The sequence below is a fragment of the Giraffa tippelskirchi genome, chromosome 8 (genome assembly GCF_054371585.1).
Source record: "Giraffa tippelskirchi isolate mGirTip1 chromosome 8, T2T-mGirTip1v1.2.pri, whole genome shotgun sequence".
NCBI lineage: Eukaryota > Metazoa > Chordata > Mammalia > Artiodactyla > Giraffidae > Giraffa > Giraffa tippelskirchi.
Genome location: NC_137282.1, coordinates 32,709,286 through 32,781,374, shown reverse-complemented (window position 1 = coordinate 32,781,374; position 72,089 = coordinate 32,709,286). Strand labels below are relative to the sequence as shown.

At 36.4% G+C, this 72,089-nt stretch overlaps 1 long non-coding RNA gene across 1 annotated transcript; it reads left to right on the top strand.

The window, feature by feature from the left end:
• The first annotated feature begins 26,929 nt into the window (after positions 1–26,929).
• LOC145518167 (uncharacterized) lies at positions 26,930–69,764 on the top strand. Its single transcript, XR_014062669.1, has 6 exons — positions 26,930–27,016; positions 57,180–57,320; positions 57,918–58,053; positions 60,033–60,292; positions 68,482–68,621; positions 69,419–69,764. It is a non-coding gene; the product is annotated as an uncharacterized LOC145518167 (long non-coding RNA).
• The last annotated feature ends 2,325 nt before the right edge of the window (positions 69,765–72,089 follow it).

Below are 72,089 nucleotides of genomic sequence, written 5' to 3'. Positions count from 1 at the left end.
GATAGAATCCACATCTTTGCACTGGCAGGCATATTCTTTACCACTGAACCACATGGGAAGCCCTCGAGGAGGGTGGTAATCACCTATATCACCTATGGAACTTGCTTACTCACAAAGTTCTCTTCCCATGTGGAAAAGAGGAACAAGAATATCAAAATATTTCAACAACTTAATATTTTTTCTGTCCCCTCAAGAGACGTTAAGCCCTTTAAGATATGCAGGACCTTTAGAGAATAGAAAATGAGACCTCAAAATAACAAATTTATGAGGGAAACTAATATTTCCAAAATGCAGCTCTGTATTATAATTCTCAAGGTTCACTACACTATGCCTTGCCTAAGAGAAACACCCCTGCCTTCCCTGCCTTATTGTTTTATACTCTGTCTCTCTTTTTTTTCCTCAGGAGGATGTTCTCAGAGCTGTCAGGCTGGAAAATACATTCAGAAAAAAACTCACATTGAGATAGAGATGTTTGATTTTAAGATACTTCTGTTTGTATTTTTATTTTAAGAATATGAAGGAAAAATTAGCAAAATAGTTTTAGGAAGTGGACACTCATAATGGTAGATTTGGGGGGTTGAGTTACCTCCCTGATCTTTCTGTCACATGTGGAATGCAGTTAGAAGTCTTTATGTCATGTTTTAGTTGAATTTGGTTATTCATAAATATAATATCAAATGTTTTCATTAAAATGCTTTGTTATCCTTGATTTTTTAACCAACGTTATAACTAGGATATGTACTAGTTTTCTTAGCTATTTAGGTAAGCCTTAACAGAGCTTATGGAATAGGTTATCAGTTTTGAAGTATAAAACAATTTGATATCCCAGTTAAATTTTCTGTACAAGTGTGCTCTTTTACGTACACAATAAAATGAAATAAATGTTTTCTCACAAGTGCTAGAATCACACATTTACTGACACTTTATTCATATATTAACTGACATTAATCATTTATTCCAGAAAGTATTTTAAAGGTTATCTTGATTGACCTTTGCAGGCACCATGTGTTCTTGAAACTTTATATATATTTCATAATATCTGACTTTAAAAGAACTTAGAGTATGAAGAGACAAAGTCTTGAATCTGGATGATCTATGGCCATTTTATATGACATGTGCTTTGAATTGTGCACAATTAGGGTCAAGTCATTTGCATGCTTTTTCTTCTTTCTGTCTTCCTCTCTGTACATGTGGACTAAAAAGTGCAGGGGTCTAGTATCCTAGATCCTATTGATTGTGAAGATTGTATCGATTAGTCTTTTAAACATTTATACTTTTTAACTGCCTCAGCATGAGGAAGATATGCCAGCTGCAGGCATTAATATTTTGTTATACCAGTCACAGGAGGAATTTATAGAAATAATTTGACTAAATGTTTGTAACAGAGTGAATAAAGGTAATTCATTTTTAAATGTGTCTTTAGATGCTAACATCTACCCTCCTCCCCCCAAAAAGAATATTTTCCCAGTGTTTGCATTATTTCTCCAAAATACCTCTTTGAATTATTTTAATTCGATATAGCTGTTTCTCTGAAAATATATAATTTTCTGCATATAACATCTAAATAAGAGCAATGTTATAACTGTAGCCAATTTAGTGCTGCAAGATGAATTACTAACAGACCCTTCATATATAAGTGCCTATAATTTTGCTAAACTGAGTTCAGGGCTATAGTTTTAATATACACATTCTTTGCTCAAATGTAAATCATCTTTAAAAGTTAAAGAAAATATTCTTTCAGTTATTTTTGTGGGAGGCTATGATCTATTTTCATCATAAAATCAGTTCAAATTTTAGTGTATCTTGTTACTTCAGTGTAGATGTATTTATAAACTGATGATGGATTCATAATTTTTAAGTTAAAAAATGATTTACCCATTTTGTAATGACAATGATCAAGCACATAATAGACTAAATGTAAAAGTTCAGTATCTGAAGGTATATTTTTTTGTATTCCTAGGGAAAACCATCACTGTTGAGAATACAATACTTCCACATCTCCTGTATAACTGAACATACTGTTTTAGAATTACACATTGTAATTTAAGATTTTTAACTTAAAATGAGAAAAAGTTTTAAATTCTGAAAAGATAAAGTAAACAATAAAATATCTACACGCTTTAATGTAATTTAGTCATTTTAGGAAGCGTACTGAAAGATGGTATGAAATTTTCTACCCATAAACATGTAAAAGTGAGTCCTTGAAATTTAGTTGGCATGAGAATGACAGAAATTCTTAAAAATGTGAATTTATATGACATCTCCCTGACCCACCAACCTATATTTTAAAGAATATAACATAGAGATCACTTCAAGGTGCACTAATATGTGAATAATTTAATTTTCCCATATGTGTAAGCTCTTTGTGATTTTTAAAATCAAATATCTGTCTATGTATCAATATGACGTTTATTTTAGAAATTGACCTCTGTAACACTGAGGGAGGTTTTGTGGTTGTTATCGTTTTGCTTTTTGATGAGCCATCATAAATATTTAGAAATAATTAACAGCACGTCAACACATCTTTCCCGAGTGACTGATACCTGTTTGCTACTCTGCTAACTTGTGGAAACCAAAAGCTTCAAATAAAATCTCTGACCTCTCAAGATGTTTAATTTGGTTAGGAAATTAAAGCACCTAGATGAAAATGTTAATGACACTATAAAAATATGAAATGATCTATTCTAAGACTCTCAAGACCTTGTTGGTAAATGCAGAGAACATTAAGAATCAGGAAATGTGAATATGGTTACTCTCTTAGCAGTCCTTTGATGTGTGTCTTTTAACATTTGCACTTACTACATTGCCACCATTAAAATTAGTAGGAAAACATTTTCCTTTTGCAAATTGCTAGCTTATTGTGAGATATGTTTGTAATAATTGATATGAAATCTTATGTTATAAATAATTCAATAAATAAATGATTCCTAAAAGTTTTAGGAATTAAATGCTAAAAGATACTAAAAGGCTAAGGTAATAATTGAAGAATATGTGTGTAAATTATTGCCAGGGGAAGATTTTGACAAGTAGAAAGACGTAATGAACACAGATGGTGATATGGCAACACATGAAGGTGTAGCTCTAGAGAGCCACTTTTGGGAAATTCTCAAAAATATTCTTACTTTTAAAGGAGAGATAGAAAGCTCTCTTGAGTACTATAATTTTAGGCATTATTGTAGTAGTATATGTTTTTATTGTCAGGATTATGTATTACATACATACTTATAAAACTTAACTGTAAATTAATAGCAATGGGATATTATATATGCATAAGGAAATGGAATTATGGTTACTAAGGGAAACATTAGTTTGAATTTTCTTGATTCATTATATGGAAATCTCAACAGAAACACTTTATTTAAAGTTTAATTTTAAATTCATACAGATTAATTATATTGAAAAAATTTGTAGCAATCATAATATCATAATCAGATCTTTATTTCTGCTAATATTTTTACTTGTGAAGAATTCTTGTACATCTAAAATTCGGTGCATTAGTTAGGAAATGTTTACTGAATGTATATACATGTAAGACACCACATTTAAAACTTTATGCAATGATGGAAAAGCATAACGTAAAGTACTAACAGTTAAGAAACTTGCGCTCTAGTTGTAGGGTTAAGCTATGCATTGCACTATCTGTAGGTCAGTAGAATCACTCTGTAATTAACATCAGCAAAGTTGACTGGATAAAAGATAGAGTCATTCAAAAATGAAAAACATCCTGATTCACTGGACCAGCTGGAGAAAGTGGGGAGCTTGAGTCACAAGTTCAAAGTGAGCTTTACATGGTCAAGAGGGTGTTTCAATATAGGCAATTGTTGTGAGCAAAAAAACCCACAGTGTTTTGGAAAATAGTATGGGGGTATTCTCTCAATTAGGCATCAGAAATAGGTGTCAGAGAACATTCTCATCAGTCAGGCTTACCATGAAGAGATGGATGAACTCATTTTTTGTGTTAGTTGTTCTTCAAATGGTAAAGCATCCATTTTCTCTCCTCTTCTGTGTCCTTCTGATCCTTACCTCGATTCTCTAGTGCCCTGCCTGTGTTCCTGTAATTAGCTGCTGACTCTTCTCTCTCTCCACCCACCTGCCTACAGTGCTCCCTATTACCTTCTGCACAGACCTCTGTACCACCTACAGCTCTGTCTTCACTTTTCTTATCAGATAGAGTAGACAGTTAGAGTAGACAAGTATTGATGCCCTAGATCAAATTTCAGAAATCTCCCTCCTACCAGAGAAGAGTATAATGTTAGCAGTTTGATGTGCTGTCTTCCAGTTTCTAAGACACAAAAATACAATGTGTGTATAGTATATACATGGGGCTTCCCAGGTGGCGCTAGTGATAAAGAACCACACCAGCAATGCAGGAGATGCGGGAGACGGGTTCAATCCCTTGATGAGGAAGATCCCCTGGAGGAGGGCATGGCAACCCACTCTAGTATTCTTGCGTGGAGAATCCCCATGGGCAGAGGAGCCTGGCGGGCTACAGTCCATGGGGTCACAAAGACTGGGCACAAAGAGTGACTGAGCACACACACATGCACACATAGTATATATACAGTATTCTCAAAAATTATTACTTTATTACATCTCACTTAACAATTTTTGAGAATTTTACCCACATAATTAACCTTGTTTTGAAACGGTATTTTACTGGCTGTGTTGTATTCTGCATTATGCTTTAGGCTTCCTGAACTTCATTTTCCTCACCTGCAAAATGAAACTAATAATAGCTTGCAAAGATATTTCAAGTGAAATGAGATGACATGTAGTGAAATATGGTAGCACAGGTGAGGGGAAAAAAGATATTGCAAGTCGAATTCATGATTGGGAAGTTGGGAAGCAGGGAATGTGGGTAGTGAGAATATGAGGTTGGTTCCACATGTAAGTTACTCAATACTCTAGGGCATCCAAGTGGAGACCTTGAGAAGACATTTGAAAGTGAACCTGGGGCACAGAGGATAGCGTTGCAGGAGGCACATGTATGGTTTAGGAGTCCCTACGTACCTACCACAGTGTAGACCCTGAGAATGTGTGAGTCTCAAAACTTGATGTAAAAAATAGGATATATCCTGGAATACTTTCATAGGCAGTTGTAAGCAGCCTCGGATTGGAATCCCAGATTTTACACTGGCTGATGATTTGGATGTTTAAGCTGGTTTTAGAAAAGGCAGAGGAACCAGAGATCAAATTGCCAATATCCGCTGGATCATCGAAAAAGCAAGAGAGTTCCAGAAAAACATCTATTTCTGCTTTATTGACTATGCCAAAGCCTTTGACTGTGTGGATCACAATAAACTGTGGAAAATTATGAAAGAGATGGGAATACCAGACCATCTGACCTGTCTCTTGAGAAACCTGTATGCAGGTCAGGAAGCAACAGTTAGAACTGGACATGGAACAACAGACTGGTTCCAAATAGGAAAAGGAGTATGTCAAGGCTGTATATTGTCACCCTGCTTATTTAACTTATATGCAGAGTACATCATGAGAAATGCTGGGCTGGAAGAAACACAAGCTGGAATCAAGATTGCCGGGAGAAATATCAATAACCTCAGATATGCGGATGACACCACCCTTATGGCAGAAAGTGAAGAAGAACTAAAGAGCCTCTTGATGAAAGTGAAAGAGGAGAGTGAAAAAGTTGGCTTAAAGCTCAACATTCAGAAAACTAAGATCATGGCATCTGGTCCCATCACTTCATGGGAAATAGATGGGGAAACAGTGGAAACAGTGTCAGACTTTATTTTTTTGGGCTCCAGAATCACTGCTGATGGTGACTGCAGCCATGAAATTAAAAGACGCTTACTCCTTGGAAGGAAGGTTATGGCCAACCTAGATAGCATATTTAAAAGCAGAGACATTACTTTGCCAACAAAAGTACGTCTAGTCAAGGCTATGGTTTTTCCAGTGATCATGTATGGATGTGAGAGTTGGACGGTGAAGAAAGCTGAGCGCCGAAGAATTGATGCTTTTGAACTGTGGTGTTGGAGAAGACTCTTGAGAGTCCCTTGGACTGCAAGGAGATCCAATCAATCCATCCTAAAAGAGATCAATCCTGGGTGTTCATTGGAAGGTCTGATGTTGAAGCTGAAACTCCAATACTTTGGGCACCTCATGCGAAGGGTTGACTCATTGGAAAAGACCCTAATGCTGGGTAGGATTGGGGGCAGGAGGAGAAGGGGACGACAGAGGATGAGATGGTTGGATGGCATCACCGACTCGATGGACATGGGTTTGGGTAGACTCCGGGAGTTGGTGATGGACAGAGAGGCCTAGCGTGCTGCAATTCATGGGGTCGCAAAGATCGGACACGACTGAGCGACTGAACTGAACTGAACTGATGATTTGGATATAGTAGTCACTTTCTCCATCTAGGACTGAGGCAGACCTAAAGCCGTTCTCATGTTTCAGGGGAACACCCTGTGCCAGCTCGGAGGCCTGGATAACAGGGTGTCAGATACCATTGATTAAATTCAGTGAGTACTTACCATTGCCGCACATGCCTCTAACTCCACAGGTATTTCCTCATTTAACCTTCGCAAAAGCTCCAAGAGTCAGGGGCCATCCTTAGCTTCATTTTACTGCTGAACGAGGTCAAGCACAGGGAGGTTGATACACTGCAGGGAACAGTGTCTCTACAGGTGGCCCCTGAGACCCCGGCCAGCCTGGCTGAGTCTGAGCTCTAAACCACTAGTGACACCAACGTGGTAAAATTGTACTGAGCACGTCTGTGCTAGGAAAATGGAAAAGGAAATAAAAAACAAAGAAAAATTGGTGTCCTTGGCAGTAGAATGCCTTGAAAGAAGCAAAGAACATCCCCTAATGATATGGTCTGGATGGGGATGTGTCCTAGTTCCCAGCAAAAGAAAAAAATTACCAGAACGACAGGACCAGTATACAAAACCTGGATGTACATGAAGCTCCTAAGGAAGGACGGGGTTCTCCTAGAACAGTATAACAATCCTCACTGGTTGCATCTTTATATTTTGAGTCAAGAAATAATAATAGCAACAGTTTAATTATATTTACTATCTACAATAAATATGACACATAACATTTAAATGTTAAATAACATAGACAACTTTGGTGATTACACATAAGATGTTTTTTCTATACCATGTGTTACATGCTTTAAGGATAACAAACGTGTCTTAGACTTTTATTTTCGTAATATGAGACATTACTCATTCTAGAATGGGTGCTGACTTACTGTTACTGATTTAACAGTTATATAACATAGTCTATTTTTCCTTTGTTATTTTCAAGACTTTATGAATGGAGTGTTATTTAATTTGGCTTATTTATAAATATTTTACTCTAATATAGTTAATGTGAATGTTAAAAGCCTTTCCATGACTCATTCCTTTATTCACGCATTCATTCTCCCATTCATTCCACAAGTATGCACTTCTCCACTTCATCATCACATTTTCTTCTGTCCTCTGCCATTCCTACCAGCTCTTACTTCTTCCATTTAAAACAAGTATTTTATTAGTATCACTTTCTCCACCAGTTACTGCCCCCATTTCTTTATTCCTCTTTATAGCAAAACCCTTGAGTGAGTCCTCGTTAGACAAGATTATCAATTAATCTGCTCTCATTTTATATTTCTCCCACTCCAAACAGATGTTGCCACATCTCTGTTTAAACTGCTCCTCTTAGAATCATCAGCAACCACCAAACTGCTTAGTCCAAGGTCACTTCTCAGTCTCATGGTGCCCCTGTAGCCTTTGACCAGCTGTTTTCTTCATGACTCAGCACTCACTCCTGACTTGATCCATGTCTTCTCCTGACTTCTAGAGGTGGGAGAAGGCCTGGGCCACTTTAATTTATCCTGGGATACTGGAATGAATGAAGTATCTGAGCAATTCAAGAGAGATGATGGTAGTGGGTCCTGCTGAAATTGCAAGCAGCTGCTCTCATGGAGGAAAAAAGGCTTGATTCCAAAGGGAGACTTTTTGCCAGGAAATAGAGGTTCAGACTAAGTTGGTCAGTAGCTGAGACATTTTGCTAGTGAATGATCTGGGGGAATTAATCTCATACTTTAGCCTTGGTAGAGAAATGAGCCATGATATAAATAAAGGGTAACCTTAACCAGACGGTAGAACCCGCTAAATGAACTGCTCCTCTTTTTCAGATTTAAAGTTTTTGAGTAAATCTTATGGTTTCAAGGCCCGTAAATTTGGCAAAGTCAAATTCTCTGTTTATTTTATGCTTGTGTGTGAGAAAGAGTTGTAGTCTATTGGCATATTGATATAAATAGATTAATTAAGACATAGTAAGCAATTTAATGAATATTTGAATAGTTGTGACCTGATGAGTGTTTGATGAATTGACTTATTTGGTCCCCAAATTATTAACTCCAGTTATTCTTATAAATTCTAAAGTGAGCTTTTCTAGAATAAGATTAACCTTAAAAAATATTGGTTACTTCTGCTACAGCCAAAAGAAAGAGTTCTCTTATCCCTTTTAAAGACTTAGCTCTACCAAAAAGTGCTTGGATATGAAGATCCACCTGCTCAGAAAGCTGTGGGTGGGGGCTTTGCATCACTGAATTAGCCCCTCGTTGTGTGTATTTTTTTTCACAGTGATCATATGAAGCCCAAACCACAATTATATCATCATCACCATTCTCTTTTTCTCTCTCACACCTGCTTCTCTTGTAACCTTGCATTGATTCCCTCTTGAGGCTGAACTTCCATACTCAGAATCCCACCAAAAGAAAAGGAAGATTTTCTCACCAACTTCAGTTAGAAAAATCCCAGGAAGGACTCTTATTGACCTGCTTAGGGAATAGGAAGACTTCACCCTGAACAGAGTGACTAGGTACAGGTGTGTGGTTGACCCAGCCTGGCTGAGATGTTAACCCCAGTGGCCACAGGAGTTAAGTGTTATGTACGTGAGCTTTCACCAGAATCAGGGACCCAAGAGCTGAGTGGAGAAGGGATATTTCTAGTAAACTCTGCTAAACTGTCCAGTCCCTTCAGTGGTTTATTTTTTCTGTTCTATCAGTACCCATAAATCTCTTCATTCCCTGCTGAGCCTGGACCCTATATTTGGTAATCAGAACTATTCCATTCTAATATCTGATGTTCCAAAATGTTCTACATATTCCTATCCGGTAACTTGGCATCAGTACCAGGGTTCACTGTTAATTCTTACACCCACACAGTATTCCACTTGGAAAAAGTCACACAGTTGTGCATTTGGGATGCAGCATTCATTTCTGAGTTTCAGAAGACATCTGTAGAGCCTTCTCAGGCGTTCATTGTCCTTTGTCAGCCCACATTCTCTTTCTGCTGCCAGTGATCTGAAACCTTCACCAGTCTTCTCAAAATCTGATCTCCTGGCCCCTGACATGACAATTGACATATGACAAATGACAATATGATAATTCCTGCCATTTACTGAGAACATTTTAAGCATCTGGAATGGTTTTTTGTCTTTCACTTCACCTATTCTGTCTTCTAAAATATTTCCAACCCATGTCCATCTTTACCTTTCTAATCTATTTCCGTTTAGGTTCAGGAGGTGAAAGTTGCTTCAAAGTCAAATCATTCACCTATTCTATTAACCCAAACCTCTACTGCTTCACTCAAGGCTTTATCCAATTCATCCCTTCTCTGTCTTGTGTCACCACTCACCTCCTCTCTAAGAACTATTTCTCTAGATGAGTTTAACTCTGCAGTAGTTAAAAACGGACACAGTCACCATACTCTGGCACACACGTGTGCCTGCATGCACACTGACCTTCCCTTGGACCCTTCTCCATTCTTGGCTGCCTCTCTTCATCACTTTCATGAAATTTCTCCAAAGAGCAATTTCCAATCATTGCCTCTGACCTTCCAACTCTGGCCCCTGCCCAACCTGCTGCCTTCTGGCTTCACATCCTTGGTCTACAGTGACTGTTTTAGTTGGATTCTAACAACCTGTTTGCCAAATTCACCAAGCAATTCCAGTTATTGTGCTGGACTTTATTTTGACTTTTGTCTCTGCTAGTCACTCTCTCCTTCCCAAGACCCCCTATTCCCATGCCATCTGTGACTCTGTGCCACCCAAGTTAGACCAACACCCCTCCCAGTTCTGTTCTGACTCTCTAGGGCTTATCATTTTTCTTTTCTCTTAAATGTTATTGCTCCTCATTTTTGCGATTCCATAACTGTCATATTGATTTTCTTGACCATCATACTCTTCCTGGGATTAGATTGGTAATATCTTATTAGACTGTAATATCTTATTAGATGGCACTGTAATGCCATGTGGGCATTTCCATGTGGATGTCTTCTTCCATAGCATCTGAAGTTTCCAAAATTAAATTCATCATTGTTTTTTTTTTTTCTCCTGAGCTTATCACTGCTTCTATTTTCTTCTTTTTTAGTCATTGGTACTAATATCTGTATGCAATTCCTGATAGTATGAATGGCTAATACCTAACTAGCATTTATTGGGTTCATAGTATGTGCCTGACACTGCCAGGTACCTTATATGGATCATTTCAACTAATATTAACAGTTAGTGAAGCTGATGGCAGTTTATTTCCATTTAATAATTTTGGTATATGAATTGAAATGTGTTCAATAATCTGCCAAAAGTCATTCAGGAAGAATAGCATTGGGATGCTCATTGGGAATGCATGTTGAACCATATGGTCCTTCCTGGGAATGATTTTTGACTTTGCTTTAACCTTCTATTCTAAACAGTCACCTTGTCTTTTCATTTTACTTCTCCAATACTTCTTGAGCTTCCCAGGTAGCACAGTGGTAAATAATCCACCCGCCAATTCAGGAACTACAGGAGATGCAGGTTTGAGCCCTGGGACGAGCCCTGGTTTCTTGAACATGTTGTCCTCCCCAAAATCTCTCCATCTGATCAAAATACCCTTATGTTTGTGCTTATATTACTATGTTTAAATAATGCATTGATACCCTTACTTTCCTAAGAACCATATACTTCTTAAATACATTAATCTAGCAATCTATAGGGATTAATCTGCAGGGATTTATATATATACATATATATATATATATGAAAAGCAAATCAAGATGAAAAACAGACACACTGCCTTTCTGAGGTTATTCTTCCCTGTTCAAAGCGTTTGCATGGTTTCCACTGCTTCTGAGATAAATTCCAAACTCCTAAATGTAATTTGCAAGGTTCTGTTGACCAAGCCTCTGTGCACACACATCCCCAGCTCCCTCACTCCTGGTTCCCCTTTTCATTAGAGATGCAGACTGCTGTGGCTCTGGCTGCAGCCTGTGCTGTCATCACTCCCCTTTGCTCTCATTGCTGCCTCCTCCTGAGAGCCCTTTGCCTGCTCTTTCCCCTTAACTCGGGTCACTCCCACTCTCCCCAGCCAATCAATCACCTGTCCATACCTGCTCCTTCTAACTGGCACGTTTCTGCTTCCAGAAAGTCTTCCTTGAATTTCAGAACAAAATAACAACCATTTTCCTTTTTCCATGTTAATTTTTGTGATGTCTTTTAATGAATTTGTCACTTAGTTTTATAATCACCTATTTAGGGGGCTTCCCTGGTAGCTCAGCTGGTAAAGAATCCAGCTACAATGCAGAGAGACCCTGGTTTGATCCTTGGGTTGGGAAGATCCCTAGGAGAAGGGAACAGCTAACCTACTCCAGCATTCTGGCCTGGAGAATCGATGGACTGTATAGTCTGTGGACTGTATGTAGTCCATGGAGTCTCAAAGAGTCAGACATGACTGAGCCACTTTGACTTTCATTTCTATCTAGGATTCTTGAAGTCAGGGTCTATATTCTTTATATTCTATTGCCTAACCCTAGAATGCTCTATTTCCTTAGTGTGTTATTTTTTTCCCACAAGTAATAGTATTATTATACAGAGCAAATGAACTTTGAGTTCGATCCTGAATAATAGGTTTAGAAATTGATGCACTAAAGGAAAGGAAATATATTTGAGCATATGCCTGACTATCTTTGAGATTAATTTGATTGTATCTAGCCTTTATATTTATAATAGTCCATGAGTTTCTTTGTACCATGTATTCCCCACTGTATTTTTCATGAACTATGCATATATTTAGAAGGTGAATAATGAACTGGGTATGGAAACAAAACTGTTTCCTAAAATTGGTTAATTGTGTGATTAATTATAAAGTACATTAAAAACTGCACTCAGTGAGATGGCATCTGTGGTTGGCAATAGACAGACATGCTGGGGATAATTTATTATTAAAGACCTTTAAAATTTAAAAACCCCAATTAAAAAAACTTATAATTGATGGGTAGGAAAATTTCTCTTTAAAAAGCAGCAATAAGATTAGCAACATCACACAACCTCCAGGCAAATGCTGATCTCAAACAATAATAAATTATCTGCCTAGTCTTTGTGTGAGTTAAATATCACTGAAAAAACTGCACTGATAACACCACAGGCTATCATCATATTAGATTTCTGTAGATGATAAGAAATGGAGACAAGTGGGGGTAGGGGGAGGGGGGAAAATTTCAGAAAAGGAAAACAAAAATCTCCATCCTTATAGATGGCTGTCTTTATTTTCCTTTCTGATCTGAGACAGTTACTCTGACTGTCGATTAGTAGCTTAAGTTCTTACTTCTCAGAACCAATTGTCTTTCTTTTCTGAGGCTGCTCAGTTACACATCTCCATTAGATAGTGAATTTGAGCGAAAATGTTTGACAATAGAAAAAGATCATCATTATTTAAAACGCTCATATATGTGCTTATATAAAAATAAAATAAAAATTTCATATGAAAATTTTATTGTCAAGTTTAATTCTGAAATATCCTACATTTTAGTGTTTATTATAATTTTCTTATTTATTTGATCAAACACTTAAAAATTAGCTTTGCTCTCTTAACTCCCTTGATTTGTTGATTTCTTGGGAGATTTTTTAAAAATAATTTAAACACTTGTTAAAATAGCAGAAACACAAGTTTGATAAAGTTGAATTGATTGAGTTATTTTAAGATATTCATTTCATCACTGCAAGTCCCTTCAGTATTATTCATCAACCTTTTCACTGAGTTTTATTTTTTCTGATGTAGCTTATGAGTAAAGGGATATGTTAAGGTAAATACTTTAAACTACTTTGATTGATGTGATAGAAGATGCTGATGAATTGGAAAATCAAATGTTTCAGAGAACAGCTAGGTTGGAAGAGAATGTGTTGTTACTTCCAGAAAAATTCCATTTTCCTGGCAAAATAATAAACATAAAATCAGTAGAAAGTGCCCTTGGAGACTTGGCAGCCGTTGTGCAAATGAAATCAGACCTGGTTATGTTGAAGCAGGTTCGTTTGGACAAGGAAAATGTGACTCTCTCAATCTTCATTCTCTGGTGAAACAGAGGCTAATAGAGTTTGTGGTCTTGTTACAACACCTGTTTTAAAGGTACACAGAGTCTTTAAAAGGAGACTAATTAAAAAAAATTAAAGAGTGCCTGTCTCATCAAATGCTATAAACCTGTTCGTTATTGATCTATTCCTTTGTAACAGCAGGAAAGTTGTTTATGTTAGAAGTTGCTCAAGATTCATAGAGAAATAGTGTCTGCTTCTCTGTAGTTGTTAATATTTCAGTTTAAATACAAGTAGGGGACCATCAGAGTTTTGCTAAATTCTTTGGTGCTGAAGTAAGGCTTAGGAGCAAAAAAAAAAACAATTGTATATATATATATATATATAAATCTTTGCCATCTTTGGCAAAATCTTTTTGGCAGCATATTCTTTGCCATCACTATAGTAAAGAAAAAGTCTTTTGTGCAATTTTATTCCACCATAAAAGCAAATTTCGAATTATGGATACTAGTGAGAAACAGGAAAACAAACTTAAAATATGGTAAAGTTCATTTAAGCATTTATAATAAAGCTTAATTTGTATTTTATTATTTTTCATAATTCGGTACTACTAAACTGAAGTTGGCTTTGTAGTACACATCAAGAAATGAGTTCTGCAAACATTATGGGACATAAAATATAAAACAAATTTTAGTGTAAACATTTTGTAGGCAAAAATGTACTTATTCAGAAATCTATACCCTTTAAGTGAAAATCACTCAGTCGTGTCTGCCTCTTTGTGACCCCATGGACTGTAGCCTGCCAGGCTCCTACACCCTTTATTGCTGCACCCTTTACAACATATCATAGTTATTATTATTTTAAATAATGTGTGTGTGTGCTAGGTCACTTCATTCATGTCCGACTCTTAGTGACCCTATGAACTGTGGCGCCAGACTCCTATGTCGATGTGATTCTCCAGGCAAGAATATTGGAGTGGATAGCCATTCCCTTCTCTAGGGGATCTTCCCAACCCAGGAATCAAACCCAGGTCTCTTGCATTGCATGCAGGTTCTTTACTGTCTGGGCCACCAAGGAAGCCCCAAATAATACTTACATTGTTTTAAAATATTGTCTTATTTTTTACCTCAGAATAGTCTCTACCAGTCTAGAGAATTGATTAATTTTTATTTTATTTCTCACCAAAAATTTTGTGAAATCTCAAAGAGGTGATGTATTTTAGTCTTTATTTTTATATCTTTGCTATCTTCTTCAATTTTGGAGAGATTAATATGCAGAAAGAAACGATCAAATAGACAAAAAGATAAGAGGAAAAATGATTTGAGTTATTATTGTAAAATCAATTCCAGAGTAATTAAATTCTGTTGCTGCCGATGCAAAATTTTTTTGAAATTGTGTTGATATCTATCACTGAGGAAGTGCCAATTTTGGTAACAACTTGATTACTTTGAGAGAAATTGCATTTGCTGTCAGCATATCTCCTAATCCTACTACTTTTGTCCAAATGATTAAAACGTGAGCGGGAAGCCTCAAGACTGACTTCATATTCTCTTCCTTGAGGCCCTTGTGGTTTATAAGATCTCACCTTTTGCCATTTCTTTGTCCTTCCTCGGACGTTGAGATTCATGTATTTGGCCACATACTGCCAAAAACAAAAAGGTCCAAAAACAAATGCTTCATTGTTCTGCAGACAGACTGACTCCACTTGCCAACTTTGCTCTTGAGCTCCATCGCATGTGCGTGGTGGGGAGGGTCCTGGGCTGCAGAAGCAGCAGTGACTGGACTGTGAGGCTCTGCTCTCTTAGCCCTGGCCCGTCTCTTAGTCTCCCGTCCACAGCCCTGCCCTGCTCAGTGGCCCTGGCATTCACCCCGTGCATTCTTCCAGACCTCGCTTCCAAACCTAGGGATGTTCTTGGCCATCCCCAGCCTTCGTTTCTGAAATAACTTCTGAACTCAGAAGGAATCCCTTGCATCCCATACTGCTTGGCTCAGAAGTCATCAGAATTTTAAAATGAAGATAAATTATACTTCCTTATTTTCTGGGTCTGTAATTTAGCTGATTCTGTATATCTCATTTCTTGTGTCTTTTGTAAAACTGTTTTTGTTAAGTCAACTATTTCCGTATCACAAACAATGCCTGCTTTGAGTTATCTGTTGCTGTTACAGTCTTCTTATTCCTCTTTACTACCTGGCTCTGTATCACTTACCTTCTGAGTCCCCCTGAAGTTCAGTTATTCCTGGAAGACTTTACATCTCTAGTGATCATTTACCTTCAGCTTTTGTGTCATTCTTGCACGTAAGGGTCAGAGTCAGTCCTTAATTATTATCTAATCTTTCTTTCTCACTAGTTTGTGTTGGTAAATGCGTTAATGGTTTTCCATTGATCTGACAACAAACTAGAAAATCCCACCACGGCTCACAAGGACCTTTCCTCTCTGACTGATCTTTCCCTCAATATTAGCATCTCTCTGCCACATCCCATGATGACATAGTCTAGTCAGGGCGGAGCCTCCACATTTTCGCAAATACTCTAGTCTTCCTCAAGCTCCTAGGCCTTTGCACACACAGATTCTTCTACCTGGAACAATCTCTTTTCATCAGACATCCCTTCCACCTGTGGCAGACTTTGGAGAGCCTGAGCGGTCACGTCCTTCTCCAGTCTTTGTTTATCAGGCCTGCGGGAGCAGGCGCGTCGTCTGTGCCCTCTCTGACGCCCTGTGAGTGTCCTCAGGCCCGCGGGAGCAGGCGCGTCGCCTGTGCCTTCTCTGATGCCCTGTGAGTGTCCTCAGGCCCGCGGGAGCGGGCGTGTCGCCTCCGCCCTCACTAATGCCCTGTGAGTGTCCCCAGGCCCGCGGGAGCAGGCGCATCGCCTGTGCCCTCTCTGACGCCCTGTGAGTGTCCTCAGGCCCGCGGGAGCGGGCGCGTCGCCTGTGCCCTCTCTGACGCCCTGTGAGTGCCCTCAGGCCCGCGGGAGCGGGCGCGTCGTCTGTGCCCTCTAATGCCCTGTGAGTGTCCTCAGGCCCGCGGGAGCGGGCGCGTCGCCTGTGCCCTCTCTGACGCCCTGTGAGTGTCCTCAGGCCCGCGGGACCGGGCGTGTCGTCTGCGCCCTCTAATGTCCTGTGAATGTCCTCAGGCCCGCGGGAGCAGGCGCGTCGTCTGTGCCGTCTCTGATGCCCTATGAGTGCCCTCAGGCCCGCGGGAGCGGGCGCGTCGTCTGTTCGTCTGTGCCCTCTCTGACGCCCTGTGAGTGTCCTTCCGGGACTCACTCTTTCGTGGTCTCTTCCCTTTCGATGTGTGGAGGTCGGACTCGGTCAGTCCCACGCCATGTTTTGTTCCCAGCATTTAGTGTATGTGTGTTGAGAGCATGGAAAAATTAAAGTGCTGCTGCTGTTTTCATTTATTTGGCTTAAGTTTTCCCTTTAGGTAGTTTTGAAGCTTTTCATGAATCTAAAGCATATCTTTTAGCTATATTATATTTAGTAACTTTCCTAAAAATATGCCAAGCAGAGGTGCTGTCTCCTTTCACACAGGATATGGTTAATTAACTAAACACTAATTCTGAAAAACTTTTTATTTTTACAATTCATGGTGCTTAAAGAATATGTGTCCTTACTTTACTAGTGGAATCATTTATTTGCAGTTAAAGGCATTATGAAAATGTAACAAAGTTTAGGGAAACAAATATTCAAGTTTTCAACATTAATTTCTTAGCAGTTTTGAGAAAGACAACTTATCAACAATAAAAGCTAAAAGTGAACTTATTGCCAAAACAGAAAGAGACTCCTGGGCATAAAAACAAATTTAAGGTTACCAAAGGAAAAAGGCGGGTTGGAAGGAGGGATAAATTAGGAGGTTGGGATTAATATGTACACACTATTATATATAAAGCAGGTAAGCAGCAAGGACCTACTGTATAGCACAGGCAACTATAGTTAATATCTTGTAATCTAAAAGGGAAGAGAATCTAAAGACTCATACATATTTCATATATATATATATACATATGTATTTCAAAATGAGCTAAATAAACGCATTTTTGTTTGATAAAACCACAAGTTCTAAAGATTAACTTTATGATGTACTGATAACAATAGAGGGAATTTTACATAGTAGATGTGCATCTGATGTTTGAGTTCATATATAGACTTAAAATTTGTAATCATCATGTGCTCTGGAATTGGAAAGAGATCTGAAAAAAACATTCAATCCAACACCCATGTATTTTAAATAGGAAGAATAAAAATGAGGAAAATTATAAGAACTTCTCACAAGCATGGGAGAAGCTTAAGCTTTAAATAAGATTAAAATTTCAGTTTCAAACCAAGATTAAAACTAAATTACCACCCTACTATCTAAGATGTTCCTCAAAAGCTGGATGATAATTTGGGTTCAAAGACACCTGACATATGATTTATATGCTGAACACAGCATTACGTACTGAACACAGTACAACTACTTCTAAACAGCACAAGATCAAGAGAAAAAACTAGATAAATTATTATTTAATGGAAAGTATGATATGAGAAATGACATACAGATGTATATATTGTTCTTGTTTGGTTAGTTTGGCTTTTTATTAAAGTATAGTTGATTTACAATATTGTGTTGGTTTTAGGTGTACACTACAGCAATTCATATATATATATAAATTATATATACTATTATATAATAATAATTATCATATATAACACATACTATTATATAATTTATATTACATATAATTTATATATAATATATACTATTATATATTAATATATATATTAATTAATAATATCTTAATACTGTGTTGTGTACTGTGTTCAGTACGTAATGCTGTGTTCAGCATATAAATCATATGTCAGGTGTCTTTGAACCCAAATTATCATCCAGCTTTTGAGGAACATCTTAGATAGTAGGGTGGTAATTTAGTTTTAATCTTGGTTTGAAACTGAAATTTTAATCTTATTTAAAGCTTAAGCTTCTCCCATGCTTGTGAGAAGTTCTTATAATTTTCCTCATTTTTATTCTTCCTATTTAAAATACATGGGTGTTGGATTGAATGTTTTTTTCAGATCTCTTTCCAATTCCATTAATAATATATTAATTAATTAATATATATATTAATATATATAATATATATTATATATATAATTTATATATATCATTTTGGTGGAAGAAATGGGAAAATTGCTTACACAAATTCTGATACCTTCTCTTGTGGCTTAGAAAAGTGAAGGAGATAGAAGGCAGAAGAGTGTAGAAAAACAGGAAAGAAATGATAGGACAGAAAAATAAACAAATGCAATGTCAAAAACATTTTAAAGGCCAGGAAAGGTGCTGCACATACGCTGCATTAACCTAAACGTGGAGGAAGGAAAGCAGGGAGGCAGGGCTGTTCTTCTCCCACAAGTCCTGACAGGAGGGGTTTCCAGAAAACAGCTGGCAGCATGTGCGGTGCTTTACTCACGTCTGGAGACAGCTCAGTAAAGCAGCTTTGCCTTTTCCAGAAACACGCCAATGCACCGAGACGAGGTAGCCCCCGCTCTCTTCTGTCAACCACAGGCTTGACCCTCACGCCATTTCAATCATTTCTACAGCCAGAGAGTGAGAAATTGTAACTCTGGCAGGCTCTCCTCGGTGCCATGACTTTAAGAGCTTCAAAATAAAAATTTAACAAAGGTGGTTTAAATTTAGCTATAAATGCTCAGTCAATATATCATAATTTCATGGGTACTTGAACCGTCTGACTTTACTTTTTCAAGACAATAAATATCTTTTGTCCCAACCTGTAGCTTGCATTCAGGGAATGATTCCATACAAAGGAAAAAAAATAAAAAAGGAATTTAGTGTTGTGAAAGATTTTCTGTCACATAAAAATATTGTTTTGAAAATTAGTAATTGTTGGAGTCACTTGATAAAACTATAAACACAAATCAAAATTTAATTTTTCTTTACAATCTTCTCAAAATATAATAACTTATGCCTATGTGTAAATATTTCATTTTAACTATAGCTGACTTGCCAAACCTATTTGTGTTGAATGACAGATTTCAAAGTCAAAATAGCTGACGCTATTTTTTACTGAACATAAGTTTTAAAACTCTAAGCCACCTTTTTTCTGATCTTAATTTTAAATTACATCATTTGTTGAAAACTAGCCACAAATAAGGACAAAAGTATTTCAAGTAACTCACTGTGATGTACATATAAACGTTTTGGTTTTAATATGATTAGAGAATAAGCTGAAATCAATCAAATTGTTTAACTCTATGACTGAAACTTCACTGATATTTCCTTTAGAGATATCAAGGGCATATACAGATGCATGAAGATATAATAGTGCATTAAAATGTTTTTTTAAAAGCTGAAGCAAAACAGAATTCCTGTTAGTACACACTGGATTTTTCAGCTCTTTAAATACAAACCTCAGTTTAAGATAATAAGAAAAATGCATCATGAGTGAGGGAATATGTGTTTTCTTTAGACTCAGTGAAATATTTGAGATTTGAAATAATAGCATTTATTTCTTAATTCAGTTTGTCAACTAAAAGATTTTATAATCTCTGCAGCATTTTCTACAAATATTTAATGATTGTCTAAGGGAGTCACTTGCCTTCAGAGTAATTACAATCTTATGTGAGATATATGTCTGCAGTATATGATAGTAAATGAATATTACTTAAGGAAGTTACAAAAAGTTCAGAAAAGGAAAATTTTAGTTTCAGCATCTGATACAATTTTAGAGCTGACCAGATAGTCTGTCTTTATTTTATAGTTTATGAAACAGGTCAACAAGTTACTTTTTTTTTTTTGCAAAAAGTGCTAAGACTGTAGTAAAAAATCATTAATTTGTTTTAAATACAAGAAAGAATAGCGTAAGTATCATGGGACAGTAGTAACTGAGATATGAAGACCAGACTGACACATCAATAGGACATGTGGCCTCAACTTCCATGTCTACAAATGAAGAGTTTGCATTATAATACTTGTAAATGCCCCATCCAGCTCATAATGTTTATAATTGTATAGAAAACTATTAGGAATAAATTACATATTTGCTATAATTAAATGAAAAGGCTAATTCAAAAAGAAAAGTATGTGGAGTTTAATTTTTTTTTTTCATGTTTTTTGGGGTTAGAGGGTTTTAGTTGTTAAGCAGAACATGCTTCAAAGTAGATGTATTCAACCTAATTTTATTTATCTCATGTTGTGCTCAGTTGCACAGTCGTGTCCCCTCTTTGAGACCCTTCGGACTGTAGCCCGCCAGGCTCCTCTGTCCATGGGATTTTTTCAGGCAAGAGTACTGGAGTGGGTTCCCATTTCCTCCTCCAGGGGATCTTACAGACCCAGAGATCAAACCCATGTTCCTGTGTCTCCTGCATTGAAGGCAGATTATTTATGGCTGAGCCATCAAGAAAGCCTGGCAATTTTATTCATACTTAGTATCATCAGCTGGCATAGAACAGTGTGCTTTTCCCAAAGGGTTTTACCATTCCTCCTGTTATATACTTTAAGCTACTCATTTGTTTATCATATTATTAAAGGTAGCCTTAAGGCCAGAGCCTGTTAAATGATCACAAATCCCAAATTTAATGAAGTAGAAATTAGTGACATTTTATTTCATCTTTTTTTCTCATAATATCATACAATAAAAACCGCACTGGCATTTTACAATATCTGGAGGACATAATAAACTGCAGCAGCTATTCAAATAAAATCCCAACACTGTGGCTAAGGCTCGAAGGCTGACGGCTGTAGTAAAGAAGAGATCACAAATTCATTAATGAGGGTGCTCTTTATAATTGGATTATCTAGTCTTTTATTTGTTTTAAGTCATATATTATTCATTCAGTGACCATTTATTGAGTGCATAATACTTTCCAGCTAAGAAAATTGAAGGGTGGAAGTGTGAAGTGATTACAAAAATAGAAACTTGGAATGAAGATGAAAAGAAAAGCTCAGGATTGTGCATGGGAATGCATTGGATGGTGAGTATGAGGTGGAGAGACGGAAGAGCTTTGGAATGATATGCCTACACTAAAATCAAGTCAGACTAGGAACAGGATTTATTTACTCCTGAGTGCTTAGCATTTATCCTGGAGCAAGAAACTGAAAACAAACTGGAGATACCAGCGGGCACTCAGTTCATCTGCTCCCTATAGTAATCTTTTTTTATGGATTATAGATCTTTCACATATATAATTTTATTTGGCACACAAAACAAATACCTATTTATTTATTGTTTCTCCTCCGTTTATCTGCTACAGGGATTTCAGTTTGAGTCTATATTAAATTGTGCTACATTAGGGAATATCTAATACAGAGGTAGTATGGGCAACAAGAAAATTGTGTGCATGAAGACTGATTTATTTATCATAGGATAAATCATTGTTTAGGAATCAAGTCCCAGGCATAAAGAGGTTGGCTCAAAGAGGAAGTCTTAGTTTTCAGAGGGAGGTAGAATTCTAAATGCAGCCTGGAGACTGACAATGTATTTATTTCATGGTTGAGCCACCAGTTTTGGCCTGAGGTTCACAGAGAACTGTAAGTAACAATTAAAATTATACTTCCATGAACTTTGTGAAATATTAGGGTGCCACTAATGTCACTTTGAAATGTCTTTAACAATATACTAGAAAGAGGACTGAACAGGACTGAACATATGTGTATATATATATATATATATATATATATATATATATATATGACTTTCCCGGTGGCTCACTGGTTGAGAATCTGCCTGCAATGAAGGAGATGCAGAAGATGTGAGTTCAATCCCTGAATTGAGAAGATCCCTTGGAGGAGGAAATAGAAACCCATTTCAGTATTCTTGCCTGGAAAATTCCATGGACAGAGGAGCTTGGCAGTCTGCAGTCCATGGGGTTGCAAAGAGTCAGACATGACTGAAAGAACTGAGGATGCACACACATATATATAATATATACACACACACATATATATGAAAAGAATTGTAGGAATTGGCTCATATGGTTATGGAGTCTGAGAAGTTCCAAGATCTCCTTCTTCATGATTGAGAACCTGGAAAGTCAGTGGAAAAATTTAGCTCTGATCCAGAGGCCTGAGAATCTTGGGGCCACAGCTGTAAGTTCGGAGTCTGAAGGCCCATGAAACATAAGCTCCAAGGTCCTAGGGCAGAGAAAGGTGAGCATCCCAGTTCCACCAAAGGGAGAGAATTCAGCCTCCTTCTAATTTTTTTGTTCTGTCGGGACTCTCAGGGAATTGCACGATGTTTACCCACATCAGTGAGGGTGAATTTCTTTACTCAGTCTCCTGAATGAAATGGTACTTAATCTCTTCCAGAAACATCCTCACAGGTATACTCAGAAATAATGTATATACTCAAATAATCCACTCACTGGGCACCTTTTAGCCCAGTCAAGGTGACACGTAAAATTAATGATCACAAGATCTTCCTCAGTAAGTTATCTAAAAGCTGCTATGCAAATAGGTAATCTAAAGGCACTGATGATTCACATGATCAGTGCTATGACCAAAAGCAGAAGAGATCACGGGCTCAGCACAGTCAGATGTTTAGTGACGATCACTGGCAGAGAGCGACCATGCCATGTAAGTTTGTAATGCAGAAAGCAGTGCCCAGGGACGTACCTTGCAGGAACGTGGCCACAGCACTTGTAGAAACAGCAGCATCAGTAGAGATCTGCCTTGTCTGGGGATCATGCAAGAGAGAGGCTGGAAATTCTGGTTAGACAGCTCTGGTTATCAGCAGAAACCGTAGTTCTTGGTGAAAGACAACCCTCACCTCAGAGAGTGATTGCCACAACAAGCAGAAAAAACTGACAGTGGACACGTGGCCAAAGAGTTATTTTATGGGGTATGTCCCCTTCTGGGAGTTATTTTCTGTTGGTTTTCCCAGACTTCAAAGATGTGATTCCACTAACCTCTCAAACTGTTCCTTTCCTATAATCTCTAAGGAAGCAGACTTGGAGCACACAAGAGGGTATTTTTTTTTTTTTTAAACCAGTGTTTTTGAAGATGGAAATTTGTATATAGCTTCTCAGGAGGAGTCAAAAGTAACTCACGATTGTACTACTAACATTGTATTACATTGTATTAGTAGTTTCTTTAAAAAAAAATAATGCATTTATTGGCTACACTGGATCTTAGCTGTAGCACAATGGCTCTTCAGTCTTCCTTGCAGCATGGAGGATCTTTAGGTGCAGCATGTGAGCTCTGAGTTGCAACATGTGGGATCTAGCTCCCCAACCACAGATCGAACCAGGGCCCCTGCATTGGGAATGCAAAGATTTAGCCACAGAACTACCAGGGATGTCCCACTAAAAGCTTCTTCTTAAAGTCAGTGTGAAAGAGAGAAAGGCAGGTTGGAGTTGAGGAAAGAACCTGAGAGTTGAGTGATGAGACTAAGCGTCTGTGGGATGTATTTCGAGCTGTGTCCCCGGGCCTTCCTGTCTCATTGCTCTGAGCGTTTCAGCCCCAGGGCATGGTGATTTGAAGGACCATCGGAAGAACTCAAATGATTACCCTGAGAAATCATCTGTGGAGACGCAGACTAGAACGTTTTGAAGTTTTTCTTTGCGTTTGTCTAATCTGGCATGTTCTTCCCCAAGATATTTTCTTGACTTGGTTTTTCCCTCCACTCAAATCCTGATGCAGGACGACCTTCTGGGTGAGGACCTCTCTGTTCAGCCTGTTTCAGTTCCAGTCCTTCACCCATCGTGACTCTGTCTACCCTTCTAACTAGAATATGTCTCTTCCAAATATACTATTTATTTCAATGATTTTTTGATTCTTTGTCTTCCCATGCCAGCCCCAGTCCCACTAGAATGGAAGTTCCATAGGGTGACTTGTTTTTGCCTGTTTTTTTTTTTTTTTTTTTTTGCTTCTCTGTCTGTTGTTCCTGAAATAGTGCCCAACACAGAGTAGGCATTTCTTAAACATCAGTTGACAAATGAAGCGATGAATAGAAATTGTAATGCTTTCTGGAAAACAAACAAACAAACAAACAGCTGACTGAGTCTAATATGATGATATAAAAGCTGTGCACAGTTATTAAGGACATTTCATGCCTACAGTATTTCTTCCTGAAACCACGGAAATGGCATCTTGGCTTGTCTTCCTGCTTCCAGCCTCCTTTTAGAGCACACTGTCCATGGAGGAGTAAGACAGCTGACATCAGCCCCAGACCCTCCAAGAATAGCCCCCGGAACTCTGCAAGACCTAACTCTTCAACTCTGCAATAGAGCTCCCTTTGATCTTGACTTAAACCTGGTGTCCTTCTCCAGCCCATTAGGTCCAGATGTCTGCCAGCCTGTCCACACACTCCCTGTGATTCAAAATTCTCCTACCTTGCTGGTCTTCTTCACCTTCTTTCTATCTCCCTGGTTATTCTACCCTCTGGCATTTGTGCTTGTTTTTCTTTCAGTTTAGAGCAAACTTTGGTATGGTTGGCTTGTGTGTATCAATCACATCTAAAAATTTTATATTTTAGCATTTTAAGAATGAGTTCAGTTCAATTCAGTCGCTCAGTCATGTCTGACTCTTGGGACCCCATGGACTGAAGCAATCCAGGGTCCCGGTTCATCACCAACTCCCAGAGCTTGCTCAAACTCATATCCATTGAGTTGATGATGCCATCCAACCATCTCATCCTCTGTTGTCCCCTTCTCCTCCCACCTTCAATCTTTCCCAGAATCAGGGTCTTTTCTAATGAGTCAGTACTTCACATCAGATGGCCAAGGTATTGGAGCTTCAGCTTCAGCATCCGTCCTTCCAATGAATATTCAGAACTGATTTCTTTCAAGATTGACTGGTTTAATCTCCTTGCTGTCCAAGGGACTCTCAGGAGTCTTCCCCCACACCACAGTTCAAAAGCATATTTTAAGAATAAAGATATGCAATTATAATAGAAAGAACAGGTTAAAATTTTGTATATCAACACTCATATTTGCATATGAATATGTATCAATATCTGTAACATGAAGCCATTGATATCAAAACTTCATTTGTACATGAAAAAAATAATGAAGCACCTATTATGCAATGGACTGGAGAATTCAAAAGAGTAGTGAGAAGCTACGGTGCTAGTAGTAGGAGAGATGTAAAATGAGCTCTAGTTTGTTAGAAGACTGCAATATAATGTCTAGCACTTTTGGAGTGCTTATACTATGTCAGGGACTATTTATGTAAACTGGATCTTCACAATAAAATGTTAATGTAGGTATTAGTACAATCATTGTATAGATGTGAAAGATGAAAGTCAGATAGTTGAAGTTAATTCTTTAAGATCTCGAATATAGAAAATGGGTACCTAGGGCAAGTGTATCTGGCTTCAAAGCTCATGGTGCCTCTCCAGGATGAAAGAAGTCTCAGATGAAAAGGAGCACAGTGGGAGGTGAGGGGTTAATCAGAGCACTCTGTGGTCAGAAAAAGCTTTCCTCAGAAGATGGCCTCAAACAGTGTGGAAGGATCAGTGAGTGCAAACACACAGATGAGGCTGAGGAAAATGATTCTTTCTGGAAAGTGCAAGTACTTCAGTATAATTAGAATATCGAGTGAAAGAGAATGGGCAGAAGTGGAGTGATAAGACAGAAATGCATGCAATGCAAGGAGACTTGACTTAACCCTGTGGGTTACCACATCATTAGGCAAAGATTTCAGCAAAATTATACATGGACCACAGTCTTAAGAAAGATTGGGATAAGGAAGAAATCTTTAGGAAGATTTGCAATTTTCCAGGGAGAGATGGTGACAATTCTGAAAGAAGAAACAGGTGTTACATGTGGAGAGCAGTGAAGGGACTGAATGTAGCAAGTAGAATCTATTGGAATTATTTGGATTTGGGGCTTGAGGCTGTGGTAGGAATTTAGAATAAAACCCAAAGTTCACGTTAAAATGACTGTGTGCCATTAAGGAATTTAGAAAAACACATTTCGTCTGTTAGTTTTAAAGTGCCTGAGGAATGTTGATATGCTTACTGAACTATTTGAAATACAGGTTTGGAGGCCAATATACTTTTTAGCTGTGGCTCTAGAGACGATGTGCCGTGTGCTAAGTCGCTCAGTAGTGTCTGATTCTGCAACCCTGTGGACAGTATCCTGCCAGGCTCCTCTGTGCATAGGATTCTCCAGGCAAGAATACTGAAGCAGGCTGTCATACCCTCCTCCAGGGGATCTTCCCAACCCAGGGATTGAACTGGCATCTTTTATGTCTACCACATTGACAGTCCAGTTCTTTACCACTAGCATCACCGGGGAAGCCCCTAGAGACAATGACTGTGTATAAATTCCAACCCGCTCACTTAAAATCTGTGAATAAAGTACTTAATTTCTCTAAACTTTAGTGTCTTAGTCTATCAAATGGACAAAGTTTATATTTCATGTAGTGTCCCCATGAAAATTGGATATTTTAATCTATGGAGTCCTTATACAGCATAACCTAAGAGATGTTTTGTGATTGTGGCTATAGTTTTTATTGTTCCTTGTAATTTTGGTCTGTGCTACTAACACAGAAGAAACACAGTATCTTTAAAGAGCCATAAAACACGCTATGCCTATATCTGTACTATTAATACAAAAGAAATTAGACATATAGAAGCATATCTTGTTTTCTTGCTGTCTTCACAGATAATGATTTTTTTTTTTTTCACAAATTGAAGATCTGTAGGTACCATATTTTGAGCCAGTCTGTTTGGATTATTTTGCCAACAGCATTTGCTTACTTCATGTCTCTGTGTTACACCTTGGTAAGTCTCACAATATTTCAAACTTTTAGAATTATTTTACTTGTTTTGGGGATCTGTGATCAGTGATCTTTGGTATTACTATTACAAAAGATTATGACTTGCTGGAAGCTCAGGTGATGGTTAGAATTTTTAGCAGAAAATTTTTTTTTTTTTTTTAATAAAGTGTGTATGTTCTTTTTCGGGCTTCCCAGGTGGCTCAGTGGTTAAGCGCCCGCCTTCCAATGCAGGAGACAAGGATTTGATCCCTCAATCAGGAAGATCCCCTTGAGAAGGAAATAGCAACCCATTCCAATATTATTGCCTGGGAAATCCCATAGATAGAGGAGCTTGGTGGGCTACATTCCACGCAGGTGCAAAAGAGTCAGATACAACTTAGTGACTAAACAGCAACAATGTTCTTTTTTTAAAACACACCATTTCACACTTAATAGACTACAGTATAGTATAAACTTAACTCTTCAGTGCACTGGAAAGCAAGAAATTCAGCACCTTGGTTTATTGTGATATTTTCTATATGGCAGAGGACTTAGAACCTGCACTATCTCTGAGATCTGCCAATACAGGCTTATGAGTGTGTTAATACATCAGTAAGTGTGAGTTGAAGACCTAGTGTGAGATCGTCTGGAAAGACTGGACAGCAGGAGGAAGGAAAACTAAGACTCAAACCTTTAGGAACACCTGAACTTAAGAAATAAGAGAGAAAAGTGAAAACGTGCTTGAGGACGATTAGTCTGAGAGAGGGGGGAAAAAAGACAAGTGAGTGGGTGTTAAGAAGCCACAGGAGTTGATGAAGAAGAGAGTGATTAACATTTTAAATAATGCAGAGGTATAAAGAAAAATGAGAGCAATTTGTCAATTTAAAGATAGTAGAAGGGTTTCAGTGGTGTGGTAGGATCAGAAAAGGGCCAGAAATTACTGAGAGGTCTGGAAGGGGAGACCATGAGACTAGGCTAATCATTGTCTTTAAAGTATAAAGGCAGTACTCATAATTAGTGCAAAAGGTCATGGAGAATAACAGGAAAGGGAATCGAAAGGGCAGGGGGATGAATTAGTTTTTCAAACTTTCAAAATGTTATGATGGCCTTGTTGATGTCTTATTACAATCTCTATGATTAATAAGGTTGTCAACAAAAATGAGATGAAATATACAAATATCAGGAGCAGTATATAAAGAGGAAATGGCAGAGTGTGCTCAAAAAGCCAGAAAACAGAATGAATTTCTTTCATTTGTTTTAACACCTTTATAGATATGTAATTTACATACTACAAAATCCACCCATTTAATGTGCACAATTCAGTGATTATTCATGGATTTAAAGAGCTGTGCAGCCATCACCATAATCTAATTTCATTCCCTCTCTTGCTATCCCTACCCAGTTGTAGGCAAACACTAATTACCTTGTTTTCTATAGATTTGTCTGTTCCGGACATATCTTATAAATAGGATCATGGGCTATTTTGGTCATTTCTAATGTACTTCTTTCACTTAGCATAATGATTTTTTATATATCCATGTTCTAACAGGAATCAATTCTTTATTCTATTATTTGCTGAATAATCCTCCATTGTATGGAATCCCAGATTTACATCAGTTGGTGAATATCTGGGTTGTTTCTGTTTTTTGGATTTTTTGAACAATGCTGCTATGAACATTCATGCACAAGTTTCTGTGTGAATGTATGTTTTAATTTTCTTGGGTTTGTAACTAGCTGTAGAATTTCTGGGTCACTTGGAAATTCTGTGTAACATTTGGGCAACTCCATTTTTCCATTCCCTCCAGCCCTAAATGAAAGCTCCAATTTCTACACATTCTCTTTCTCCCTTATTATTTACTTTTTTTCTTTTATAAAATTATAGAATGAACTAGTTTTTATATAACAGGGAAGTTATAGTTTTATACAATATGCTCATTGTGTTTTTCTTTAATCTGCTGATATTTTTTCAGTAAAGTGGCCCTACATTTAAAGCCATCAGTTCAATTGTTAATGAGAAAATATGCCTATTCAGTACGCTGTTTTCTCTGGGATTACAGATTTGGGGGGACACTGCTGGATATCTAAAATATACATATAGTTGTGTCTAATGATAATGGGAGATCCATTTGGCAGTTGTGTCAGTGTTAATAGAGTAATCCAGTTTGTAAGAATTTAAAGTGTCATCGATGGAAACTCTGTCCCGTGGTTTCCAGAGTGTTGGGCAGCGGTGTTAGATGCACAGGACTGTTACCAATGGAGTGGTGGCTGTGCCCCTGTTTGATTTCTTCTGTTCAATTTTTGCTATGGTCCTCCATATGTCCTGGCATTTCTTGTTTCTGTCCTTTTTGGGAACCTCATTCTTCTTCTGCTGGCTGATTCTGGGAACTGTTCTGAAACCTTTCAACATATTTCCTTTTTACATTAATCAGGGAATTCACTGTTCTTATTTGAAACTAAGAATCACCAGTCATAAACCTGTGGTATTATTTTCATGACTGATGAGCTAGGACACAAAAGCTATGCTTTCTATTCATGGAAAAAAGTGATATTAAAGGAAATATTAATTCAGCAAAGCTGAAGGAGATCCCTGACATGGATCCATTATAAAACTCCCAGAGAAATGAAAACCATTCACACAAAAATCTGTACACAGATATTTGTTAACAACCCCAAACTAGAAAGGACCAAGATGTTCTTTCGTAGGTGAGTGATGAGCTAATAAAAAACACAACAACTTGGTTCAGGCTCCAGAATGAAAAAAATTGCACTGGATGAAAAAAGCTAGTTCGAAAAAGTTATGTACTGGCTGATTCCATCATATAACATTTTTGAAATAACAAAATTCTAGAAATGGAGAACAGTTTACTGGTTGACAGGGCTTAGGAAGGAGGCATAGTGCAAAGAAACCTATGTGGTGAGGAAAATGTTCTGTATCTTGACTGTGTTGATGTCAATGTCCAGATTGTTATATGCACTACAGTTTTGCAAGCTGTTAACGCTGGGGGAAACTTGGTAAACATGCATATGATTTCTCTCTATTAATATTATAAAATTATGTGAATCTTTAGGTTAAAAAGTTTCTTGAAAAGGTGCATTGAGCAGTCTGTACTTTCTCATGAGAAAAAAAGAAAGACCTGATCTAAAATGACTAGAAACTTATTATTTTGATATGTGGATTTTCTAAAACAAAAAACAATTCATTATGCTTCATGCAGAGTTGCTTATGTCCCTATTTTTTTTTTTTTACCCACAGACAATGTGAGGTACCTTGGTTTTTTGGTGCCATGGAAAAAATACAGCTCCTTGGCACTTCAAGAGTGAGACTAGATAAAGAAAAATTTTCTGAAAAGCCTTCTTCAAACTGTAACATTCATTGAATATTTTGAATATCAAAGAGAAATGAAAGCCCCACAGTTTCTCTTTAATAAGTAAATGAAAGAACTAATAGCATCTATCAGTTGTGTGCATCCTGGCACGATCAATGAAGTATAATTTGGGGGGAACCCATTTGGAAAATTTCAGGGACCACTGACTTTAAAATATAGAAATGTTACTTTACTGATGAAAACATCATTTGAAAGAAAAACCTCAGACTGTTTTGTGCAGTGGAAACAATTACAGACTTGAAATCATATATGATTTTGGTTATTTGGTAAAAAGAAAGCTATAGCTCTGAATCATGATTTTTCATGAGCTTCTCTGTCATCAGAGATTCTGACAGATATTCTTAAAAGTATTTTCTTGCTATCCTAAACTTTGTCAAGGCACTTAATGTCAGGACCTTCTTAAGTATTTTGCTAAGAAATAAAATATGATAATATGATAATATATATAAGGTTTTCTTAAAAGCATCTTGGAGCACTTGGTTCAAATTCAGGTGAAACTTGTGGATTTTTTAAATTTTTTGGTGCTGTTGGTTTGGTTTTTATTTTGTTTTGTTTTTTTTAAATACAGCAAAATTATCAGGCTAATGTTAGAAGAATAAATTTGACCTGAATAATGCTTGGGTCATTTGTGTAAATAATGAAAAATCATCTTTAGTTAAAGCTCTGAGGTCATCATTACAATGGCAACCCACTCCAGTACTCTTGCCTGGAAACTCCCATGGATGGAGGAGCCTGGTAGGCTGCAGTCCATTGGGTCGTGAAGAGTCGGACATGACTGAGTGATTTCACTTTCACTTTTCACTTTCATGCATTGAAGAAGGAAATGGCAACCCACTCCAGTGTTCTTGCCTGGAGAATCCCAGGGACGGCGGAATCTGGTAGGCTGCCGTCTATGGGGTCACATAGAGTCAGACACGACTGAAGTGACTTAGCAGCAGCAGCAGCAGCATCATTACAATACTGCTGAAAACAAAGGTGGGAGCCATTGTGCAGGAAGAAAATAGAGTTTCAAATTTCCCAGTGTTTGAAAGTTAAGCCTCCAGTGGAATAAAATGAAAATGAGTAAAATGTTGTCTGTTTATTGATTGGAAAACTCTAGAAACATCTTAAAACACTGCAAACCATTATGAACATAAATTCTTAGATAACCTTAAATACGAAAAATAGATTCAGAATTCTTTCTTACTGACACAGCTGGGAACAGTGATGAAGAACTTGTTGAAGATAATTTCCTCAAATTGAAGACAAAGACAATAATGAGTTATAGCTTCAAAAGTGGATCCATCAGCCACATCAACAATGGCAATTTCATTTTTTTTAATGACATGTATTTTATAGTTGGGTTTTCTAATTCATATATCAGTGTTGTTGTTCAGCTGCTAAGTTGTGTCCAGCTCTTTGCAACCCCATGGACTGCAGCATGCCAGGCTCATCTGTCCTCTACTATTTGAAATTTGATCAAATTCACGTCAATTGAGCTGAGGATGCTATCTAACCATCTCATTCTCTGTCTCCTCCTTTTCCTTTTGCCTTGAATCTTTCCCAGCATCAATATCTTTTCAAGTGAGTCAGTTTTTTGTGTCAGGTGGCCAGAGTGTTAGAGCTTCAACTTCAGCATCAGTCCTTCCAATGAATATTCAGGACTGATTTCCTTTAGGATTGACTAGTTTGATCTCCTTGCAGTCCAAGGAACTCTCAAGAGTCTTCTCTAGCACTACAGTTTGAAAGCATCAGTTCTTTGGCACTGAGCCTTCTTTATGGTCCAACTCTCACATCCATATATGACTACTGGAAAAACCATAGCTTTTACTATATGGACCTTTGTCAGCAAAGTGATGCCTCTGCTTTTTAATACACTGTCTAGGTTTGTCATAGCTTTTCTTCCAAGGAGCAATTGTCTTTTAATTTCATGGCTGCAGTTTCTTATGAATACCAAATACAGAATATATGGCATATATTTTATGAAAACTAAGTCTAATGTTTGAACACTTTAGCTCCCCTTTTAGAAAAAAACAAACTGAAATCTCACAGAAATCAGTTTTTTGTGCAGAAATTAAATTTGTGGTCTTTTTTTTGCAATTTTACTTGCGAAATTTATAACAATTTATTTTCAAGAAGCAAAGAATTAATTGTATGAAAAATTAAAAAAAGAAAGCCAAATTACTTATAAAGATTATATTATGAATTCTCTACATGTGAAGAAATAGCTTTTAAATTGCAGTAAAATAAGCAAAAAAAAAAAAAGTCTAAATTCAAGATTATTTTAGGGATGGGACACATGCACGCTGTTATATATTGTTCCCAAATAGAATCAAGGCTCCACTCATTAAGAAACACTGATACACAGGTCATTGAAATGATGTTTTGATCTTATTTGTATGTCCATCTACTTCCATCTTCATACTCTACTATTTCTAGTCATCAGGAAGTCAGGGTAGATCCCTTTTTATTTTCTATTTAATGTCATCTTTCTTTTCTTTAATTTTTTTTTTTCAGAAAATGAACACTGTACCATAGGTGAGACCCTTGTTGCAGCATGCGGGCTGCGTTGCCCCACGGCATGTGGTATCTTTGTTCCCTGATCAGGGATTGAACCTGTGTCCACAGCAGTGGAAGGTGGATTCTTAACCACTAGACCACCAGGGACGTCCCCATGAGACAAAATAGACACTAGTTATGATTTTTGTCATGAGTGACTTACTATCTCATGAGGCAAAATAAGTCTTGGTGGTGGATTAGAGCAAAACTTTTATTGACTGAAGAACTATCTCCAAGGTATTATCTATGAATTGGCTGGCATGATACTGCAAAAAATATGGGGGTCGGGCAGAGACAGACCTTGTTCATTGCTTTCACCAATAATTTGGTTTATGTATGTGCGTGTTTTGTCTGTTAATGGTTCTATTTTATGTGGATATTGAAAAGCTAACAATAAAACGTATAATCAGTGACTATAAAATCTGTGGTCAGAGAAAAGGGAACCCTCTTACACTGTTGGTGGGAATGCAAACTAGTACAGCCACTATGGAGAACAGTGTGGAGATTCCTTAAAAAACTGGGAATAGAACTGCCATATGACCCAGCAATCCCACTGCTGGGCATATACACCGAGGAAACCAGAATTGAAAGAGACGCGTGTATCCCAATGTTCATCGCAGCACTGTTTACAATAGCCAGGACATGGAAGCAACCTAGATGTCCATCAGCAGACGAATGGATAAGGAAGCTGTGGTACATATACACAATGGAATATTACTCAGCCATTAAAAAAATACATTTGAATCGGTTCTACTGAGATGGATGAAACTGGAGCCCATTATACAGAGTGAAGTAAGCCAGAAAGAAAAACACCAATACAGTATACTAATGCATATATATGGAATTTGAAAGATGGTAACGATAACCCTATATGCGAGACAGAATAAGAGACACAGATGCATAGAACAATTTGATGGACTCTGAGGGAGAAGGTGAGGGTGGGATGTTCTGGGAGAATAGCATTGAAACATGTATATTATCATATGTGAAACAGAACACCATTCCATGTTCAATGCATGAGACAAGGGCTCAGGGCCGGGGCAATGGGATGACCCAGAGGGATGGGATGGGGAGGGAGGTGGGTGGGGGGTCCAGGAAGGGGAACACATGTAAACCCATGGCTGATTCATGTCAATGTATGGCAAAAACTATTACAATATTGTAAAGTAATTAGCCCCCAACTAAAATAAATAAATTTATAAAAAAAAAAAAATCTGTGGTCAGGAATTCTAATAAAAGACAATTCTGATTAAAACACATATGAAAGAAAGCTAAACTGCTGGCAAATCAGTATAGAAAAACACAGGAATCCCGGTCCCAATGATTAGATCATTTATAAACCTGTATCTGGAGTAAGAAGTCTCTCTGACTTTGCCTTTCTGCAAAGTAAACGACATTTACTGAACACTAATCAGATTTTTGAAAGGTGTGATAGCGCAGCTTTAAACTTAGAAACTATAAACCTCTTTTGTGGACGAAAGATTTAAAACAGAGAAAAAGCACAGGCCAATAGACTAGGATTGAAATCTGTGTATACTGGAATCCAGTGTGGCTGTGCACAAGTCACTAACTTCCTCTGGGTCCCCTCATTCCCACTCTGTAAACTAAGAAAGGTGCAACAGTTAGGAGTGTTTCAAAATAATATTTTAAACCTAAAATTTTATGGCCCTCCTTAAAGCACTAAACACCCATATGCTAAATTTTCTTTCTAAAGAGGAACATGAACATCTTTAGAAATACAGTTTTAATGTGGTCAAAATCTATTTTAATGTAATCATTACAACAATAAAAATATTATAGTTAGATATGACTACAAAAGATGACATTAGTTTTTGGTTTTATTATCAGTTGTAGTTTCTAGAGAAGTAAAAATTTAAAAATAGCAATAACATATGCAAGTGATTTACATAAAAGCATCCTCAATAAAGTGATATGATCACAACTGTTTCTAATTCACTAAAGCAGCAACAAAAAAGATTTACATATATAAGTGAACCATTTTGCTCTGCAGCATTGTAAATCAACTACTCTTCAATAAAATTAAGAAAGTTTAGCTGTATCACGCAATACAGTTAGGTTCACTGAGATGAAAAAAAAATTATAGCTACTTCATTGGGTGTTTTATATTTTACCATCAGTCTTTTGGTATATTTGTTAATATTTGATAATTAAGGAATTAGACAAAGATAGTTTTGTGGGTACTTTCTCATATCGCCACCTAAGCTACTACGTAAGCATTCACTGACCAAAGTAGTCTAGTCCAGATTTCGAGAGGGTCGTTTGTACTGTACTGGAAGATCACCTTGGATTTACAGTCCTGCCTGTGACTGCCTGGGTTTGACTTGAGCTTTATTTTAGTGGGCAGATTCTGGCACAAAAGAACACAGCAGGGTAAAAAGACAGAAGGAACAGGGCTACTAGGGAAGTTTTGTGCATAAAGGTAAAGAGGAGTGGTTTGAATTGCTAAAAGATGAGAGACTAAGCCACTTAGATCTTTTAAAGTACAGAAACAGTCATTTTTAAGCAAAAGCAAGGCTCGGAGCTTCAGAGAGTTCAGAGAACTTGGTCCTGGAGCTCCTGGTGCAGCCCCCTCCAAGGACTGAGAGACAGCGTAGGGCTCTCAGCTGTCAGGACAGACAGACGTCTCTATCAGATGGAGGCGGTCTGAGCTGGAGCGAGTGGTCCACAGCGTGACACCTGGGAGCTCGCAGCAGGCCTGGTGAACAAGGGCTCCCTGGTGTACTCTGATTTATCTCTATCTGTAAAGTTACTCCTGATAGAGTCTGAAAAAGAGACTGATCAAGAGCGTGATCACTTGAAATGCTTTCAGACTGTCCCCACCTCCCTCAAGCTATTGTCCAGGGCTGCCCAGAAACAAAAGCATCAGAGGCTGGTCCGAGCAGTCTTTCCTTTCCTTTGACTGTGTTCAGTCGCTTCAGTCGTGTCCGACTCTTCGTGACCCCGTGGACTGTAGCCCACCAGGCTCCTCTGTCGATGGGATTGTCCAGGCAAGAATACTGCGGTGGGTTGCCGTGCCCTCCTCCAGGGGATCTTGTTGACTCAGGGATCAGACCCGTGTGTCTTCTGTCTCCTACACGGGCAGGCAGGTTGGGACCTCTGGAAAGGACTACCACCAGAACCACCTCTCACTTCCTGTGCTGGTGCAGAACTGCAGGTACTGACAATGGCATTTTAAAGGTCGTCTGGCCGATTGGCTGTCCCACCAATTGATGGTACTCATCATCTGAGAATTTATCGAATGCCGCTATGGTGCATGTGAATGTGAAAGTGTCAGTTGCTCAGTCGTGTCCAGCTCTTTGCAACCCCATGGACTGTAGCCCATCTGGTGCCTCTGTCCATAGAGTTCTCCAGGCAAGTATACTGGAGTGGGTTGCCATTTCTTTCTCAAGGCGATCTTCCCGACCCAGGGAATGAACCCAGGTCTCCTGCATTGGAGGCAGATTCTTTACCACCTGAGCCATCAGGGAAGTCCCTCTGTGGTACATGGTTGCTGACAAATTTCACATGCTCCTAAACAGGCAAGTGGATCTCCTCTCTTGATCATTAGCATGTGTCTTGTGCTGTGTTTCATTCCCTGATATCTCTGGAATGATCATATAACATCTTCATTTCATTATATTTCCGGTTGCCCAAAGTCCAAACTGTATTGGGTCTGTGATAGGATTAATGGGTAAAAACATGGGCATCATTATTTGGTTTCTGTTGGAATTGTCTATCATTTGTAACTTACCGAAAGATAGGACTGAAATAAAATAAAAGCGAGTATTGATTGTTTTGTTTCTGTTGGAATTGTCTATCTTTTGAAACTTATGGAAGATAAGACTGGAAAAAAAATAAATGCAAATACGATGATATTTTTAACACAAGATACTTGTAAAGAAATTCACCTCATGTATCAGGTTAGTTTTGAAAGAAGATGCATAAAGATGCTACAGAGGGCATGCATTCTGGATTTTATATTGTTGAATCCAAAGGCACTTACATATTTTGGCTTTGCTGTTCATAGACAGTATACTAAAGTTAGAGGCCCAGTTACTTAAAAGTATTATTTTACCAAGGTTTTAAACAGGGCAGGGGAGGATTAAAGATTTGAGGAGTAGTTGTAAAAAAAAAAAATAAATAAACTCAGGGATTGACACAGTTGAAGAAAATATATTATTTGTGAGAGAAGAATGATGTAGGCCAGTAGTAATTATGAAGAATTTTGTAGCTGAGGTTTTGTTTCCTCCTAAAGTCAGCGAAGACAATTTTTAAACTTACCCTCCAAAAATTCTTCTTACTGGAGATAAATATATACATAGTTTGCTTTTCATTACCATTCCCAAGACAGTAAACACCTAGGGAACTGAACTATGTCTTCTATACCACTGTAGGCAGCTAGTCAAGTAGGATATTGTTTGAATATAGTAGCTTTCAGTAAACATTCATTTATTATAAGATAAACTATTAATATTATTCCAATAATAGTAACAATGTGTTGGATGATTAAAATATATCTTTTAGATCCATTAAATGTTTTAACTTAAAAAAATCAATAATCCCATAAGGTTTATCCTATTTTTGATTTTAGACTTTTTGTGCATATGATTATTTTTGCCCTTGTAATATTGTCAGCTGGAAAATTGCACAACCTAAAAGTTGAGAATTATATTTTATTTGGCAGACATACTGAGGACTTCAGTCCAGGAGACAGCCTCTCAAATAGCCCCGAAAAACTGTTCTCAAGAGGTAAGGGAGGAGCCAGGATATATAGGAGATTTTGCAAGAAAGACCAGGTAGTTGGAAAATTAAAATATTACTATTAATTAAAGAAAAAACAGACATCTCAAGGTAATGAGTTTAGCACTTTTGTACATCTAAGAAGATGCAAGAGTCTGGACTCATTGAAATAATTCTTTGATATTAACTGTCTACGGCCAGGATCCTGTTTCTTTTTTTCCATCCTGAATCCCCTCAAGGTGCATAGTCTGGGGTGGCTACCGTGACTGACGGCTTGATGACCACAACATCCTTTGTGATACAGCAGGTGATTCCCTTTATCTACAGTATCTAGTTTCTCCCTACCAGTACTGCATTATTGTCTTTTGTTTTATTTTTCTATTTTTGCTTCATAAAACTTGTTCTAAGATTACTCCCAATATTCTGAAAGAGATATTCCCTTTCTAACTTTATTATCATTTCTATTTTACCCATATTCAAGATAGAAATATTCATATTATATCATTTATTTCCAGTTCACAATGCTTGGATAGACTGCATGAGCTCTTTTGAGAATTATGATTTGACAATTAAGAAGTGCCCAGGTATACTTCTTAAAATTTTTCAAATGTAGTGTTTAATGATTCCTTAATTAGAAAACCTTATCTTCTCAAATATTCCAGAAAATACTGGGACTTATGGAAAGAGAAAAATGCCATTCAGCCTACTGAGTTTGAGAGCTCAACATCTTGAGTTTTTATATCCTCTTCTGACATACTGTGTGCTTCTATCCCTAAAGAAAAGAACTGTGCTAAAATACATTCAAAACAAAGGCACCATTCAGTTTCTGACTGTGGAGGAGAGGGAAGCAGACATTTTCGCCGAATTTTCAGGTCATGATTGCGGCCTCATTGAGCCATTGTTTGGGATGCAGCCTTGGTCGGGGGACCAGAGGTGCTGAGGAAGGGCAGGGCTCTGCCCCACGCTTTCCCCCGGGAAGTGCAGCTGAAAGCAGAGCAGGAGGCTGGCCAACTGCACACTCACAAGTTGTTCACTGGGGTGCAGCTGTACTTGCTGTAATCAGAATTAAAAAGGAAGAGTTAAGTGTGATGAATATGTGGCATTTGTATCAATTTTATGAGATTTTAAGTGTTGATTTTTCAAATATGTAAATTCACGTTATCCTATAGAAAAACTGGCTCACTAAGCAGACTTCTTGTCCATCTGCTTCTAATGCTCTCAGAGAGATAAAGAAGCATCATGTGATAAGAATAAATGTCTACTTTGAATACATTTGTTAACTAATTATGATCCAACACAACTGGTTCATTCAAATTATTTGTAAGCCATGTTGATATGTTTTAAACAAGTTCTGATAAATAGCAAAAATCTTCTAAATGAACAACTGTTTTAGTAATAAATATTTTGTGAATAAGATTATGGCTATTTCAGTGAAGTTTTGTTGATTAACTTTTAAAAAAGTAATAAGTGGTTTTATGTCTTTACTCAACTATGTATGAAAGTATGAAAGTGTTAGGCCCTCAGTTGTGTCTGATTCTTTGTGGCCCCATGGACTGTAGCCTGTCAGGCTCCTCCGTCCATGGGATTCTCCAGGCAAGAATACTGAAGTGGGTTGCTGTTTCCTCTTCCAGAGGCTCTTCCCAACCCAGGGACTGAACCTGCATTGCAGACAGATTCTAAACAACTCTGTTTATTTTCCATATATTTTTAGGTACAGTTAAGATTCTCTCTCCTTTGGTTATTCTTTTAAATTAATTCTAACATCTAACACATCACTATTAATATGCACCATTTCCCTTGTGCAACAGGTTTGATGATGGGTGTGATATATTTGACATTATAATTCATATTTAAGATGCTAATAAGCTCATATTTATGTTTTAACACCTAATCCAATTTTGAAAGTAAAAATAAGAAATATTACTAGCACTGAATTTAAGCAATGAAAAATAAGTCATATATAGGTTCTGGGTTCCTTTTAAGCTGCCCATTCTTTTTTTTTTTTTTTATAAATTTATTTATTTTAGTTGGGGGCTAATTACTTTACAATATTGTAATAGTTTTTGCCATACATTGACATGAATCAGCCATGGGTTTACATGTGTTCCCCTTCCCGGACCCCCCACCCACCTCCCTCCCCATCCCATCCTTCTGGATCATCCCATTGCCCCGGCCCTGAGCCCTTGTCACATGCATCGAACATGGAATGGTGCTCTGTTTCACATATGACAATACACATGTCTCAATGCCATTCTCCCAGAACGTCCCACCCTCACCTTCTCCCTCAGAGTCCATAAAATTGTTCCATGCATCTGTGTCTCTTATTCTGTCTCGCATGTAGGGTTATCGTTACCATCTTTCAAATTCCATATATATGCATTAGTATACTGTATTGTTGTTTTTCTTTCTGGCTTACTTCACTCTGTATAATGGGCTCCAGTTTCATCCATCTCAGTAGAACCGATTCAAATGTATTTTTTTTAATGGCTGAGTAATATTCCATTGTGTATATGTACCACAGCTTCCTTATCCATTCGTCTGCTGATGGACATCTAGGTTGCTTCCATGTCCTGGCTATTGTAAACAGTGCTGCGATGAACATTGGGGTACACGCGTCTCTTTCAATTCTGGTTTCCTCGGTGTATATGCCCAGCAGTGGGATTGCTGGGTCATATGGCAGTTCCATTCCCAGTTTTTTAAGGAATCTCCACACTGTTCTCCATAGTGGCTGTACTAGTTTGCATTCCCACCAACAGTGTAAGAGGGTTCCCTTTTCTCCACACCCTCTCCAGCATTTATTGCTTGTAGACTTTTGGATAGCAGCCATTCTGACTGGTGTGAAATGATACCTCATTGTGGTTTTGATTTGCATTTCTCTAATAATGAGTGATGTTGAGCATCTTTTCATGTGTTTGTTAGCCATCTGTATGTCTTCTTTGGAGAAATGTCTGTTTAGTTCTTTGGCCCATTTTTTGATTGGGTCGTTTATTTTTCGGGAATTCAGCTGCAGAAGTTGCTTGTATATTTTTGAGATTAATTGTTTGTCTGTTGCTTCATTTGCTATTATTTTCTCCCATTCTGAAGGCTGTCTTTTCACCTTGTTTATAGTTTCCTTTGTTGTGCAAAAGCTTTTAATTTTAATTAGGTCCCATTTGTTTATTTTTGCTTTTATTTCCAATATTCTGGGAGGTGGGTCATGGAGGATCCTGCTGTGATTTATGTCGGAGAGTGTTTTGCCTATGTTTTCCTCTAGGAGTTTTATTGTTTCTGGTCTTACGTTTAGATCTTTAATCCATTTTGAGTTTATTTTTGTGTACGGTGTTAGGAAGTGTTCTAGTTTCATAAGCTGCCCATTCTTAAAGCAGTTTTTAATGCAAAACTATGGAGAAGGAAATGGCGACTCATTCCAAGATTCTTGCCTGGAGAATCCCATGGACAGAGAAGCCTGGAAGGCTACAATCCATGGAGTCTCAAAGAGTCAGACACGACTGAGTAACTTCACTAATGCAAAACTGGTTGAATTTTATTCATATACTTTGCATTAAGATAACACCTGGCTTGGAAGGTAATTATTTAGATAACCTTCATTAGTTAGAGTTCAGAAAAGAGGCAGGGCTTTAAAAAACATTTTCTAATGAAACAGGGGATTATTCCAAACCTATATTGGAAATGTTTGAATTATGTTTAAAATTGACACATTCAAGAAAATAAAATACTTAGTGATAGTAGAGATAATATATTGTTTTACACTCTTGCTGGCATCAGCCATTATGTGATCCTCAGCTTACAGTCTATATCTTCAATTCTAAGATGTCAATATCTGTACAAGGTACCATTGATTTAACATCGGCTTTCCTGGGGGAAAAACAGAAATGGCTGGCAAGTTGCTTTTAAAAATCCATTGTAGGATGCAACCCAAATTTAAGAAATGTTAAAATGTGAAGAAATATTGGTATTGGAATTGAGAAAATGTAGTAATGTACCTGTCTATTTACAATCTACGATATTCCAAATGAAGCCCACCATTTTGCTGCCAACAGTATTTCATCCAGAATGAATTTCCTTACCTAAAGCTATTATAGCTTTGCCAAGGTTGTCGTAAATATGTACATAATGATGAATCGGTACAGTTTGATATCAAGTTATTTTTTCTTTTACTTTTAATTTTTAATGTTTTACTGAAGTATAGTTGAGATATCAAGTTATTGTATTATCACTTTTCCTCTGTAGTCAAATTTGTCAATGTATGAAATATGTTTTGAAATATTCCACCAAATGGCAATGTCATGTTACTAGGTCTGAAGAATTGTCCTTTGGGATATAGGAAATTTATATATTACATTGATGAAATAAAAATCATGAGAACAAATAAATCATTCAAAATGAATTATTACTACCAGAGTCTTTCTTCCTGGTAAAGATTATTCATGAGCACAGTTTCAGGTGGAAAATGGAATCTGATTTTGTGAGATAGATTCTATTTAAAGTTACATGTTGATACTTGAATTAGCATAGCATAGAGTGAACCATTAAGACCAAAAAAATAATCTTATTAATAAAATAAATCAAATATGTTTATTAAGATATGAAGCCTTCTAGTAATAAGAGAAATAGATATGTTTTAAGAAAAAGGCATAGGTTATCCATATTACTTTTGCATTGGTGTCTTATTTACATGATATTTATATAAAATATTTTAAAATTTCTTAATTCAAGGTTCACACATGATATCAATATAATGATTTCCCAAAACACAGAACCTTGCTTACTTTAGGTGAGCTCTTAAATTGAAGTATACTATCAAACCAGTACTTAACATTGGGATATATAGATAAACACATATTTATCTTATGTGTTAGTACAAAATTGCCACTAAACTATTGTTTTTGTTGTATAGAACTATGCAAAGCAAGCAGAATGGAATGAATTCAAATTGCCTCAATTAAGGCTGTCTTATAGCTTTTCATTAGGCATGTACCAGCTTACGATACATATGGACCATAAAAGAGGCAGAATGAGGACCTGAACCAACATTTTGATGTTGTTCAAGTTTCTCTGTGGTGTCTGTACATATTGGTGAGTCTGGGTAGGACAATAACTGTTACTTTCTTTCCTCTAGTGAGTCATGGTTATGCTTAGTGTGTGTGTGTATGTGTGCATTTGTGTGTGTCTCCAATTACTAGATCTGGAAGTGTAATCATCAAGGTCACAGGAGCAGAAGCCCAAAGTATGAGGCTTTGGGGCATTAATTTATAAAAATAACTTTTCAACAATTAGCTATTTTACAAATAGCAATTTAATATTAAGTAAAATAATATAAATGAGAGAAAAATCCACTCATTTTTGATTATTTTAGCAATTTTTCTTATTTCCATGTTTCTTTACTTTTTGTCCTATTTACATATATTTTTCAATGTTTTCTTATTACAAGAGTAAAATTTTGTATTCTTCTTTTTAACCAAGTATTTTAAAATATAGGACTCTTAATGATTGTGTTCTGCAATAGTTATATAATATTCTTTTGAGATGATTTTAAATGTTTTTAAACAACTGGACCATTATAAAATTACCTGCCTCATATATTAACTATTTATTGATGCTGTGTGTAACCAGAATATTTTGTAGTCATAAATAAAACATAAATAAAGAGCAGTCATCAAAAACAAACAAACAATAATATGATGCTCAGAGTCAAAAAAATAAAGCAATAACATATGCTATAATATTCAGACATAGGGAGATGCCACTATAAGAAAAAGCAGATTGAAGAGAGGTAAATTAAGAATGTATGTTGAGAATGTTTTGGACTGGTTTATTTGTACCATTTTCACTAGAAGAAAAAATATATATATATTTCTCTTATATATTTAAACTTTGTAACTACATGTTCTATTGAGAAACAATATGAAAAGCATATTAAACTGTATATTGTATGAATTTACAATTTATTCTCACTTTTGATTCCTGCTGCCTGTTTGAATATATTCTTATTATCAAAAGTGTACCTTTGTGTTATTTGACTTTGTATTTGCAAAACACAGCTATTTATTATTGATGTTGGTTAATTATATTAAATAAAACATGTCATAGTCAACAACATGTAACGAATCAGTGTAATATAGTACATCTCCTTGAAACTGTTCAATGATTTATCATTTATTCTTATAATTTTTAGAATTATTTATATATATTTTCACATATATAAATATATGTATACACCTGTATATGGTTGTAGTGATAGTCTAAAGTAAAATAAGAAAATGATTTTGTTTTAAATACTACTCAACGGTAAAATGTTTGCCTCCCTTTGATAAACATAAGTAATTATTGATTCCATTGCCCTGTGGTGAAAAGATCTACTTAAAAAAGCACAGTATCAGATCATTGCTTATATCTACCAACAATTAAGATTTTGTTGAGCTTCATCTTCTCTTTTATATAATGAAACAGTTTTTGTGAATTTCAAACACAAAATGCACAATTACTAAATTATTTTTACCTCCACGAGTGTTCCAGGAACCCTACCACCCAGGTAGCAAGTTTTTACCTACGAAGTAAATACACGAAATGGGGCTTCCCTGGTGGCTCAGTGGCAAAGAAACTGCCTGCAGTGCAGGAGAAGCAGGGGACGCTGGTTCAGTCCCTGCGTCGAGAACATCCCCTGGAGAAGGGAATGGCAACCCACTCCAGTAATCTTGCCTGGAGAATCCCAAGGACAGAGGAGTCTGGCAGCTACAGGGACTCTACAGGTCCATAGGGTTACAGAGAAGCGACTTAGCAGGCACGCACACAAATACATTAAATACTTTACTTACTAAGAATCATGATTAGGCACAGTAAGAATAAATGAATTTGACAGAAGCAAGACAATGGGAAAACTCAGAAGAATCTAAAGATAGACTCAATAAAGTTAAGATTAGAAATTAGGTAACAAATTCATTAACCAACCACTAGATAACCTTTCTATCTATTTGTAATAAATGTGGGATATTTTCATGGATGGTGATTGCATTTTCAAAATATTAGAAAAGCTTTGAACACCTCTTGGCTGGTAGCTTTTAAAATCTGGATTATAATTGTGATGTTTTGTTATGTACCTTGAAAAGAGGTAATTGACCTCCAGAGATCATAATTTCAAGATTATTTCAAAGATTTGTAACTACAAATGTATAAACTCTGAAGAACTTGTGTAATTTTTAGTCTTCCCTCAACTAAGTATGGGATTAGATTAGCTTCAGTATCCACATGTGTACTAAGAATCTGTGCTCTGGAAAAGTAAACTTTTAAGAATAAAAGGAAGAATCTGAAATGGGAATAGAGAGACAGATTGGTAGGGAAAAAACATAAAGCCAAGAAACTGGCTCTCCCATTAAAAAAGATTTAGTTTATATTCAAGGAAACTTTTCATATTGTTCATGGGGTTCTCAAGGCAAGAATACTGGAGTTGTTTGCTCTTCCCTTCTCCCGTAGGCCACATAGCCTGGCATGCTGCAGTCCACAGGGTTACAAAGGGTCAGACATGACTAAATGATGGAACAATAATGAGCAATAACAACAAGGAGACTTTATAAATCAACTAGTAGTCATTGGGGTAAAGGGTGTAAGGAAGCAAATACCAGTTTTGAATCCCCAACTTGTGACCTAGTTCCAGGGTTGCAAGTTGGGGCTGAGCTGGAAGAGTTAAATGCATGCTATGTTTGTACCAATTATAAACCAGAGTGTGTGTGTATATATATACATGTATATGTGTTTATATATATATATATATATATATATATATGCAATTTATGTAAATATTCAAAATTCAGAGATTATAAACTTTAAAGTAGAACAATGCATTTGACTAAGATTTAAAACTTCTGAATGGTAAAGAAAGTAGTACATATATATAAATGAAATTATATGTGTATGTATATCTTTTTCTATATTAAATACATGTATATGTATTAAATACATGTTATATGTATATCTGTGTGTATGTGTGTGTGTATAACAGAAAAAGTGTTAATAGACCTAATTGTACATATAGCTCATGCAAAGCAATGAGAATACATCCAACAACTCATTAGAAAAATGGTCAGAGAAATAGGGGATGGGGTAACACATTTAAAAAGAAAGAGTCACATCATTTAAAAGAATGAACCTCAAGAATATTAAGTAAAAATATACAGGGGTTAGTAATTATGTAATAGATAAGGTAGCATTTACTGGCTTTAAGTAGAATAGGAAGATTGGCTTTTGAAATACTTTATCTAAATTGGAAATGTGCATATATTTTGTCATATCAATTCTAGTACTTGAATTTGAAATGAGTAAATATTGAACCAGTGTTCAAAGACACCAAGATCTTCATTTCAGTGCTATGTTGAATACTTCTAATTTTAGTATCATTATGTGATAGAATATACATACTGAAAACAATCATGAGGATATTGAAATGTATTATGTAGATCAAACTTTATTGATATGAATGTTGGTTATGCTATATTTTATAGTGTGAAAAGCCACATCATAAAATAGAATACCTATGGTTTTTAAAGTAAGATTATTAATATGATTATCTAAGATAGGTGAGGGAATATATCTGGAAAGTTATCAAAGTAAAACTCTGGGTAATTGGGGGGAGGGAATTCCTTAACTCAAAATATAAATCAGGGTGAGATGTGTGAGGGAGAAAGATCTGATTATGTAGTGTGATCAAATCCCAGAGAGGAATATTTGAGCAGATATTAAAGGAAGTGAGGGAATAAGAATTGAAAAAGGGAGTAGAGAGGACTGTGGTAAGAAAGTCCATGAAAAGCAAGAAGGAAGTGCAAAGGCCATGTGGTGGAGACATGCTTGTTTGGCTTAGGGGTCTGTTGTGAAGATAATGGTGGCGTGTACCACACTGATAATTTTGGAAGTGATGAAAATTGACAGGATTCTGAAAATACTGTGAATGTAGTTCCAGATGGATGGCTGGGTAGTTGAATGTCCAGGGTGAAAGACAGAGTTCCAAAGTTTCAGACTGGGGGTGTATTCCTAAATTTATTTAATTTAAATGAATTTAAATTTGTATTCAAATGGCCATACATGGCTACTGTTAACCGTATTGGACAGTGCAGCTCCAGGCAATGAGGACGTAAAGGGGACAGAAGTCGAAGACTGAACTATTATTGGTCACCTGAAGTTAAGCCCTTAGACATGGAGTTGGATGAAACAGCACAGGGGACAGAAAGCAGTGAGGTGGCAGAATCTGAAAGGGGGCCTGGCTCCTTATCGGTCAAGTGGAGAAATCATTTCAGGATGAATTCAGAAGGGGCTGGTCCACTGGGTCAAGTGCTGGTGGGCAACTGGGTCAGACCATGAGTAAGACTTGACTGCTGGATGTAACAGTGAGGATGAGACTTTCTGAGACTTCTTCATCTTGGCAGGTCTCTTGAGCTGGTCATTTGGGGGAAGAGAGAAGCCAGTCTTTCCTTTGTGTGTGTTGCTGCCTTCTGTTCCTTAATTACATGGCAAAGCCTTTGAACATTTTTTTTTTTTTTTGCCTTTGCTATCTTTTGTATGAATAATTGCCTGATGCACCAGGGTTTTGTGTTTACTATTTTAAAGGTTTGGAAATATAAGTATTTTATAAAATTTATATATTTATATATATACAATGAATTTATAAAATATTTATATATTTATAAATATATAAAATATATTTTTAAAAAATTATATTTCTAACCCTTTAAAATAGTAAAAAAATTCCCCACTGGATTAGGTAATTATTCATACAAAAGATACCAAAGGTTTTTCCAGGGCAGAATACTGGAGTGCGTAGCCATTCCCTTCTCCAGGGGATCTTCCTAACCCAGGGATCAAACCCAGGTCTCCCACATTGCAGGTGGATATTTTACCAGCTGAGTCACCAGGGAGACAGAAATATAAATATTTTAATTTTAGTTATCATTTATCCTTATAACTGTCGCATCATTACTTAATAAATACATTAGTTTAAAAGATCATCAAAAATAAATACAATATTTAAAAGATGATTGAAACACGTGGTTCAAAACTAACAAACTATTTAAATTGTAAAATGGAAGAAAACTAAGATTCTTGTGGTTGGTGAGGAAGACTTTCAGCAGGGATCCATTATTTTAAAAGGGGGTTAGTCAGATGCTCAAATATAATACTAATGTTACCTCCACAATTAAAAATAATGATCAGCCAGTAATGTCTAAGGAACTCCACATTGCCAAGTGCAAAGTGCAGGTCGCTCAGTTGTGTCTGACTCTTTGCGACCCCATGGACTATACAGTCCATGGAATTCTCCAGGCCAGAATACTGGAGTGGGTAGCCTATACCATCTCCAGGAGATCTTCCCAACCCAGGGATTGGACCCAGGTCTCTAGCATTGCAGGTGGATTCTTTACAAGCTGATCCATAAGGGAATCCCCCTATTGCCAAATTCAGACTTAAATTGAAGAAAGTAGGGAAAACCATTAGACCATTCAGGTATGATCTAAATCTAATCCCCTATGATTATACAGCAGAAGTGACAAATAGATTCAAGGGATTAGATCTGATAGACAGAATGCCGAAGAACTATGGATGGAGGTTCATGACACTGTACAGGAGGCAGGGATCAAGATCACTCCCAAGAAAAAGAAATGCACCAAGGCAAAATAGTTGTCTGAGGAGGCCTTACAAATAGCTGAGAAAAGAAGGGAATCAAAAGGCAAAAGAGAAAAGGAAAGATATCTGAATGCAGAGTTCCAAAGTATAGCAAGGAGAGATAAGAAAGCCTTCCTTTGTGATCAATAAAAAGAAATAGAGGAAAACAATAGAATGGGAAAGACTAGAGATCTCTTCAAGAAAATTACAGATACCAAGGGAAAATTTTATGCAAAGATGGGCTCAGAAAAGGACAGAAATGGTATGGTCCTAACAGAAGTAGAAGATATTAAGAAGTGGTGGCAAGAATACACAGAAGAACTATACAAAAAATATCTTCATGACCCAGATAATCATGATGGTGTGATCACTCACCTAGAGCCATACATCCTGGAATGTGAAGTCAAGTGGGCCTTAGGAAGCAGTCACTATGAACAAAGCTAGTGGAAGTGATGGAATTCCAGATGAGCTATTTCAAATCCTAACAGATGTTGCTGTGAAAGTGCTACACTCAATATACCAGCAAATTTGGAAAACTCAGCAGTGGTCACAGGGCTGGAAAAGGTCACTTTTTATTCCAATCCCAAAGAAAGGCAATGCCAAAGAATGTTCAAACTACCGCAAAATTGCACTCATCTCACATGCTAGCAAAGTAATGTTCAAAATTCTTCAAGCCAGGCTTCACCAGTACGTGAACCGTGAACTTCCAGATGTTCATGCTGGATTTAGAAAAGGCACAGGAACCAGAGATCAAATTGCCAACATCCGTTGGATCATCGAAAAAGCAAAAGAATTCAAGAAAAACATCCACTTCTGCCTTATTGACTACACCAAAGCCTTTGACTGTGTGGATCACAACAAACTGTGGAAAATTCTTCAAGTGATGGGAATACCAGATCACCTGATCTGCCTCCTGAGAAATCTGTATGCCGGTCAGGAAGCAACACTTAGAACTGGACATGGAACAACAGACTGGTTCCAAATTGGGAAAGGAGTACATCAAGGCTGTATATTGTCACCCTGTTTATTGAACTTATATGCAGAGTACATGATGGAAAATGCCAGGTTGGAGAAACACAAGCTGGAATCAAGATTGCTGGGAAAAATATCAATAACCTCAGATATGCAGATGAACCCACCCTTATGGCAGAAAGCGAAGAACTAAATAGCCTCTTGATGAAAGTGAAAGAGGAGAGTAAAAAAGTTGGCTTAAAACTCAACATTCAGAAAATTTAGATCATGGCATCTTGTCCCATCACTTCATGGCAAATAGATGGGGAAACAATGGAAACAGTGACAGATTTTATTTTGGGGGGCTCCAAAATCACTGCAGAGAGTAACTGCAGCCATGAAATTAAAAGACACTTGCTCCTTGGAAGAAAAGCTATGACCAATCTAGACAGCATATTAAAAAGCAGAGACGTTACTTTACCAACAAAGTCTGTCTAGTCAAACTATGGTTTTTCCAGTAGTCATGTATGGATGTGATATCTGGACTATAAAGAAAGCTGAGCGCCTAAGAATGAATGCTTTTGAACTGTGGTGTTGGAGAAGACTCTTGAGAGTCCCTTGGACTGTAAGGAGATCCAACCAGTCTACCCTAAATGAAATCAATCCTGAATATTCATTGGAAGGACTCATGCCGAAGCTGAAACTTCAATACTTTGGCCACCTGATGCGAAGAATTGACTCATTGTAAAAGTCCCTGGTGCTAGGAAAGACTGAAGGAGGGAGGAGAAGGGGGCAACAGAGGATGATATGGTTGGATGGCATCACCGACTCGATGGACATGAGTTTGAGTAAGTTCCGGGAGTTGGTGATGGATAGGGAAGCCTGGCGTGTGCAGTCCATGTGGTTGCAAAGAGTTGGACAGGACTGAGCGACTGAACTGAACTGAACTGAGTAATGTCTAACTACTTTTAAAACCAATGATTATTCTAACTAAGGAAATAGCTTTCGCTAATTGTGTGGAAGTGTTTTTAGGCTAAAAGATATAATAATGTCTATGATTATTCAACTAAAGAAAATAGCACTAATTTTGTATTCTTCAAGAAAAAGGTAAAACAGTGAATATGAGTCTTGCATTGTATAACTAAATTAAATGTTTAAATAAATATTATGTTCAAATTGCAAAATTTGATATGTTTTTAACTGTTTTTTTTTACATTTTATTATGAAGACTCTTCAATTAAATACAAAAAAATACATTACCTGAATGAAAATATGTCTGACAAATAAGTATACCACTGAATGAAAATGGAACAAATATTTTTGCTTCTTTATGAAACTCTTGAAAAAATTAGGAAAGACTTTAATGAGCAAGTACAATTTACAAAGTTCACTATAGAATATAAAAAAAAATTAAACACTGCATGAATTAATGCTTATAAACTTTTACCTTCAAGCGACTTTTTATTTGGGGGCAACTGGTTGAAGACACTAAGTTTTTATGAAAAATATTAAAAACATTATCCAGCCAAGACTGCTGGCATATTCTACAGGAAATGAAATACAGATGATGTAAAACTACATGAAAATTGAAAAATATCCCCAAACTCTCCAAAATCACAGTTTACTCTTTTCTTACTCAATCCCATTGACTATACAAACAAGTGAAAGAATGCATTCAAAATCATAAACCTACTACACAAAAAATTACTGTTTCCTCAGGTGATTTTACAGTTTTCGAGTAAACACCTCTGGCTATAATTTGTGAAACTACTAACAGAAAATAATCCATCTTCAATCAATTCAACATTTTGACAGCTTTATCACTTTGGACCAATGTACATTAAGCCTTTATCCTCTATTCTCAATCTTGTCAGTGCTGTATCTTTTCATGCTGATTCTTGAAAACAAATTGTTCTTTGTTATTTGGATTATTAAACTGCCCAAAGTTTTCCCTACTGTATACAAAGCCTTTTTTTTTAAATCAGTTACTGACCTAAAAATATTAGATGAAATCCTCAATATTAAAACCACCATTCACCATAGATTTAAAAAGAGAAAAACTTACCTAAGTCACGATTAACTTTGAAACTTCTTAATGACATATTTCTTGAGGAAGTGGATTATTTCTTGAGGATATAATTTGTGCACTCCTCCAATTTTTCAGCCAATTGCTTGATTTTGGCCTGAAGAAATAGGCAAATATTTTTACATTTCTCTTGCTATAGCATCTGAAATTTGTCAGCAAATCTCTGCATCATTGATTGACATACTGAGTTTTGTGAAAGCTAAGAGTAAGCGAGAGAAATGTTGTGAAATTTAAAGTAAACATATATATAATCAGAAACTATAGCACCAAAGAGCTAACAAACTTCCTTCATGTAAAATTAACTGTAATTAATGGTCTTGTAAAGTATATTCTGTAAGATTTTTTAATGTGAAATAATGATGTGAAGACAATGTATATAGGATGAGTTATTTAACATTTTCAGAATTCAATCCATACCAGCCTATCCATGTTTTTTCCATATAGAGACACAGTATATACCATTAACTTAGTTTACTTCCAATGATAAAAAATCTGATATTTTACAAATAGTTCTTGTCCAGAACATGCATTTATATGATGTGGATTAGTGTAGTGTTGATTAGCGACTCAGTTTTAACACTAAAGACATGGTCATTGGAAAAGACCCTGTTTCTGGGAAAGATTGGCAGCAAAAGGAGAAGGGGAGAGCAAAGGATGAGATGGTTAGGTAGCATTACTGACTCAATGGACATGAATTTGAGCAAACTCCAGGAGATAGTGGAGGACAGAGGAGACTGGCAAGCTGCAGTCCACGGGGTCACAAAGAGTCGGACATAACTGAGAGACTGCACAAAAACAACAACATAGGATTAGATAGAATTATCTTATGTAACTATTGACTGAAACTGCTCAATGTACAAGGAGTTTTATTTGTGTAAATTTTGTTTAAATGTTCCTTAACATTCACTCTTGAAAAACCAAGGTGTCTTTATTTTATTATACACACACATACACACACATATATATATATGTATATGCATGCATGTGTGTATATTCCCTCATGTCTATGGAAACTTCAAAAATGTTGCATATATTTGAACCACATTCTGAGAGTCAAATAAATATTTCTGTTTTATTTCCCATGTGTATTCTACAATGATTTAACTCAGGCATTTAATATTTTAGCATGTTGATATTCATATCCTTATTGTTTAATTTTCATGAGAATATGATACTTCAGTGGATTCAATTCTTATCAACTTATTCAGCATATTTTCTTAATATTTAAAGTTGTATCATATATCTATACTTTTTTAATATCTATAAAATTGAAGTCTTGCCTGTAGTGTATTCTGTATCATGACAGTCCTTACTCAGTTGTTTAAAACAACTTCTCATTTTCTGTCATAAATAGTCATAAAATAGCATAAATTGGTGGAAAGAATGTAAGATTAACATCATGAAAGTGGTTTGACTTTTTACTAGCACATATGTGCTTTAAGAAAATAACTTAATATTTCTTAGCTTTGTTTCCCTAATATGTAATATGAAGATGATAGTGATATTCCTTGTCTCATATATGAGTGAAGAATTGATATATAGTGTTGACATATATTGAGCAATTAGTAAGTGTCGGTTACTATTCTTTTCTATTATTGTCATGCACATTTATGTGTTCATTTTTAGCCAAATATCTAGTGGCTCCAATTGTGGATTCAGTGTGTGAGAGTGAGGCAGACACTCTGCAAGGTAACAATGAGTGTGGGGTGTTAGGGGTAAATGGACAGTATTGTTCTCTGCATATTGAATCCCAAAGTGGAAATCAGAATGCACTGTTCATCTCTGACCATTATTTGTGTTTTCAGTGGTGGCTTGGTTCCCAGACATGTTTACCAAAATACAATAAAGCCAAAATGTAGATACCTTAGTTAAATATTCTGGAAATTTAAATACCATTGAGAATATTGTTACAGCAGATTATATACTATACCCAAATATGTCCTGGAAATCTGACCTCTTTCTTACATGTGAATTTCCTATACTATAATATAGAGCCTTCTAATTTTAAAATTCTCTGGCCAAAAAAAAAAAACCAACAACAAACCCAGAAACCTCTTTTGTTCCACAAATTACAGATTTGTTAATGTCTGAATACTAACTTTAGAAAATTTAACACAGAAAAATATCACTGGGGCACATAAAGACCTACTTATCTATATGGATCTGTAAAGAAAAGAAACATTGAAATAAACAACTAATAAAGTAATATAAAATGTTGGCCAATATAGTCAAGTGCCTTCTAAGTAATTTGTTTGAATAAATCAAATGGGGAAGGATGGGCAATATCAGCCTGGTGACAAACAATAGCTAATTTCTTCAATTAATCATCTTGATGATTATTTGTGCAAAAAACCTTGGTTGAGGAACAGCTGCAGAAAGATACATGAGTTTTGAGCTCAGATATTTGGTTTATAAATAATGTCTTTCAGAGCCTACTCTGTTTTGTCTTTGTTTTGTTTTGTTTTTTGGTCATAAAAACAGATCTTCTAAATATGGCATATGTTTGAAGTTTATATACTATTCTTTCTCAACCCATGAAATTTTAAGAGCCTTTTTGGTTCAGGGTGGCATAGGCATTCAGGAGGCAATTGAGTTCTATTGTCGACCATTCCTGTGGGGCAGAAAGATGTTGTCCACCAAGAATAGAAGAGAAGGCTGAGAATGAGAGTCCTTGCTAAGAGCAAAAGGGACCTGACTTTCACTGACTGCTTTCCACATGCTAAAAGAAAGCCAGTGCGCAAGGTTCACAAGCCAGAGCACGGGGGAGAGTGAGCGGAGGCGTGAACGCGACCGGAATGTCGAACGGAAGGATTGCCATCTCCCTCTCCCCGTCCTTTTAGTGTTTGGCTTCAAGCTTACAGTTCTGTATTCTCCAGCAGGTCACCAGCTCATTATAAGGTTATTGTCTTAACTAGAAAAGTGATATCTGATATTGAAAAAAATTAGTGCAGTGATGTTATATGAAATTCCTCTATTGGGTCACGGCAATAAATATTGCTACCAGTATCCTACTCCAAGCTTCCGAAACAATCAAAAATCACTTCCAAGTAGGACTGAAATATCAGGATTAAAAAGTTTTTCAAAACTGGTCAGGGATTGACTGTAATTTTGCCACAGTTTGGGTAATAATGGTTTCCTTTTTCTAATAACCCTCATGAATGTTTCTCATAGCACTGTTGTTGGTTTCCAGTAATCATGACAATGAATCCTTGAGCAGCTTCAACTTAAATATTCACCCACTTAGAATTTGTACATTTGCATGAGCATAGTATACCAAACTTCGGAGAAGGCAATGGCACCCCACTCCCGTACTCTTGCCTGGAAAATCCCATGGATGGAGGAGCCTGGTAGGCTGCAGCCCATGGGGTCGCTAAGAGTCGGACACGACTGAGCGACTTCACTTTCACTTTTCCCTTTCATGCATTGGAGAAGGAAATGGCAACCCACTCCAGTATTCTTGCCTGGAGAATCCTAGGGACAGCGGAGCCTGGTGGGCTGCCGGCTATGAGGTCGCACAGAGTCGGGCACGACTGAAGCGACTTAGCAGCAGCAGTATACCAAACTTAATGGAAACTGAATCATAATACCCTGAAAGCTAGCACATACATTCTCAGTCATCAGTCAAGAAGGATTTCCACACAGACTTCCTGGTTAGCTATTATATATTGCACAGTATTCATCAAATGTTGTAAGGGAGGGACCAGTGATCATCACTGTCAGATCAAATGCAGAAAATGTTCATCTGGTCAGTGGTTCAGCTTATATTTCTTGAGTGACTTTATGACTTAAAGGATTGACTGCATGATGCAGTATATACTATACTGATTGTATAGAGGAATAAGCAAAATGAGAAACTGGGCTTAATCAACAACACAAATATAATAACATTTTTGAGAGAATGTTGGTATTAAAGACATTCAGTGGCAATTACAGACATTTGTACACACACACACACACACACACACACACACATACACATGTACTATTTCAGTCACTGAATGGTCCTTTTCAGCAATTGAAAAAAGATCATCATATCTGTATATAGTAACCTCATGCTCACAACATAAGCAAGAGTAGTTAAGTTGCTTAAGTGAACAGGTGAAAAACATCTATCTTAAGTGATGCAAGACAATGTGAGAAAGTTCTGACAATTCAGAGTCCCGTAAGTGTTAAAGCAAAATATTATTTCTAAAATGTGAGAGCATAAGGAAGAAATCAAAGTAACAAAGAGATTCTAATGCAACAGAAGGAAATGAAGATCAAGCAGTCAGACTCTAGGGGAAAATACTGAAAGCATAAAGAACGTACAAAAAAAAGTTCTAAAATGAAACCAAAATAAATAAATTTTTCAGTTGCAAAAATTGGCTGGGACATGATGAAATACTTTTCGAAATATTTATCAAAAAATAAGATAGGATAAGTATAAATATAGATGTTACTAGAAAGGATATGAGAAATTAAAGGGAAGTAACAGAGAGCTAATGCATACATTATGGGATTCATAGACAGAAAAGTGAACAGATAAAAAGGAAACTTGCACTTACAACTGAAAATACTCCTGAATAAAATTCTTGAATCTACAATCAATTCTTTGTCTTGAATTTTATGTAGAATTATTACCAGTATATAAAATTATCCTTTGAAATTCCTTAATAGAAAGGATTCACAATTAAACAACCAGGAAGGGAAAAAATAAATAATGTACCAGAGACAAAGGAGGTATTAAAAATCAGGCTGGATATACTAACCAATCAGAAAGGAGGTGGTTTACCAACAGTTAAAGCTACTATTGACTGACATCAGTAATTGCATTTGGTGCTAGAGATTTTTATTGGAGGAGGTGGGGAGATGCAGGTCTTTTATCAAATTATTTATTCTTTAAGCTGCCTCCCCTCACAGTGAGTGCGATTGTAAGGGTCACATTAGGGGACTTCTGCTGCTATTACTCCCTGTGACAAACATGAATCCACAAAATTCTAATTTGGGAGGTGCAGGCAAGGGTGTTAATGCATTTGTACTTATAATGTTTTTTGTTTTTTTTTTTAATTAAGCAATGGTATCTTGAAACCTAACAGTTTTCATTACTAGATATTAAGTTTATTTCCATGAAGACAGCTTAAAACATATCAGTAGCCTTAAAGAGACTTTGCATTGGAAGTCCTTTCCATTTGGTTTGATTTTAATTGTTCCTTGTTCAAGAGGAACAAGTCTGTTCCTCTCCCTTTGCAGACTGGAGAGCACTGAATCTGATGATATCCCCAGATATTTTTCCTCTAGAGTCAGCTTGCTGTAGAAATGTGAAACTTTATTTGTGTAAATTCTTTTAACAGATCTCTCACAATATTTGAATACATATTCTTTTAGTTAAACATAATATGATTATGCATCCCTTAATTATATGTAGAAGGATAAAATTGACTTCCCTATGACTGCTTCAATACCAAAAGCTAGTTTATTAATTCATCAAAATATTCTAGGTCAATTTTATGTAATCATGTAACTGTTGAAACAAGCAAACAAAAAGAATATATTTCCATCTTTCTTAGTATCCTAAATACACTTTATTTTTTAATAGAAATATATGTGATTAAGATCACTCTGTATGTGAAGATTCATCTCTTAGTGGGCAAGTAAAAGAAGTACTACTGGGCATGAATTAATGCACATCTTAATATATGTTTGGTGGGCCTAATGATTTTTTGTATCATATATAAATTACATTTAAAAACTTTTTAATGATATGTTTGCCAGTCTTAAGAAATTTATTATGTTCAGGAAAATATTCTACCATTTTCTTGTTGTTTTACATTGAAATTGTGTCAGTGTATTTAATAGTAAGACAGTTTGAATTTTTTTATTTTTCAGAGTTGAATGAAGTGATAATGTAAATTAGAGAAAGAAGATAAAAATAACCTCTGGATATTCGTCTTGTGTGAGACTTTTTCTGGATGAAGCATTAAGATCGTTACAGGAAGTGTATTACTGTAAGTATTTTCAAATGAAAGTAGAATGTTAATTTTTGGCCTTGACAGTGTCGAGTGGGGGGCGTGTTAACAGATTTAGGAGTAACATATACAGTGTGGGAGCAGTAATGGGGGGATACTGCAGACTGCGGAAACACTTGTGACGAGAGCGTAGTAACTTGGAAAGAAAACAATAATCCTGAATATGGAAGGACTTAATTATAAAACACATATTTGATGAAAACAAAAGTAAAGTGAGGGGTAATATGATTTTTTTTTTACCTTGTCATGGTGATTTTTGCCAGAATACATTGAGTAGTATAAAAATTTTCTGACTAGAAAGTCAGATATTCATAAAAATATATTGAGAAGAATGATCATGTTACTATGACTAATCAATACATTATTAGATACAGGTTAGAAAAATACAGAGTGAGAAACTTTTATGAGGCAGGCTGCTTAAATTTGGGATGATATTTGTAAATTTAGCAAACTATCAGTAATAATTACACCAAGTTCAGCTATTAGAATGCTTAATCTATAGCTAATTAAGTTATCAAAACCGCTTTATTCACAGCATGTACAATTTAATTATGTAAAACTCTTGTATTCATAAAGAATAAAACAAACAGCAACGACAAGAAAAAACCTTTGTAAAAGCCTTATAAACTGACCTGAGGGCTTGATTTGGTCATATAACTGAAGAAATGCATTTTCCACATAGTATTTCACAGCAGTCTGCTGCAATTCACGGGTAAGTGCTAGTATGATTGGTAAAGAGGTGGAAGTGATAGCCATTTGCTGGTGGAATAAAGGTGGCAGGTTATAGCTCTTAGGTGGCAATGTCTTTGATGGCCCTGTGAATTACACAGCAAAACATAACCTCCACAGGAAATTCAGGGTGATTGCATTTAATAGTAAAACCCGCAGGCAACTAGGGTTTCTTTAGCTTTTGGAATTATATGCAGCAATCTCAGATGGTACTCAGAGCTCATGAGTATGAGCTTCTGACTGGTCAGGTCCATGCAAAACAGACAATAACGAATTTTGACACCCATCATTCAGGTTACAAAGAGGGTACAGCAACCTACTCCAGTGTTCTTGCCTGGAGAATCCCATGGACAGAGGAGTCTGGCAGACTACAGTCCATAGAGTTTCCCAGAGTCGGACATGACTGAAGCACCTTCACCCGCATACATGTCTTGACTGTGACAAGATGCAAGTTTTGCATTGTGTTATTAATCAGAAAGTGTATTCAGATAATGGAAGATTTTTTTTTAATATCCTGTAACATCTAATATTTTCCTCACAAATCTGAGCCTAGAGTTTGGGAAATTCCTTGTGAATGAAACAACTTGTATTTCATTAGTTTTTTTCAGAATTACAGAGGTATTATTTCATATATGTGGTGATAACTTAGGTTTTCCACTTCAAAATGTGAACCTTTTATTTGTAGTATTATTTTACCCACCACCAAGAATTGGGGCAGCGGGACTAATTCATATTTTAAATGGGTAAGTAGAGGTTTTAAAATCAGTGTAAGACTTGTTTTATTTAGTTGAGTCATAATTTTTATTCTCTCATCTCATAAAAGTTTATATTCACTATATAACTGAATAATGGGATTGATTTAAAGATAAATTACCACTCAAGACAAAAATCAAATTTATTAAATGTGTGACTTGTTCAACTAAAGAAAGAATTTAAAGAGTTATTTTTAATGTCTTCCATAATATAATTTGTCTAAGTTAGAATCATAGACAAGTTTTCATGAACATAAATATTCCTTTGAAATATAGATACTACCTTGAATGAAGATAAATTTATATTGTTGGTGACTAGTGACTGAAAGAAATTTGTAGGCTGCTTTAAAACTATTAATCTTCCTTACAAATAGCACAGGCCATTTATCAGAACCATGTTGTTAAATACAAATTTTCAGAAATAATATGTGTCATTTAAGAATAAGTGATATTTGAAGCCATACAGTTTATTTAACAGACTTAAATTGCCTAAAACGGTATTTAGTCTATAAAATTTTCTTTGATCTAATCACTTTATTATTGTTTTGCATGTTTGTATATAATTTGTATCAATGTTTTTTTTTATAACATGATTGTAAGGATAAGTATATAGAAGTTCATTTATAACAAGAAGACAACTTTGAAAAAGAACTTCTTTTTATTAAGCAAAACGTATTAAGCCCTCTAGTGGTATTAATATATAAGATAGTTCATTGTGATATTTGCTTAGTGAAAGCAGGTTTTTTGGTGTTTATTTCTTCCTTAAGTACATGTATTTAACTTACCCTAGACTTCAGCAGTTTCCACGTTCCTGTTTGCTCTATTTGGCAGATAATTTGTGCCATACTCTAGGTAATTTTTCTGAAAACAAAAATCTTTACTTTAGGATTAAATGACTAGACTTAATGTTGAAGAAATGAAAGCCATCTAAGTGATAAACCATATGTTTTGAATCAGTTACTTTTGTCTTTGAGTCTAATGTTAAAAGATATTTGTAATGTTCCATACACATGATGATAATATTTTAAGGAAAACTACATTATTTATGAATTTAAGAAAGATTTCCATTTAAATAAACAACACAGTGAAGGATAAACTATAATTAACTCTAGTTCTTACTGAGATTTTTCATACTATTTAAGGTCCAAAGGATATGGTCTTTTCATACTTAGTGATGTTTCCAATGTTTGTTTTTTTTTTTCCTTTTTAGATTTTGGCTCTTATTATAGAAGTTCTATACTTAGAAAGGAGCTTTAGTTGGCACAGCTACAGAGTGTGTTTCAGTTATTAAGGAACACATTTTAACCTCATGGCAGCAGTACTTGCATTTCTTTCTTAAAGAAAATTTGAAGTATTAACATTTGACACATTGCTAGAGAAAACTGAGGAACACCATCAGTAGAACTGGAGACATAACATGGAAAAACCTAAGATGCAAAAATGAGTCTCAGAGATGACCTATGTTCAAAGGTGAATTCCTTGATTTCCTATCTTTTACTGTAACTTTATTTTAGATTCAAATGAGGCTAACAGTGTAGCCACTAAACGTACTCTGGTAGAAAGTGCTATAGGAGGTTTCTGAAGACCTTCATCACTTCTCAGCTTCATACAGTGCCCTTTACTATACAATGAGAACGATCACAGTCCCGTCTTGCCAGTGCTTCCGAGGCTGGAGACCGTTCTTCTGGAAATGTGTGCATGGTCACCGCTCCTCAGTGAGGAATGAATGCAGTTGGTGCACACATGGTTGGTCTCCTTTTAACTCTACTTGTGAGACCCTTGTTCTTAGAAGTGTCCGATTAAAACTGGTTTAAACCAAAATGCTAAATCCGACTGATCAACACATCTACACTTCCATTCTCTAAATCTAGACAGTTTTAAGCCTATGGTGATGGAAGGATGTGATACATTCTTAAATCTTTAGCTTTCACTCTGAAATAAGTTCCTCTAGAAACTTGAAGAAGTTGTTGTTTTATGCTTGTGTGACCAAAACACATGTATTTACACATCTGCTCTCAGGTTATCCAATTTTTTTCCTTCAGTCATTCGTGTTTGGGGTGGCTCCATCACGTCTGAATTAGTGACATCACAGACACAAGCTCCAAAAATGGAACAAAGAAACAGGATATTCTGGAACTTGTGTATTTCTGACTCAACCTTTATCCCTAACTCTGCCCTCAAAGACTTCAGGTCCCCTATAGAATAAGCTGTAACTGCATTACAAAATCTCAACGGCTAATCTGAGAGTATCCTAGGTATAAACCATGGACACCACAGGGTTATATCCTCCTATAAAATGGAAATATCAAAATATTGTTCTCCTGAATATTCTCCCTTTGCAACCTCTTCGCATCATCCAGTTCTTCCTAAGTTCTTAAGGGATGAGCTGGATAGAGCAGAGCTGCTAGGTGTCTGAATTGTCAGTGAAGACAGTAACCCAGAGTGAAAGTAACAGTCAAGCCTTTAATCACTTGCTGTAAATATGTAAGCAAGAAAATCATTTGGAGAAATCCCCATCTCTGCCAAACACCCCAGCTAAGGAGGGCTCCAAACTATGTTTTGGAATGTGATGTGTGTAAGAACAAGGTTGTCCAGGGGGCCTGAAACTCCTTCCAGAGACCTCTGGCCATGCCCGGTGAGGGGTGGGCAGGGGGCTTTCCCCTTTGAGGCCTCCCAGACAAAGCCTGTGGTCAAGCCTGAAAAAGCACACAGTATGCAGAGGGTTTGGGTCTGAAGTGGAACCCCTCACTGGTTATCATCTTACTTGCTAAGTATATTTAAGCATGGCCTCTGAACTCAGCTTGAGTTTAAATTAGGGAGTCACATCCAATAAAATTGGTCTTTTATTTAGAATACTGTCTCAATAGCCTTATCCAATGAATTTCAACATAAAGAGGCTCTGACTCTGCTTGGTGTGAAATGTTGGTGATACTAAAATAAATGTCCTCTTCAAGGAGTGCTTTTCTGCTGGGGAGTCCAGAGAGAAAACATTATTTCTACAAACAGTATTGTAACAACACTGCAGCATGCTTAGTCTACACCAGCTTAAAAATGCACTGCGTTATCCTCCCTGCTGCTCACTTACTTGTGTACTATGGTCGTCTTCCAATCTGTGGATGTGAGAACAACGATTAAGTAAGGTTAAGAGAGGTTAAGTAACCTGTCTGCTGGTAAGTGGTGAAGCTGAGTTCAGAGGCTACGTACTTAAGTCATTGCATTCTGCTTCTACTTGAAAATATCCCAAGGCTTGAGATATGTGTAAAATGTTAGGGGAGAAGTGAAAAGAGGCACTTGTTTCCTGTGGGAAGTGGTCAAGCGAGAATAAATCAAGCAGAGAGCAAAACAGGAGAGGCTGAGAATGCAGACAAGGGTTGGCTGGAGACCAAAGATGAACACTTGGAGGAGGCAAGTCGAGAATGTCTCAGTACATTGTTTTACATTGAGTGTTAGTGAACTAGAGCTCCAGGGAGGAGAAACAAGAAAATGTCCCAGGCGGTTTTTCGTTTTTATTTGATGAATGATGCCTTACACTGAGGTAATGGTATAAGGGGAGGTTTTGAGAAAGGTAATCTTTGCTTTGGGAATCTTGAGGATGCAGGAACCCATTGAACTACCAGGTGAAGGTAGTTTGCAGACAGTTTAAGTATGTAAATCACCGATTGGAAGAGAAATGGGGTCTGGGGAGTGTGGGTCTCCAGTGAGAGCGTGGAGAAAAGGAAACCACAAAGGCATCAAAGGGAAGGTCGGAGCAGGGCTAGAAAAGTCCGTCAGGACAGCTCTAAAGAGAAAGAAGTGGAGATGAGCCCACTGCGAAAGAGAGAGCGATTCAGGTCAGAGGGAAACCTCCCTGGGAACTGCTCCCTGCTTAATAGGACACAGTTGTGCTGGTCAGCAGGGTAGAGCGGGAGGCCCACATCGGGATGGAAGGGCCTGGACACTCAGCGATGGAGAGGCAGCAGGGAGGGAGCTCATGGGATCAAGGTAGGCTTTCGTACTGCTCTTTGACTCTTGGGTTAGTAGTTGGATGTTTTTTAATTTCTCTTTTTAATTAGAGTGAGATGAAGCTTAGAATAACCAGGAAAGAGAGAGAGAGAGAGAAGTGAAGATGCATGCAAGGGGAGTAAGACTGAAGGCACGGTTCCTGCAGTGGTCTCAGATTGAGATGCAGGCCTTGGCGTCAGGGACCGTCCCCCTTCCTCCACAGTTCTTTGGTGATGCGCTTTAATCTCTCATAGCTTCAGTTTCCTCCTTGTTAACATGTGGATAAAAATAATGTTGATCTAAGAGGGTTATTGTGAAAATTAGGTGTTACAATGTATGGGAAAATGATTTACAGGGAGACCTCATGGTAAGATTTGGTGTTATGGTTGGCCTCAGAAATGCAGAGCTCTGTAGATGAGCACATCACGTGAGACTAGAATAAAAGGGAAGTGGTTGATATTTCTTGAGGCAAATCTAAAATATGAGAATCAGGGAGATAATACCATATTGCTTAGTTGACTTAAGCACTTATCCCTTTTTAAAAAGAATGAAAGAAAACTAGAAGTCAGGACTCCATTTGTCCTAAAATTATAAACATCTGCTCAATTCCAAGATGTTTGGAAATAAAACCTTTTATGTCCTAAAACTCTATACATTTGTTTGGCAATGCATATACATACACACACACACGCACACACACACACACACACACACACACACACATATACACACATATATATATATACACACATATATAGTGAGGTATAGCTTGTTTTTCTGTAGGTGAGCTGGCAATCTTATACTACTGAAATATAAAATACAACAAGTGTTCTTTCTTTAGCAAAGGAATTGACTGTTTAATATGGTCCTTTCATTGTCGTTGTTTAGTCGCCCAGGCGTGTCCAACTCTTTTTGACCCCCTTGACTGTAGCCCTCTGTCCATGGAATTCTCCAGGCAAGAATACTGGAGTGGGTTGCCATTCCCTTCTGCAAGGGATCTTCCTGACCCAGTGATCAAACCCAGGTCTCCTGCATTGCAGGCAGATTTTTTACTGTCCGAGTCACCAGGGAAGCCCTATATGGTCCTTGAAGTGATGATAAAAAACCTGTCTAAAACAGTTCTAACACGCAAAGAGTAGGAAAACCATCACTATCTCCTTCTGTGTAGTTACTAAAGAATTTATAAACCCTTTTTGTGAATGATGCTAAATGGACTTAGATATTTTTTGAATTATTTCTATTTAAGAATACTTGAAGAGTTGCATTTTTTCTTTTGACTTTGGTTATTTTCTCTGTGGGTAAGTCACATATTTAGATATAACCAAAGGTAATTCATCATGAATTTGAAAGGGACTAATCAAGCTAGGGAATAAAAAAATAAATTTAGAGTAATAGAACTAATTTTCTTATGTATATATTATAAATGAACTTTTTCTGTATGGGGTATGTGTGTATATACTATGTGCCTTTTATTAGGATGTCTATGTGTAATCCTCTCACTTGTACATGAGAACCGTTCTGTGCTTTCTTTTGTTTAACTTGAACCACTCTTTTTCTGATGATTTGGGTTAATTCATCCTGCTTTTCTGTTCTTTCAGAAATTGAAATCTATAAATAATCTCAGATGTGCTGAATGGAAAGTAAACTTGAGACACTAATATCAAATCTAAGGATGCCAGTTCTGAAATTTTGTTCTATTTCTGTATGTCCTACTCACACTGATTTATAAGCTTTTCTGAGAGTAAAGATCTGTCTTCACTGTATGTAGTGTTCAGTCTAATATGATTTACTCTGTACTCAAAGGTTTCCTGTTTTTGCAGAAGCTGGCAGCATGTGAATAATTTATACTTTTTAGCACTCACCTGTTTGGGGTACAACCAGTTTCTTTGGGGAAATGATTTTTAATTAATAAATAGATCACTTTTCATCACCTTCAATGGTATAACTTTTTTTTTTATGAATTTATTTATTTTAGTTGGGGGCTAATTACTTTACAATATTGTAATAGTTTTTGCCATACATTGACATGAATCAGCCATGGGTTTACATATGTTCCCCTTCGTGGACCCCCCACCCACCTCCCTCCCCATCCCATCCCTCTGGGTCATCCCATTGCCCTGGCCCTGAGCCTTTGTCTCATGCATCGAACATGGAATGGTGTTCTGTTTCACATATGATAATATACATGTTTCAATGCTATTCTCCCAGAACGTCCCACCCTCACCTTCTCCCTCAGAGTCCATCAAATTGTTCTATGCATCTGTGTCTCTTATTCTGTCTCGCATATAGGGTTATCGTTACCATCTTTCAAATTCCATATATATGCATTAGTATACTGTATTGTTGTTTTTCTTTCTGGCTTACTTCACTCTGTATAATGGGCTCCAGTTTCATCCATCTCAGTAGAACCGATTCAAATGTATTTTTTTAATGGCTGAGTAATATTCCATTGTGTATATGTACCACAGCTTCCTTATCCATTCGTCTGCTGATGGACATCTAGGTTGCTTCCATGTCCTGGCTATTGTAAACAGTGCTGCGATGAACATTGGGGTACACGCGTCTCTTTCAATTCTGGTTTCTTCGGTGTGTATGCCCAGCAGTGGGATTGCTGGATCATATGGCAGTTCTATTCCCAGTTTTTTAAGGAATCTCCACACTGTTCTCCATAGTGGCTGTACTAGTTTGCATTCCCACCAACAGTGTAAGAGGGTTCCCTTTTCTCCACACCCTCTCCAGCATTTATTGCTCGTAGACTTTTGGATAGCAGCCATTCTGACTGGTGTGAAATGATACCTCATTGTATAACTTTTAAGAGACTAGGAAACAAGGCTAGTGACACCTTCTTAGAACCGCCATCCCAAGAGGACCCTATACGTTAATAAACAGTGAAAGAATCAGCAACTTCCCCCTCTTTCTAAGCTTCTGTCCCCATTTCAGTTTATTTCTGTTTTTTTTTTTTTTTCTCTTTCTTTACTACCTTCTTTGTTTCTTGATATAATTCTTTTTGGTATCAAGTTCTTCATATTTATTTACAAACGGGAAAAATATTAGGGTAATAAACTTCAATTTAAGCAACCTTATCACACTTCTGATAATATTAAAAGTGGTTGTCCAGTCTTGGGGAAAAAAAGGATGGATTTTAATTTGCTACTTTTTTTGTGTCAGCTCAGTTTTACAAGAAAGTTTAGTTGTGCATATAAACCTCAGTGGTACTAAAACATAGTCAAATTCTTATCATTTCTTTTGTCAAAGATACATGATCTTAACTCATGAGTCACTGTTACATATAAGTGTAATGTGGAGGAAAAATGAAAATACATTATGCGGATTTTTTTTGCCAATTTGTATAATTTTTCAGTTAAGCAGTCATAAATCAGGAATATTGTAGTTTTTGAGGATCCTTAAAGAGACATTATACATCAGAATAGTGAAGTTGTCAGCATAATGAAATGATGAATGCCTGTAACTATCTGTATGTAAATGATGTGAAACAGATTCAGGGTGTTACAAAGGAGAATAACAATCTCCCTGACAGTTCCCTGCAGGTACTGTTGCTGGATGCCACTGACAGATGTTAAGTGCAGACCCCTTCAATGGCAAGCACTTATTAGCACTCAGTGGAAACTGGCAATATGAAATAAGACAAATAGCAGATAATATCATTTTAAATAAATTTGTTCAGGTAGGTGTGTGAGTCCTTTCTTTATTGACAAAGGCCTTATCCTAAGTTAAAGGAAACATGCTAGAAAAGAAAATCGTTATTTTGAAAATTAGGATGTGAACACATAAGTGTGTGTTTTTGTGTGTGTATATATATATATATGCTGGCCCATGTCCTAGTTGTGTAGAAATCTTTCCAGAAATTAAATAATAGGTCTGACTTAATTTATATTTATTTATCCTATCAATGAAACATATCTGCCTCATTGTACATTTAGCAGATCAATTCCTACTCATACAGACTTTACATACTGATGCTTGTAATATGCATACCATTTTGTCAGCCATCATACTTAGCATGACTTATGAGTTCTGTCTGAATCTTCATATTTGTTAAAGGCATGTCTCTTCTGTTTGAGTCTGACCAGTTCATCTGTGGATGAGCCAGGGCCTTCAGTCCTGCATTTCAGGTGCTTTATGTCACTTACCAAAGAGGAGCTGGCAATAGATCAAATAATTTTCTGGAGGTTCTCATTTATCTGTGCATTTAACAGCACCTGATACCGGTGCCAAGTACATGAATGATTCCTCAGTGAAGAAGGAAGGGAGGGAGAGAAGAGCGGAAAGGAATAATGTGAGGAGAGAAGGAAGACTTTTTGTCTAACATGAGTCACTGATGAGTCTCTGTCATTGACCAAGTCATTTAAACTCTTCTGCACATATTCCCTCTTATTTTATTTAATTCAGCTTTTGTGATGCATACTTGACAAAATTGTAAGACATCTAAAGTGTACAATGTGATGGTTTGACATGCATACACACTATGCATTGTGAAAGGGTTGAGTTAACGTATCTATCACCTCACATATTTACCTTTTTTTTTCTTTTGAGACTATTTATGTTCTACCTCTTATTTTACATAGGAGTTTTACCTAGGCCACAGAGTTTGGAGAGGAAAACAAGAGACAGTATGTGGAATCACAATTAGGTTGATGATACTACAAGTTATACGTACATATGCAACATCAGTATGATTTTAAAAAACAGTGTCAACCTCAGCATGTTGGGAAGAGAGAGAGCACATTGGATTGTGTAACTGAATGTGCACAGGCAAAGTTATCTTAATAAAAATATTCATATTCTGTGTGCTTTGGGAACAGGGGTTTACTTTTTCCATTTTATTTAAGTATAGTTGATTTGCAATGTTGCATTAATTTATGCTATATAGCAAAGTGATTTAGTTATACATTTATATATTCTTTTTCATGTTAGTTTTCCATTGCGGTTTATCAGAGGATATTTAATATAGTCTTTGTACTATACAGTAGTACCCTGCTGCTTATCCATTCTGTGTATAATAGTTTTGGAGGAGGTCATGGCAACCCACTCCAGTAGTCTTGCCTGGAGAATTCCATGGACAGAGGTGCATTGTGGGCTCCAGTCCATGGGTCCACAAAGAGTCTGACGTGACTGAGTAACTAACACACACATATAATAGTTTACGTCTGCTAACTCCAAATTCCCAATCCTTCCCTTCCCATCCCACCTCCTCCTTAGCAACCACAAGTCTCTTCTCTATTTCTGTGAGCCTTTTTCTGTTTCATAGGTATGTTCATTTGTGTTGTATTTTAGAGTCCACATAGAAGTGACGTTATATGGCATTTTTCTCTTTCTGATACTTCACTTAATATGATAATCTCTAGGTCCATCCATATTGCTGTAAGTGGCATTATTTCATTTCTTATGGCTGATTAATATTCCATTGTGTGTGTGTGTATATATATATATGTGTGTGTATATATACATATACACATATATATATATACATACACATCTTCTTTATCCATTCATCTGTCAATAGACATTTCAGCTGTTTTCATGTCTTGGCTATTATAAATAGTGCTTCTGTGACTACAGCAGTGTATGTATCTTTTTGAGTCAGTTGTTTTGATTATATGCCCAAGAGTGGGTTTGTTGGATCATTGGCGATTTTATTCTTTTTTTTTTTTTTTTAGGAAGCTCCATAATGTTTTCCATAGTGGCTACACCAGCTTACAGTCCCATCAACAGTGTAGGGAGATTGCCTTTCCTCCACATCCTCTTCAGCATTTGATACTTGCAGACTTTTTAATGATAGTCATCTGACTGGTATAAGGTGGGGTTTATTATTTATGATAAAGGTTTCGTATACCTGTGCCATAGTATTTTAACACTTTATAAGCTATACATGAGTTTCTAACAAGATTAATGGTACAATTTTCCCTTAAAATACCAGTCAATGTAGTTTTTTTTTTTTTATCCTGGTGTATACATAATACAACTAAACATAGTATTTAGTTAAAGATATATTCTTAAAAATTATCCCTTATTTTACTTATTTTTGCCTTGGGAATACAGCAAATTATGGACAAGTGAATTTTTTATTAATAGCTTTTTCTAGCTTGTTGTGGTATGAAAAACCCACAAGAACACAATAGTTGAAGATTCAACAGTCTCATTATTAACAGCAATAACTTATAAATTGTTAATAGCACTTTGAATATGCTAGTGTATACAATAATGTGTTGTAATTCTTTGAATATAATTTTTTTGTTAAAAAAAGGATTTGAAACTGTCTAGTCACAACTCAAAAAACCATGGATAGCTATTATATAGTTAAACTGAAATTAAAATGTTTTAAGAAAATACACCATATTATTTTTCTTTTTCATACTACCTACCATGTATTCTGATCATTTTGCAAGTTTACTCACCGAACCAAATGCCTTCATGTTTTTATGGTATAATACCTCAACTTAATTCGTACATAGGCAAACATGCATGCATAAACTGAGAGCATATGTTATAAAAATAATAATTTTATTATACCCAAACTTTCCCATACCTAAATAAATATATTTTGGAAAATTTTGTGATATCCTGTTCCATAGTTGACTGTCTATTTTGCCTTAGAGGGAAGAAAGAAGCAATTGAATGTTCTGTAAAGGGCACCACTATAAATGTTGGAAAGAGGCCTGGAGAGAAGAATCATAAAAATATTTCATCAACAATTTTTTTAGAAGAAAGGAAGACAGGGTTCTCATCATGGAAATCATTTTTGAACAATTTACTTTTACTCTACGTCTACTGTTAAAGGGCTATCACTAAATTGTTGGAAAGTGTCACATAGATCAGTCTTGTTAACTTTATAGTCAAAGGCCTTGTAAACCTACTGCCATGTGTAAGGAATGAAATCTACTGATAAATTCTGTTTCCTTACAGTTACTTTTTACTGTGTAAAGTAAAACTGTGACAAAGAGCAAACTGAGTATTCACTGACCAGTTTTATATATATATATATAATGTAATATATTTTATATAAAATATATATTACATTGTGGTCTCATTATTATAATTACATCTATATTTTTTGTAAAGATAAAAGCTCTCATACAACTTTATATTAAAAATCAATATTAAATCTGTTACCTCATTGGTCAGCAACATAATTTGAATCATTGTATTTTAATTTCAAGTATATTGCCCTTTCTAATCTATCATAGGGCTTCTTGATAAATCTCTTAAGTTTAAATCCAGCGAAATGCACACTGCCCTCCTTAGTGCACTTTGCCAAGCTTAAATTATATTATATGGAACAAGACTTATTTAATTGGATGTTTTGTCACATATCACGTTTAATCACTTTCTGTTTTAAAGGGGGTTAAAAGATAGATGAATAGTCAAGGAGATCGCTTGAGTTCAGAATAACATTTCCACCATTCTACTGCACAGAGTAATGATTCCAAAAAACATTTCTCAAAGCCAAAAGACATTCTATCTTATTACGTAATTCTCTTTCTTCATTACATATCATTCATAAACATTGCAAAATTATCCTTCACTGCCAATTGAAATAAACGACTTCAGCATTGTTATAAATATTTCAGTTGAAACTATGTGTGTATGTGTATATATGTTATATGACAGATAATCTGTATATGTATATAGATTCCCAGTCAACTTCAGGTTTGTTAATCAGAAGCTAGCCTTCTAAGTCAGATTAAGAGGTCTTGAGCTAGGAAGCTCCAGAAAACATTTGTAAATAGTACTAGGATTATCTAGGAAGCTGAGAGCCTTGAGTCATTATGAGTGTTAATTTTACTCCTTGTTGACCCCAATGACTGTAGCCCACCGGGCTCCTCTGTCCATGAAATTCTCCAGACAAGAATACAGGAATGGATAGCTGTTCCCTTTTCCAGGGGATCTTCCTGACCCAGGGATTGAACCCAGGTCTCTTGCACTGCTGGCAGATTCGTTACCATCTGAGCCACCAGGGAAGCCCCATGGGTATTAATACTAGGCATCAATTAATTGCTTGGGGCATTTAGAGTCCCAAATTTTGCAAATTGTAATGACCTTAGAAATTATCTGGTCTTAGGATGGCAATAGTTGAAAAATTAGTGCTGCTTTAGACTGAAAGGAACTTGCTGCTTGGACCACTGTGCAAGAATATATGAAGCATATCATAATCAATTAGCCTTACCTACTGCAGGTGAGCCATGGAGACTGGTAGCATAGTTGCTGAGGCTCAGATTTTGCCTCATGTGCCCAAAGATGTACCGATCGTTAGCTCTGAATCCATGGCTATAAACAGGGCATCTGACTCATAATCCAGTACTATTTGCTCTGCTCTGTTGATAAAGTAGAAACATATCCAGTTGACTTTCTTAGAGTGAATTCACAGAGACATTCACAAGACTTAATTGAGAGCCTGAAGAGCCACGCAGGATATGCTGGCTGCTCTGAATCGATGTCCTTGTGCGTTAAACTTACTGAGATATATTTACAGTTATCAAGGCAGAATTTACTTAGGGTCATTCTGAAGCACTTTATGTACTTTCTTTATTAATTATATTTACCATATTCTTGTTTTGTTTTTTTCTTTGAATTCATAATCAGGCATGCCTAGTCTTGTAAAAGCTACTAATTGGATTTCTGTAAATTAAATATATTAAATATTCTCTATGTTCCAGGAAAAACCCCTCACGTGAAACAGAAAAGCTAGATAAAAAGCAAACATTTTCATTCCAGTGGGTAATTTTATCTATTAAAAATTTTGACTTTAGATCTAAAAATTGATTAACTTCTAATAGAGGCTAAAATAGTTTGACAAAATATAGACCATCACCAATGCTGGCTTTGCTCTGTAACCCCAAACCTTTTATAAAATCTTGTCTAGCTGATTAATATAACAGAGCACTTCAGCTTTGGTGAAATACACTTATTCAATTTCACTGAAGATTATAGGTTTCAAATAATAAAATTGGATTTTATTGAGGATTGAAGTGTGTAAATAGAACATTTGATTGAATTTAATAAAATGGTATCCTGCTGATGGAAGCAAGTCATTTCCTCTAGTTTTAACTTGATTACAAAGACAAGAAGTTTTATGAGCTATTCTGAATGGAAAATTTCTTTCTGTCTAGAGAAAAGGGCTATATTGAGACTAAGAAAAGTAAGGAGTGCCATTTATTATTTTAAGTAAAATAGTTGTGAATGTGTGATTAGTTTTGAAATCTAATAGAACTAATTTCTAATCTGTATTTGTGGCTATTTACTTGATTACTAGAGTTTACATGTGCTT